The sequence below is a fragment of the Haliotis asinina genome, chromosome 7 (genome assembly GCF_037392515.1).
Source record: "Haliotis asinina isolate JCU_RB_2024 chromosome 7, JCU_Hal_asi_v2, whole genome shotgun sequence".
Classification (NCBI taxonomy): Eukaryota; Metazoa; Mollusca; class Gastropoda; order Lepetellida; family Haliotidae; genus Haliotis; species Haliotis asinina.
Genome location: NC_090286.1, coordinates 64,334,270 through 64,406,358, shown reverse-complemented (window position 1 = coordinate 64,406,358; position 72,089 = coordinate 64,334,270). Strand labels below are relative to the sequence as shown.

At 40.1% G+C, this 72,089-nt stretch overlaps 3 protein-coding genes and 2 pseudogenes across 3 annotated transcripts in view; 2 read left to right on the top strand and 3 right to left on the bottom strand.

Moving 5' to 3' along the window:
• Positions 1 to 30,722: 30,722 nt before the first annotated feature.
• On the bottom strand, positions 30,723 to 32,081 carry LOC137290563 (actin, cytoplasmic 1-like). Its single transcript, XM_067821598.1, has 2 exons — positions 31,923 to 32,081; positions 30,723 to 31,733 (listed from the first exon to the last, which is right to left on the bottom strand). Exons 1-2 carry the CDS (start codon positions 32,043 to 32,045, stop codon positions 30,729 to 30,731), a joined length of 1,128 nt encoding a protein of 375 aa, XP_067677699.1. The 5' UTR covers positions 32,046 to 32,081; the 3' UTR covers positions 30,723 to 30,728.
• A 2,126-nt stretch (positions 32,082 to 34,207) lies between these two features.
• LOC137290560 (uncharacterized) lies at positions 34,208 to 56,620 on the top strand (annotated as a pseudogene).
• On the bottom strand, positions 42,562 to 43,663 carry LOC137290555 (nucleoside diphosphate kinase homolog 7-like; annotated as a pseudogene).
• Positions 56,621 to 60,580: 3,960 nt separating the features above from the next.
• Positions 60,581 to 62,876, top strand: LOC137290553 (actin, cytoplasmic 1-like). The gene is made up of 2 exons (XM_067821589.1): positions 60,581 to 60,712; positions 61,872 to 62,876. Exons 1-2 carry the CDS (start codon positions 60,590 to 60,592, stop codon positions 62,874 to 62,876), a joined length of 1,128 nt encoding a protein of 375 aa, XP_067677690.1. The 5' UTR covers positions 60,581 to 60,589.
• Positions 62,877 to 68,313: 5,437 nt separating this feature from the next.
• The window catches only part of LOC137292124 (uncharacterized), a 14,628-nt gene continuing 10,852 nt past the window's right edge, over positions 68,314 to 72,089 (bottom strand). The window contains exons 7-8 of the mRNA XM_067823665.1: positions 69,567 to 69,725; positions 68,314 to 69,351 (exon numbers count right to left, since the gene is read on the bottom strand). Coding sequence (XP_067679766.1) covers positions 68,347 to 69,351; positions 69,567 to 69,725 — 1,164 coding nt within the window. The 3' untranslated portion in view covers positions 68,314 to 68,346. The remainder of the gene's footprint in view (positions 69,352 to 69,566; positions 69,726 to 72,089) is intronic.

Genomic DNA, 72,089 nt, shown 5'->3' with positions numbered 1-72,089 from the left:
GGAACGCATGATAAATAATCGACTTGTTTGGTACTTGGAAACATATAATCTTATCACAGATATACAGTGTGGTTTCCGTAAAAACAGAAGTACTGTCGATCACTTAGTGCGACTGGAGTCATTTGTGAAAAACGCACTATTTAATAAACAACATGCTGTGTCGATCTTTTTTTATCTTGAAAAAGCATATGACACAACCTGGAAACATGGTATTTTGAAGGATTTACATGACTTTGGTTTGCGAGGTCGTTTGCCTCAATTTATTGCTGTCTGATCATTACAATCAGGATCAGGGTGTTCCACAAGGCAGTATTTTGTCTGTCACTCTTTTTAGCATCAAGATCAACAGTTTATCAAAAGTTTTAAACGATTCAATTGATGGATCGCTTTTCGTGGATGATTTTAATATTTCTTGCCGAGGTAAAAATATGCATGCTATTGAACGGCAACTGCAGTTGTGTTTAAACAAAATAAATAAATGGTGTCTTGAAAACGGCTTCAAATTTTCGAAGTCCAAAACTAATTGTATACATTTTTGCAGAACATATAAGCCACATAAGGACCCTGAACTATCTCTAGATGGCACTCCCATCAAAGTTGTAAAGGAGGCCAAGTTCTTGGGATTAATTTTTGACTCGCATTTAACGTTTCTACCACATATCAAATCCCTCAAAACTAAATGCCTGAAGGCACTTGACTTGTTGAAAGTCGTTTCAAATTCTAAATGGGGAGGGGACCAAGCTACCCTCCTGCAACTTTATCGATCACTGATCCGGTCAAAACTTGATTATGGCTCCATTGTATACGGTGGAGCCTGTAAACGCAACCTGAAACTTTTAGATTCTGTTCACCATCAAGGTCTAAGACTTTGTCTTGGCTCCTTTCGAACTTCACCTGTTGACAGCATGTACGTTGAGGCCGATGAGCCATCTCTTGAGCAGCGACGTATCAAATTAGCTTTACAGTATGTAACAAAATTATATTCCAGTGAGTCAAACCCTGCATATAACTGTGTTTTCAGTCCTCTGTGTGAGGACTTATACAATATGAAATCTTCGCTTGTACCGCCTCTTGGTTTAAGAATTAAACCATTTCTTGCTGCTGCCGGCATTGAGCTGGAAAATATAGCTCCTTCCCGTCTTCTTTCTTCTCCTCCTTGGCAGTTGGTAAGGCCCGCAGTGGACCTAACATTGACGAGGTTTAAAAAATCAGAAACTAATGAATTACAGTATAAACAAGAATATAATCAATTGAAACATAAATATAGCAGTTATAAATCCTTATTTACAGATGGATCCAAGGACGGTGGCGCAGTAGCAAGGAGTAACACATGTTAAACGTTTCACAAGGAAAACTCAAGATGGCAATATTGTTAAAACGCATACTTACCTGTTTACCTTTTCTCTCCCAGTTATACCAAAATGCATCAAAGCAGGTTACTTCAATATCGGGGTTGATGTTTATGTACCACAGCCACTTCGATGTTTCAACTGCCAAAAATTTGGTCATGGGGCGAAGTTCTGTCGTAGCAAGCAGATAGTATGTTGCCGTTGCAGTGGAGCAGATAACAGCTCTGAGTGCACACATGATTTGAAATGTGCCAACTGCAAAGAGGGGCATATGGCTTCCTCCAAAGTTTGTCCACCTTTTGAATTTGAGTCAAAAATCTTGAAACTAAAGCATACCAAAAACATCACTTACTCAGAAGCAAAACAACTTGTCCAATCTACAACAGCTCCGTCTTCTTCAGTAAAAACGTACTCGGCAACAATTTCTTCCCCACCTCCAACCTCTAGAATTATTACTTCTTCAATATCGTGCCAGACTGACATCTCGTGGGTCAAGGATAAACAGGTTATCCTTGATGTCTCACCTCAGCGAAATCAATCAGTTTCCACAGCTTCATCTCAGACTGAACCAGAAACTGAACCTGATACAGTAAAGTTATCTGCAAAAGAGAAAAAGAGACTAAGAAAAATCAGAGCACTCCAGAATGTGGAATCTTCTCCAGTTTCCTCTCTTGAGGTTCACAATTCATATGAGACACTTGAAGATATGGATGTGTCTCCTCATCCACGTGTACGCGACAACAGTAAGTCGCCACGGGTTGGCAAACGTATATCCCCAGTACTTCCACCATCGCCATGAGTCCCAGTTCTTTAATTCAGTGGAATTGCAGAGGTATGAAAAATAATTTCAATGAAATACATTTACTAATACAGGATGTTCGACCGGTAGCGTTATGTCTCCAGGAGACGTATATAAAATCTACAGACGCTATTAATTTACGGCAGTATAATGGTTATCACTGTTTCTCTCCCCAAGGAGATAGAGCAACTGGAGGTGCTTCAATTTTGATACGGCAGGGTATTATCCATAGCCCTGTTTCTCTACGTACCAATCTCCAGGCGGTTGCTGTTCATCTCACCTTGAGCATTGCGTTAACACTCTGCAGTTTGTATATACCTCCCTCTTCAAACCCTATATGATCAACTTCCAAAACCATGCCTCATCATGGGCGATCTTAACGGACACAACCCACTTTGGGGAAGTGCTCACACTAATACTAAAGGTGCAATCCTTGAGGAATTCATTTCCAACAATAACTTATGCATTTTTAATGACGACTCAGCCACTTACCTACATCCAGCTACGGGAACATATTCTTCCCTGGATTTATCACTCACCGATTCAACCTTATATAATGAATTCGAATGGATGGTTCATGATGATCACTTCCCCACCATTCTCAAAACAGTTAACCCTAGTGATAATCCACCTGTGTCAAGAAGGAACTTTGCCAGGGCTGGTTGGTCATTATATACGACTCTGTGTGTTGAACACTTGACGCATGATCTTCTTAGGGACAATGAAGATCCCATACAGTCTTTTTCAGATATTTTAAATGACATTGCTGACAGGGCAATTCCACATTCCTCTGCAATTCCACACATTCGTAAACCATGGTTTAATAATGAATGTAAAAAGGCCAGAAAGTGCAGGAAGAAAGCAGAAAAATATTTTCGGAAACACCCTACAGTCCATAGTTTAGATAAACTTAAAATTTTAAATGCCAAGGCTCGACGCGCATTTAAACAGAATAAGCGTCAGTCTTGGAAGAATTATGTTTCCAGAATAAATTCACGTACACCAATGTTTAAGGTGTGGAACATGGTCCAAAGAATAAAGGGCAAAGGTTCTAAATCTACTGTATGCCATCTTATGGATGGTGCTAATCTCTTAACTAACAAAACTGACATAGCTAATAAAATTGGTGAAACTCTTGCCAAACATTCTTCGTCATCAAACTATGTCCCGGAGTTTCAGAAATACCAGAAACAACAGGAGAAGAAAATGATCAATTTTACCTCAGACAATGGTGAAGATTACAATGAATTATTTTCACTACATGAGCTCTATACAGCACTTGAGCAAGCTCATGATACAGCAACAGGGGCTGATGATATTCACTATCAGCTCCTGAAACATTTACCTGAAACATGCCTGGAAACATTGCTAAATATATTTGATAAGATATGGACTACAGGAGATTTCCCAACTTCATGGCGTAATGCCATTGTAGTTCCTATACCGAAGCCTGGCCGGGATCATACTGATCCGTCGAATTACAGACCAGTCTCTTTGACGAGTTGTGTCTGCAAAACCATGGAACGAATGGTAAACAATAGATTAACATGGTATCTTGAAACCAATCACCTTATAACAAATATTCAATGTGGTTTCAGGAAGAATCGTAGTACCATTGATCATTTGGTACGTTTAGAATCCTTTGTAAAAAATGCATTTATCAATAAGCAACATGCTGTATCGATCTTTTTTGATCTTGAGAAAGCATACGATACCACCTGGAAGCATGGCATTTTAAAGGATTTTCATGGTTTCGGTTTAAGGGGTCGTTTACCTCTTTTTATATCGCAGTTTTTACAAGGCAGGCAATTTCAAGTCCGAGTGGGTTCTACCCTGTCTGATCATTACAATCAGGATCAGGGTGTTCCGCAAGGCAGCATTTTGTCTGTGACCTTATTTAGTATCAAGATCAACAGTTTATCCAAGGTTTTAAACGATTCAATAGATGGATCACTTTTCGTGGATGATTTTAATATTTCCTGGCGCGGTAAGGATATGCATACTATTGAACGGCAACTGCAATTATGTTTAAACAAAATAAATAAATGGTGTCTTGAGAATGGTTTTAAATTTTCTAAGACAAAAACTAATTGCATCCATTTCTGCCGTAAGTATAAACCACATAAGGACCCAGAATTAATTTTAAATGACACTCCTATCAAAGTCGTTAAGGAGGCCAAGTTCTTAGGTTTGATTTTCGACTCTCATTTAACTTCCGCATATCAAATCCCTGAAAACTAAATGCCCGAAGGCACTTGATCTATTGAAAGTTGTGTCAAACTCAAAATGGGGAGGGGATCAAGCTTCTCTCCTGCACCTATACCGTTCACTTGTCCGTTCGAAGCTTGATCATTTATGATGGAGCCTGTAAAAGCAATCTAAAACTCCTTGATTCTATCCACCACCAAGGTCTGAGACTTTGTCTTGGGTCGTTCCGAACTTCTCCCATTGACAGTCTCTATGTCAAAGCCGATGAACCATCTCTTACACAGCGCCGTATCAAATTAGCTTTACAATATATTACAAAACTATACTCTAACGAATCCAACCCTGCTTTTAATTGTGTTTTCGATCCTCTTTGTGAGCATTTATACAACAAAAAGCCTTCTCTTGTTCCGCCTCTTGGGCACAGAATTAAACCATTCATTTCTGTTGCCGGCACTGAGCTGAAAAGTATAGCCTCTTCTCGTCTTCTTTCTTCTCCTCCTTGGCAATTAGTGAGGCCACAAGTTGACCTCACATTAACAAAGTTAAAAAAATCAGACACAAACGAATTACAATATAAACAAGAGTTTATGCAATTAAAAAATAATTATAGTACATACAAATCCTTATTCACAGATGGGTCCAAGGATGGTGGCACAGTTGCTTGTGCCACTGTCATTGGATCCCGAACAATATCTTCTCGATTACCTGATAACAGCTCCTTTTTCACTGCAGAAGCAAACGCAATAATAACGGCTCTTCAATATATTCAAAGACATCCTAATCATGTACAGTATATAATTTTTTCTGACTCTCTTTCTTGCCTTGAGGCTATTAAAAATTTGTCTTGTAAACATCCACTTTTAATTGACATAATTGAATTGTATAATGATCTTGCAACTGGCCAGTGCGACATAGTCTTTTGTTGGTTACCCAGCCATGTAGGTATTTCTGGGAATGCAATGGCCGATCTTGCTGCTAAGGCTGCACTCAACAAATCTGTGACACCACTTCTTATTCCATACAGTGATGGCACCCGTGGCGAGCCACCTCCTCGTGGTGGGTGCTGGGTAATGCTAAGAGCTCGCCGACATCCCCGTAGTGGACCCGGGGCGATATTTGGTCCACCAACCCGTTTGCCGTGGGTTGCGGCCCTGTGTCGGTGGAGGACGGGAGTCTGGGGGTTGAGAGCACTGGGGACCTGTGACCGCGTTCCCTTTGCTCAACACACCCCTTCGACCCTTACTTCACCTAGACGGGAGGTTGAATTGTTCCGGTTGCCAAGCCCTGTGTATGGACTGTTTACATGTCAATGCACAAATCGTATTTGGAATTGTTTGATTTCGGACTTGGACTTATTATTACAGTGCAATGATTTTGAATTGGAAAAATGTTAATATGTATTTAAACTTTGCCTAGAGTCTTATGCCAGAAGGCGGTGACTCATGGGCCAATCTGGTGGATTAGTTATTTATAATTCTTCCGCTAGAGTATATCATCTGAGTATCCTTGGTGCTGCAAGTCGGAGGCCCACTTGATTTTAGCATTGTCCTTGTGATACTCCGTGGTGGGTGGGGAGCTCAGATGATGAACCATACTAAATTACCCATGGCTTACACAACCCCCCTAAAAAGAAACAAACGTCACCTAGACCATGATGATGATGATGAACCTCGACCGTCCAACTCAATCGAATATTGGCCACGATATCTCGTTATGGAAACTCTTGACAAATCACCTATTAAATTAAATCCTTTTGCAGTTTCAAAAGGTATACATGGTATTGCAGGTGAGGTCAGAAATGTCAGGCGATTACGTTCAGGCTCTCTCCTTATAGAGTGTAATCGGAAACAACAATCCACCAACCTGATGTCTACCGAGTTGTTCGTTGGAGTTCCGGTCTCAATTTCCCCTCACAGGACTCTGAATACGAGCAAAGGGATTGTCAGAGACAGAGATCGACTGTTTTCTGATATGTCAGAACTTGATATAGCGGCAGAAATGAAAGAGCAAGGAGTGATTTTTGTCAAAAGATTTACAACACGAATAAACTCTGAAACAAAACCTACTAATACTTATCTTTTCCATTTTTCTTCACCAACCATTCCAAAATCAGTTAGAGTAGGATATTGCAATCTCAGTGTTGATACCTATATTCCCAATCCACTGAGATGTTTCAAATGTCAAAAGTATGGACACGGTGTCACTACATGTACTAACTCGGTAACATGCGCTCATTGCAGTGAGAAAACTCATGTTACTGAGGATTGTTATAACAACATTAAAAAATGTGCAAACTGCTCTGGGATACATTCATCTTTCTCGAAACAATGTCCCATCTGGATTCAACAAATGGAAATAAACAAAATTAAGTTCACGCAAAATGTTAGTTTTGCTGATGCCAAGAAACTTGTTCTTTCCCCGACGGACCAGACCACTTCTTATGCCTCAGTTACGAGAATACCCTCTGCCGCCAGTCACAAAGCAACTGTATCCACTTCGTCAATGGAGTGCCAGACTGATCTGACATGGGTGGATACAGAGAAACCTGAAATATACACACCCAACCAGTCGACCCAGACCGCTAAATCACTTCCAAAAACACTTGCTCCATTGCAGTCACGGTCATCTTCTCAAGAACAATCGTCCTCATCATCACAGCCTATGCCTAAGCCTCAATCAAAAGATAATGGGAAAGTTATTACCAAAAATAAAATCAAAACCAAAAATGACATACAAAAATGTCAAAGTAGCAGAACCTCCAAAGGTTCAAATGACACCATCAAACTTTTTAATAAGTTTGGATCCTTAGAAGACATGGATGTGTCCGAAAACATCCAAAGTAGGGCACATAGCTTGTCGCCCTCTAGGAAATCAAGGGGTAGATCCCCAATAAATCCCCCAAAGAAATAGTTTCTTCATATATTATTCAATGGAATTGCAGGGGCCTAACGACTAATCTTAATGAACTTCACCTATTAGTCCAAGATTTTACACCATCAGCATTCTGCTTGCAAGAAACGTATCTAAAGCAGACAAATACTTTTAACTTACGTCAATATAATGCATATTATCACTTTTCCCCACGCTGGTGATAGAGCCACTGGAGGATCTTCAATCATTGTAAGACATGATGTTATTCACAGTCTTGTAAAACTCAAAACTAATCTTCAAGCCGTTGCAGTGCGAATGACTTTGAACATTACGCTTACTTCATGTTCATTGTACATTCCGCCTTCATCAACTCTTATGCAGGCTGATCTACAAACTCTCTACGATCAATTAACCAAACCATGTATACTCATGGGTGATTTAAATGGACACAACCCACTTTGGGGTGGTGTAATCACGAACACTAAAGGTCAGCTTCTGGAGGATTTCATTTCAAATAATAATTTATGTATATATAATGATGGTACCAATACATATTTACATCCTGGCACAGGAACATATACAGCTCTTGATTTGTCATTAACTGACTCCAACTTACTAAATGAATTCGAATGGTCAGTCCACAATGACCTCTGTGGAAGTGATCATTTTCCTACTATACTGAAATCTGTAACTCCATCTGATGTTCCTCCATCATCAAGATGGAATTTTAAAAAGGCTGACTGGCCTTTATATGAAACGCTGTGTGCTGCCAGGCTTCAACCTGAATATTTTATTGATGTTCCTGACGCTATCAAAAGTTTTTCTGATGAACTAAAATCTATAGCTGATGAATGTATACCAAAGTCCTCTGCAGTTCCACACATAAGAAAACCATGGTTCCACGATGAGTGCAAACAAGCTAGGAAGGCAAGGAAAAAGGCAGAACATTATTTCCGTCGCCATCCCACGGTGCATAATTTAAATAAATTTAAAATTTTAAATGCTAAAGCACGGCGTACTTTTAAACAGAACAAACGCCAATCTTGACAAAATTATGTATCTAAAATACATTCTAGGACACCCATGTCCATGGTATGGAACATGGTCCAGAAAATCAAAGGTAAAGGTACTAAATCTACTGTCCATCATCTTAAACATGGAGATATATTGCTTACTGATAAATCAGATATTGCTAATAAACTAGGTGAAACCCTTGCTAAACATTCTTCCTCTTCAAATTATGTACCAAAATTTCAGCAATATCAAAAACAAGAAGAAAAGAAAACTATTAATTTCAATTCTGATAATGGGGAAGATTATAATGAAACGTTTTCTATTCATGAACTCCATACTGCTCTTGATCAAGCTCATGATACTGCTACAGGAGCTGATAACATACATTATCAACTCCTGAAGCACTTACCAGAATCCTGTCTGGAAACACTCCTAAATATTTTTGATGATATTTGGACATCGGGTAACTTTCCTCCATCATGGCGTGACGCCATAGTAGTACCAATACCTAAACCTGGACGTGATCATACCGATCCATCCAATTATCGGCCGATTTCGTTAACTAGCTGTGTTTGCAAGACCATGGAACGCATGATAAATAATCGACTTGTTTGGTACTTGGAAACAAATAACCTTATCACAGATATACAATGTGGTTTCCGTAAAAACAGAAGTACTGTCGATCACTTAGTGCGTTTGGAATCATTTGTGAAAAACGCGCTGATTAATAAACAACATGCTGTGTCTATCTTTTTTGACCTTGAGAAGGCATATGACACTACCTGGAAGTATGGCATTCTGAGAGATTTACACGATTTCGGTTTGCGAGGTCGTTTGCCTCAATTCATAGGCAATTTTTTAAATAACAGACAATTTCAAGTCCGCGTGGGTTCTACCCTGTCTGATCATTACAATCAGGATCAGGGTGTTCCACAAGGCAGTATTTTGTCAGTCACACTTTTTAGCATCAAAATCAACAGTTTATCAAAAGTTTTAAACGATTCCATTGATGGATCGTTATTTGTGGATGATTTTAATATTTCTTGTCGTGGTAAAAATATGCATACTATTGAACGGCAACTGCAGCTGTTTTTAAACAAAATAGATAAATGGTGTCTTGAAAACGGCTTCAAAGTTTCTAAATCAAAAACCAATTGTATACACTTCTGTCGTAAATACAAACCCCATAAGGACCCAGAACTATTTCTCAGTGGTACCCCGATCAAAGTGGTCAAGGAGGCTAAATTCTTGGGACTTCTTGGGCCACAAGTTGACCTAACATTAACGACATTTAAAAACTCAGAAACCAACGAACGTATAAACAAGAATATAATCAATTGAAACATAAATATAGCAATTATAAATCCGTATTTACAGATGGGTCTAAGGACGGTGGCGCAGTGGCTTGTGCCACTGTCATTGGATCCAGAACAATATCTTCTAGATTACCCGATAATAGTTCTATTTTTACAGCAGAAGCTAACGCCATATTAACAGCTCTTAAAGATATCCAAAGACATCCTAAACATAAACAGTACATTATCTATTCAGACTCTCTTTCTTGCCTTCAGGCTATTAAAAACCTAACATGTAAACATCCACTTTTAATAGAAATTATTGAACTTTATAACTATCTTGCGACTGGCCAATACGACATCGTCTTCTGTTGGTTACCCAGTCACGTAGGTATTTCTGGGAATGTGATGGCCGATCTTGCTGCAAAAGCAGCACTCACCAAATCTGTGACACCACTTCCTATTTCATATTCAGATTACAAAGCTTGCATTAGAACGTATATCCGTGATCTGATGCAGAAGAAGTGGGACACCCAAGTAGGTATCAATAAATTACATGAAATAAAGCCGTATATTGGTTACACCTACTTGGGTTGTCAGTCCAGATATGAAGAGGTGATCATGCGACGATGTCGTATTGGCCACACAAGATATACACATAAATATTTGCTTAAAGGTTTGTATCCCTTGTGATGAGAGAGTCACAGTCAAGCATATCCTGCTTGACTGTGTTGAATTCTCCATCACAAGGGATAAGTATTATACAGTTAAAACAATGAAGGATCTTTTTACCAGTGTTGGGTCTCATTTAATTATTGGTTTTTTAAAAGAAATTGATTTTTTGGTTGAATTTTGAAAACCTTTCGTGTAAATAGATGTATTTTAATTATTGGAAGTTTGGATTAGTAACTTGAATTGTTGGTGGCTGTACCCTCAAAGGGGGTTGAAGTATTGTAAAATTATTGTCCTCCTGAGAGGGTACGTAAGTCCAAAAGCATTCACAGTCAATTCAAACGTTCCATTGTTCTAAATCGTAGTATTTGTGTATTTTTAACTTTTGGCTAGATTTTTCTAAATTGCTAACAGCTGAGGGGATGATGTAAATCCAGCTAGGGCCCATGCAGGTAGCAAAGGCACTGTAAGTGCCCATGGTCCCTAGTATGGTGATCTACCTTCAGTTGTTGGCAATCTATAGCCTGATTTTATATTGTATTGTCCGAATAGTGATATTAGTTTTAACTTTCCACACTAGTTTTAATTCAAACTGTGATATTCTAGTTGTTTTACTGTCTTTCGTTGACAGGGTCTTATACTATAAATATATTTCATTTCAGAATTAAATGTTCTCGTCACGATATGGCTGAGACATTGCCGATGTGACGTTAAATATTAACTCACTCACTCACCCATACAGTGACTATAAAGCTAGCATTAGAACTTACATTCGTGATTTGATGCAAAAGAAGTGGGACACCCAAGTGGGAATAAATAAATTACATGCCATAAAACCTTATATTGGTTACACTCACTTGGGCTGTCAGTCCAGATTTGAAGAGGTCATTATGCGACGATGTCGCATTGGCCATACGCGTTACACCCACAGTTATTTACTAAAAGGCGATGATCCTCCGTTTTGTATCCCTTGTGATGAGAGAACCACGGTCAAGCATATCCTACTTGACTGTGTTGAATTCTCCATCATAAGGGATAACTATTTCAATGTCAAAACAATGAAGGATCTTTTTAGCACAGTTAGTAGTACTACTCATTTAATTCTTGGATTTTTAAAAGAAATTGATTTTCTTATTGAATTGTAATTGATATGTTCTGTAGATAGTTGTATTTTAATGATTGGTAGTTTAAATTAGTAACTTAGATTGTTAGTGGCTGTACCCTCAAAGGGGGTTGAAGTATTGTAAAATTATTGTCCTCCTGAGAGGGTACGGAAGTCCAATACTCTCATAGTCAATTTAAATCTACTACTAGTTTTTAATCGTAGAATATTTGTTGTTTTAAGTAATGGCTAAATTTCAGGATAATCGCCAATAGCTGGGGGGATGGTGTAAATCCAGCTAGGGTCCATGCAGGTAGCAGAAGTAATGTAAGTCCCTATGGACCTTAGTATGGTGATCTACCTTCAGTTGTTGGCGATCTATAGCCCCGGTTTTATGTTGTATTGTCTTCTTTAATTCCAATGTTTTAACTTTCAATGCTAGTTTTATGTTCTGTGATACTCTAGTGTTTTTACTGTCCTTCGCTGACAGGTTTTACTTTTTCTCATCATAACATTACTAAAACTTATATCGTTCTCGTCACGATATGGCTGCAATATTACCGATGTGACGTTAAATATTAACTCACTCACTCACTCACTCATCTCTCCAACCATCACCCCCAGATCAATCGTGCAATTGCCTCCACCCTAAACAGACGAGCCAAATATATCTGTGATTCTGACCATCTCCAAACTGAAATAGACCATCTAAGAGCTACATTCATCGACCTCAACGGCTATCTGAAACAACTTGTAGATAGAACCATATCATCATATCATAAGAAGAACGCCAACGAAACCGGAACCATCCTCAGTTAGAGTTAACATTCCCTGCCAAGGTCAGATTAGCCACCACATCAGCCGACTGCTCAAGAAAACTGCCGGTATAGATGTGACCTTCAAGTCTGACAAAACACTGAAGACCACTCTGAAGGCCAATGGCAGATGTACACCAACCAAGATCACTCACAACCCCAGGGGCTGCATCTACAAGGTTATGTGTGACTGTTTCAGTAGCTATGTAGGAGAGACATCTCGCCCCATTGACATTAGGCTGAAAGAGCACAGAAGAACTTCAGTAGAAAAATCAGATCTAAAGTCAGCCGTTTCTGAACATTTTGTGAACAATCCGTCACACTCCATTGACTGTCAAGCTACAACAATCATAGCATCGAATATCCATGATTGGCGACGACGCAGACTCTCAGTAGCCATCAAGATCAAGAGATTAGCCTCACAGATGAACAGAGACCAAGGGGTTTACCTACCCAATGCCTGGGAAATCAATTAGACGCAAGGCTTCACGAATCATCTGCTTATCGACTGTTACAGCATCATCCCACCTTTAGTATCTTAGCCCACTAATTTACACCACTCAAATACATTGGCTTCTATTGATTAATAGAACATGGTAACAACACCATACCAGTTTTTGTATATTTTAATCCTCTTTCATCTGCAATGTTTTAATTGTATATGCATGCTTAAAATCACCACTCTGGCTACATGTATTTTACTAGTATATATATCCGGTTTAACTGATAGATAGCATCAACCTGACGAAGGGGCAAGGAATAACCCAGAAACGTTGTGAAAGAAGAAGAAATTGACATCCATAACATTTTGTGATATATAAGGGAGTACTTATGTTAAACGTTTCTCAACCCATAGAAATGACACGGGCATTCAAATATGGATCTCTTGAGGATATGGACGAGACTGAAAACGTCCGCTCTAGGTTTGTCACCGACTAAAAAGGTGCGGGTTAGATCCCCAATCAATCCTCCAAAAGATAGGTTATCAGAATAATATTATTCAGTGGAATTGCCAAGGGTTAAGGACTAATTTTAATGAATTGCATCTTTTAATCCATGATTCTACACCGTCAGCAATCTGTTTACAGGAAACATTTCTAAAACAGACAGATACTCTTGACCTCCGTCATTTCAACGCGTATCATTATGTATCCGGATCCTGAGCAGGTGTCGTTACTCAAGGGACACGGACATTACGGACATTACCGGTGTTGTTGTACCATCTCCACAGGTTAGTGATGGTTAACATTGTCACACCCATAGCCCTTACCACTTGCTGCTGAGTATGGCCTGCTTGTAGACGTCAGTGGCGTTGTTCCGTTCTTGTTCTGTTAGACGTGGCATGTTGATGGTTGCACTGTGGATTTCTGAAGTGTGTGACAGCAGTCGTTGTTCTGCCCTTTTAAACCTTATTGGCAGCGACATCTTAAAGATTGTTCATGAAGATGCATGATGCATGTGCAATTTGCTATGGCTGTGTTTTGGCTAATCGTAAAGCGTGACGCGAGGACGTTACGCTTCGGCATCATTTGGTGTTTGGGCGATGATGTGGTAAAACAGCAGGCCAACTTCCAAAACTGGCAGTTACCTATGCCATAGAAATACTTTGATATTGTATTTTCACCATATTTATGCATATATAGTTTCTTTTTTTGAAAAGTGTATAAAAGGCGACACCAGTATTTAATCACTTTGGTCATATAAGTAAATTGTTGAGGTAGTCTGCCACAATCACCTAGAGCCATGTTATTACAGGTAGATTTATCAACTTTCAAGGAATATTTACAAAATCTTACCTGAACAGACTCAGTGATGTTACAGTAGTTAGTACCCCAAATCTCAGACCCATAACACAAAATAGATGAAACCATACAGTAAAAAGTCTTAAACATGTCTTTACAAGTCTTCCCATCTTGGTTTGGAAACCATTTATAGAAAATATTGCCTTGTTAGCTTGAGATGCCAGACAGCTTTGAGCTTTACTCCATATACGTTTTGGTGTGAATACTTTAAAACTATAAGTGCTCTCCGTTTGGTATGAGGCTTTATAATTCGTCTACCATTGAGGATTTTAATTATCATAATTTATCACTCGATGATATAAGAAAGATGTCTATAAGAGCTGTTATTATTTCAAGTCACAACAACACCTCACATGCCAAGGGTGTTTAGGCAGGTCACATGTCACACTCTTGCTTTATGCTCGGCAGGTCATGTCACGTGACTTAAAGCACCTGCATTTTGCATTAGTTACTGGGGTCAATACCGGTGTAGGGCAGACGGGGTCATCTCAAAATAAAATATGTCACATAATTTATATGATGTTTTCAAAATTCTTTTGCGATGTCTTTTCATGCACATTTTGATTGTTTAGTTTCCATGAAACTATCTAAAGCTTGAAAGTAGTTAGAGGACAGGTTTCTTTATTCACAGTCCATTAATTATAGTTCTGTGAAACTATGCATGTACTCATTACTGAAGTGGGTCTTTGATTTGTATTTTGGGGGTTGATCACTTACTTGTTTTCCTCGAATTTTTCAAGATTTTTCAATCACAAAGCATCTCTTCTTCGGACAGGCCAGTATCGGATTCACCTCAAATATGCATTAGGATTGGTGGGATGGTCTCTCCTCTAATACCTTCTAGTTTCCAGTACTCATTTACAACCACCAATACATGTTTGACACAGGCCTCTCACCGACTGATATCAATCTCCCCTATTGCCGTGTGAACATTTTTTTCAACGTCAAGTAACTTGAATGCCGTGTTGTAGTGTAATACCTTCCCTTTGATATCCCCATATCAGTTCAATAGGATTCAAATCGCAATGGTATGGCGTTAGTCGTAGAACCTCGTGACCAGCGTTCTTGAACATATTGTCGATGGCATAGGAAGGTGGTGGTTTGTGCTCTAACACAAGCTCATACAACACTGGTTTTGTTGCTTTGTCAGGTCTTATGATGTTGTTTCTGTCAAGTCATTCAGTGATCTCTGCTTTACGACAATTGGATGTTGGACTCCGATTGTCGGACTCCCGGCAACTGTGGTATGGAGCATTGTCCATGACAACCAAGGACTTTTCCGGAAGGGTTGTGATCAGTTGTTCTTCTACATACTGTGTGAAGACAGCCGCGTTCATTTCCGTTTGGTAGTCTCTCCCGTCGGTGAACTTAGATGTCAATACCAAATCAGACCCAGGCAGAAATCCTTTGTGTGAGCCAGCATGCAGTCTCGGTCCTCTAAAAGCTGGTGGCCTCCGCTTCGGCTCCTGTCTGTCAGGATGCTGCCATTGGTAAGATGCTGTGTGGGACACATTTACCCATGTTTCGTCTGAATACACCAGTTCGTAACCATCAGCGTGGTTTGTTTTAATTGTTTTCAAGTAATTTATTCTAGATTTTACAATGTCATGCCGTTCACACATGGCAAGTTTTATTCCCTGTTTTATACACTTTTATATTAGTAACCAAATTACAGCAACCATTTGCAAATAGTATAACGGGAGACTTCAAGCTGGTGGTATGTAGCAAGGATTTGTTTCAATCGCCGTACCGACACATGCTCATTTTGACGTGTTAGTTTTCTAATTGTGTTCCTGACATGACAAGCCTTTGATAAAAAAATATCCAGATTTAATTTCCTATCAAATTTTGAGATGGTCCCTGGAATGTCCGCAGACGAGGTATTGATAATTCCACTCACTTTGAGAGATCCAAGGCATGTTGGGCCCGTTTGAAATACTTTTCAGGAGCTATAAATGAATGGCCCCTTTCACTTTCTCGTTTGAAATAATTATAGATTTTTCTAATAATGTCTTTTGCGTCAGCCGACAAATTAGATGTGGACATTTCTCTATGTGTAGATGTGTGTGATGTCCAAGAACATCAGTGTATCACAGCTCCCTCCCCCCAACACAGACCAGTACATTAACTACCAACAGATAAAACAAAACGTGCCAAATCCATGTGCCACCCAGCTGCACTCAGCACTAAACTGGACCATCTGAAGCAAATTTTCACTTCCCTCAACAGATACCCTGCCTACATAGTTTTCAAAACCATCCACAAGACCCTCTACAACTCCGATCCAAAAAACTGAACCATCACCAATCAGAATCACTGTATCAAGTTTCACTCCTCAGATTTAAGCCCCATCAAGAGTAAGGCAAACATAGATGCCAGCTTCTCCAATGATATGACAATGGAAGAGGCCCTAGCATCGCTAACCTCAATCATAGAGGATGTATCAGCCAGATCCCCTGAATCTCCTGAACCACCAATATATCACAAAAACAGAGCCCTTAACACTAGACTCAAAGAACACCCGTGCTCCGTCAACAAACGAGCTGAAATCAGCTATCTCTGACCACATCCTCAAGAACCAAGACCACAACTCCTGTCTACGAACAAAAAGAACTGGCAACAACGAAAACTGCAAGAAGTCACTGGCATCAGGCAACACCAGCCAGCCATGAACCGCAACAAGGGAACCCACCCGCTCAAAGCCTGGGAGTTATTGCTTTGATCTTTGTTTGATTGTGGTATGTACTTATTATGCCAGGAGCATTAGACCTTGCCATGTGCAAAGTACAAAGTTCTGCAAATTCTACCTGGTGGCATTTTCAAAATGGCCGCCAATTTCAAGATGGCGGCCAAAATCATTAAAATGATTATACACAGGCATATGTTGTCAATAAATATGCCATGTGACATATCAAATGAAAGTTCATCTCACAAGGAATCTACAAAAATTACTTATAACACCACACATACATAAGACAATGAAGAATGGCATGATAACAACAATGTTATGAAGCGACCTTTGCTTTTCTTGTTGCTAAGAAAAGGCTTTGGTGAAGTTGTTGCCTTCATGTCTGGCTCAAAAATGATTTGAGACGATATGTTCAGCAGATCATATCCATCAAACTCCACTAAACTGAACCATAATGTTGAAGCACAAAGGACACATATCTGTCACGTATCTGGCAAACGTTGTAGCAGCTGACTACCGCCAATGACATAATACACTCTCTTTGGATGGTCATTGTCGTCTTTGACTTGTGATCTCAGCTGATTAGCAAACATCTGACCTGTCGCTGCTGAAGGTGCCTTCTTTCCTATAGAAACTGCGTTGTCTGCGTTTACCAATTGGCCAACTACAACACCACCTCTTGCTATGCAGATGAGCGACCCATGCTCGTCATAGGAGAAAGGAGAATGGTCTTTCAGCCAATGGAAGAATGTGTTATTGTCCTTGTTGTCTCTCACGATGTTACATAAATGGAGGTCAATATGTTGCTCAGATATTTGGCTGTGCACCCCTATGAATCTCTCTAAAGCATCACATACTGGTATGCAATGAAGCATTGCATGGACCCATTTGGCAACAGTGCTGTCAGTTATACCACGACCACGAGCCATTCCACCAGAGATCTTCAGCAGTCGCATCAGATCTTGCTCGATCACTTGGTCAGTGAAGTTGCCACTCCAGAATGTGTCAGTTCTACTAATGGTGAAGTACCCTTTTCCTGTTTAGGCACTGACCTTATCTGGCGACATTATGACCTTCAGGTTTTTATTTCTTCAAGATACAGACGCTCAGATCTGGCATAGGCAAGATGACCAGCAGCATGGACAAGGGAATCATCTTTGCTCCACGCAAATGAACTGCAGGATCAATTATATTTGTTCTGCATATTCCGATATCAACCAATTCTCTGCTTTCATACCTGTGGTTAATGTAAGTGGATATGGCCAACAATATTTGTGAGACAAACGATCTTGTGAACTCCTGAAGTGAATTCTGACAGTCATCATTTTCACGAATATACATGCAGAGTTTCTCAAGTGCTTCATGGTTTACTGCATCGAGAGGCCGACCTCTTCCATCTGTATTGTCCTCACTTGGAAATGGCTTATTTCATCGCTGCAGCTATACAATCAAAGGTATTTGAGATCCAGAGTTTGACAGCATCCCCCCACTCGTCAGCTCGAGCATCTGCTTTCTTGAGTATACTTTGAATATAATCCATCGTCATAGCTTCGTGTGACTTGAGTCTACAATGATTGGAAATTTTTAATTCAGATTTCCCCTTTGCTATTTCCTCAGTACAGTTGAGACAATGTGTTTTAACGTTGACAACAGTAGCATTTGAGCACAATTTAGAAGCTGGGTTTTCAACGTCGAGAGATTATTTTTCATGTTTTCTTTTCAAAGAATTTATCCTGCTCGTTCTGATGTAGTGTCTTCTGCATTCCGCATGAGCAACAAATGATAACTTTGCCTTGCTTTCTTCAAAATATGACTGGTAACCATGCCCTCTCTAACCATCTCCATGATCGGTTGCAATGTCTTTTCCACAGATTGGAATTCCACATCTTTCCGTCATTATGTTGTGTTTTATGTTGTTCTGTCAGTTTTAAACACTTACTTCAATATGTTCACCCAAATATCACATACTTAGATATTTTGGAAAAATCAGGATGAAATCCATAATTTCACATCCCACTGCATTCTCTTCCCACAAAGGTTAATCCTGTCATATCTTCCTACGTAACCTCTGTTCTAATACGGCCATATTTCCCGGTCATCGAGAAATCCCCTTGCGGCAAAAAAATCAAAACAGGAATTATCCCCCTTGTTACTATCCAATCAGAACACGCGTTAAATAGACTTAGCTCCAAAATGGCGGCCCCCATGGAGTTGGTTCATCAACGTGCGAAGGAAAGATTCTGTATTTCATGTTTACCTGAAAATCAGAAACTGACAACAGAGAGTGCAGGGATCAATCGCTGTTTGTAGAAACAAAAACTGGTAGTCACAAGTTTTCCAGATTCATTCAGAAATTACTGAGTGAGTGAGTGAGTGAGTGAGTGAGTGAGTGAGTGAGTGAGTGAGTTCATATTTAACGTCACATCGGCATCAGCCATATCGTGACGAGAACAGATTGGAAATTGAAATGGGAAACGTGCATACTATAAAAAAAACTGTCGTCAAAGGACAGTAAAACAACTAGAGTATCACAGCTACGGATAAAACTAGTGTGGAACGGTAAAACTGATAGAACTATTTGGACAAGACAAGATAAAACACGGGCTATACACGTCACCAGCAGCTGAAGGTAGATCACCATGCCAGGGTCCATGGGGACTTACAGTACCTTTGCTACCTGCATGGACCCTGGCTGGATTTACACCATCGCTTCAGACACTGGCGATGATAGGAAGATTTAGCCAGAATTTAAAACAACAAACACACTATGACTAAAAAGTATGGTTCAGCAAAATCGACTTTGAAAGTTTTTTGGGACTTACGTACACTCTTGGGAGGACAATAATTTTACGCTACTTCAACCTCCCTCGAGGGCACAGCCACTAACGATCTCAGCTGCTAATTTACAATACCATGCATAAAAGATATATTATCTATGTACAAAACATATTCAGAATTTATGTAGCGATTCTATTTCCTTTAAAAATCCAATTATTAAATGATGATTAACGTTATAAAAAAGATCCTTTACAGTTTTCTCATTGAAAAATTTATCCCTTGTGTTAACAGTGATTCTCTCATCACAAGGGATACAAAACGGAGGATCCTCACCTTTTAACAAGTGTTCGTGAGTATATCGCGTGTGGCCAATGCGACATCGTTGTATAACAACCTCTTCAAATCGGGACCGACAACCCAAGTGGGTGTAACCGATATAGGGCTTTATTCCATGTAATTTATTGATACCCACTTGGGTATCCCACTTCTTTTACATTAGATCACGGATATATGATCTTATAACAGCCTTATAATCAGAATAGGGTATGAGAAGCGGTGTCACAGATTTGTTGAGTGCTACCTTGGCAGCATGATCGGCCATTGTGTTACCAGAGATTCCAACATGGCTGGGTAACCAACAAAAGACGATGTCACATTGGCCAGTAGCAAGTTCATTATACAATTCAACAATGTCAGCTAAAAGTGGATGTTGAGAAGATACATTTTCAATAGCCTGGAGGCATGAAAGAGAGTCTGAATAAATGATATATTGTTTATATTTAGAGTGTTTTTTAACATAGTTTAGGGCTGTTAATATGGCATGTGCTTCTGCTGTAAAAATGGAACTGCTATTTGGTAATCTAGACGATATTGTTCTGGATCCAATGACAGTGGCACAAGCAAATGCGCCACCATCCTTGGATCCATCTGTAAATAAGGATTTATATGTACTGTACTTACTTTTTAATTGATTATATTCCTGTTTGTATTGTAAGTCATTAGGTTCTGATTTTTTATATTTACTTAATGTAAGGTCAACTTGTGGTCTAACCAGTTGCCAAGGAGGAGAAGAAAACAAGCGAGAAGGAGCTAAATTATCCAGCTCAATGCCAGCAGCAGAAAGAAAAGGTTTAACTCTCAGTCCAAGAGGCGGAACAAGAGAAGACATCTTATTGTACAAATCCCCATACGGGGGATTGAAGACACAGTTATATGCAGGATTGGACTTATTTGAATACAGTTTAGTGAGATACTGTAAAGATAATTTAATACAACGGTGGCCAAGAGAAGGCTCGTCTGCTTCAACGTATAGACTGTCAACAGGAGAAGTTCGGAATGATCCAAGACAAAGTCTGAGACCTTGGTGATGGATAGAATCAAGTATTTTGAGGTTACTTTTACAGGCCCCACCATAGACAATGGAGCCGTAATCCAGTTTAGATCTGATGAGTGACCTGTATAAATGTAGAAGGGTTGTTTGGTCTCCTCCCCACTTTGTATTTGAAACGACTTTCAACAAATCGAGCGCCTTCAGGCATTTGGTTTTTAGGTATTTAATATGTGGCAGAAAGCTTAAGTGTGAGTCAGAGATGAGACCAAGGAACTTAGCTTCCTTGACAACTTTGATGGGTGTACCATTTAAGTCAGGGTCTTTATGAGGTTTGTATTTTCGGCAGAAGTGAATGCAGTTTGTTTTAGATTGAGAAAATTTATACCCGTTCTCAAGGCACCATTTATGAATTTTGTTGAGACAGATTTGTAACTGTCTCTCAATGGTTCGCATGTTTTTGCCACGACAAGAAATATTAAAGTCATCAAACCATTGATTGAATCTGTTAAAACCTTTGAAAGACTATTTATTTTAATACTAAATAAAGTCACAGACAAAATACTGCCTTGTGGAACACCCTGGTCCTGTTGGTAATGATCAGAGAGGATAGACCCCACTCGGACATGAAACTGTCTGCCCGTTAAAAACTGTGATATGAAATGAGGCAAACGACCTCGTAAACCAAATTCATGTAAATCTTTTAAAATGCCATGTTTCCATGTGGTATCATAAGCCTTTTCAAGGTCCAAAATATAGATACAGCATGCTGGTTATTAACAACAGAATTCTTAATGAAAGATTCCAATCGAACCAAATGGTCAATAGTGCTTCTGTTTTTACGGAAACCACACTGAATGTTAGAAATCAGATTATTGGTCTCCAAATACCACACTAAACGATTATTTACCATTCGCTCCATAGTTTTGCAAACGCAGCTAGTTAATGATATAGGTCGATAATTAGATGCATCTGAATGGTCTTTACCAGACTTAGGTAGAGGAACAACAATAGCATTCCAAGAGGGAGGGAATGTTCCTGAAGTCCAAATTTCATCAAATATGTCTAAAAGTACCTCAAGACATGAATCAGACAAATGCTTCAAGAGCTGATAGTGAATATTATCAGCCCCTGTTGCTGTATCATGAGCTTGCACAAGAGCAGTTTGTAGTTCATGTAAGGAAAATACTTCGTTGTAGTCTTCATCATTGTCAGAGTTGAAACGTTTCATGTTTGAGTTTCTCAGTACACAATGATGTGAATTTAGACCAGTTAGCCTTTGAAAAATTCCACCTTGATGAGGGTGAAACATCAGACGGGTTATTGACTGAGAGGAGTGTTGGGAAATGGTCACTTCCACATAAATCATCATGAACTGACCATGAAAATTCATTCAGAAGATCTGCATCTGTGAGTGTAACGTCCAAGGCAGAATAGCTAACTGTAGTAGGGTGTAAATATGTGTGTGTACCATCATTAAATATGCAGAGACTGTTGTCAGAAATAAAATCTTCTATTATTTTCCCCTTGGTATTGATAACATTACTTCCCCATAAAGTATTATGTCCATTTAAATCCCCCATGAGTATGCAGGGATGAGGAAGCTGATCATACAGAGCTTGAAGGTCAGATTTCTGGAGGTGTGAAGATGGAGGGATATTCAAAGAGCATAAAGTAAACGCAATGTGTAACGAAATCCGAACTGCAACAGCTTGAAGGTTAGTAGTAAGATCAACAGGGCTGTGTATTATACCCTTCCTCACCAAGATAGAGGAGCCTTCAGTGGCTTTGTCACCCGGAGGAGAAAAGGAATGGTGAGAGCTGTACTGACTTAAGTCAAATTTATCAGTCTGCTTCAGATATGTTTCCTGGAGACAGAAAACTGATGGTTGAAAATCTTGTACTAATAATTGTATTTCATTGAAGCTGGTCCTAAGGCCTCTGCAGTTCCACTGGATAAGTGTATTATTCATGTGACATTAGGTGGTAACACAGGCGATCTGTTCCTGGACCGTGGCGAGTGACTTTTTTGGCGCACACGGTGGTGAGGAGTGACATCCATATCTTCCAGAAGTTGATATTTATTAAATATTTGTACCGGATTCCGTTGACTCTTTGGAACCCGATCTGACTTTTTTTAATAGTTCACTGTCTTGCTAGCATTCACTATAACAGGTGATGGTGAACGAGATTGTGGACGGGATTGTGATGCTGTTTGCGTGGAAGCAACAGTTTGCATTTCACACGTAGAATAAGTCTCACTATTCACCCAAGTGATTTCAGTCTGGCATTCAACTGATTTAACAGTCTTAGTACGTTGACGGGTAACAGCTGCAGAGTATGACACAGTTGCAGTTGGAATGCTATCGTGTGCAACCAAACGTTTAGCCTCTGCAAAAGTAATGTTTCTTTCATGTTTAAGTTTCACTATCTGATGTTGTTGTTGCCAGACAGGGCAAGATTTTGATGAGGCAGCATGATCGCCAGAGCAATTTACGCATTTGGGGTTGTTTGGACAATCAAACGTGTCATGAGCAAGTTCTCCACAGCGATGACATTTCTTGCTGTTGGTACAAGATTTAGCAACCATGACCAAACTTTTTACATGAGTAACACCGAAGCGGGTTCGGTATGTACTTATCAACATTGAAACTTATTACAAAGAAGCGATCTGCGAATGTATAACAGAAATGTAATACTAGTATCTAGACATTTTATAGTTTGCCTATATGAATCATAATTCGCACGCTCGCCCTAGTGTATGTCGTCTGTATCACTACACTTCACGACGAAAACAATGATTCTGTTGAAAGCTACGACAACTTATTAAAAACAAAAAATGCAAATATTAAAATTAAAGTTATAGGAGCAAAATATTAAAATTAAAACAAATTAAAGTTATAGGAGCAATGTCAGGCTATTTGCTTGTTCGTGGAATGTATCCATCAATATCCACAAAAACGAGTGATATATAATTCATCTGCAGATTTCCCAAGTGATGTGTCTTTTAACAGTCTAATATACGAAAACGTGATGTATCGTTTCAGGTTTTTCACATTGCTGTACAGTCTCATTGGTCACCCAAGATAGCACACCTGGCAACTAATTGCATGATGTGCGTCATTCTCAACGATGTCAATGAGTGAGTTATGCATTTGCACCACCTAGAGTATATGTGATCTTTAATGCTGTTTCCCTCAGTCAATTTAAAACAACGAGAAACCCAACAGAAACTCATAACTACTTTGATTTAAATGGTGGAACGAGATTTTGACAAATCATCCACTGTCGCCTCAAGTTCGGCTGTAGTGATCTAAACGCGAACAGATATAAGCGGCACATATTGGAAACATCCAAGTGTTCATGCGGTCATGATAACGAAAACGTTCTCCACTATCTCTTTAATTGTGAGAACTAAGGTCAGCTATGTATTTTTATACTCAAGGATATGCCTTTAAAACAACTTTATCTGGCAATGGTGCATTGAATAACGTAATAGATAATGATATTCTCAACTCATCTCACTACTTCATTTTAAAAAGTAATAGGAGCAATGTCAGGCTATTACCTTCTTCGAGGAATGTATCCATCAATATCCACAAAAACAAGTGATATATAATTCATCTGCAGATTTCCCAAGTGATGTGTCTTTTTACAGTCTAATATACGAAAACGTGATGTATCGTTTCAGGTTTTTCACATTGCTGTATAGTTTCATTGGTCACCCAAGATAGCACACCTGGCAAGTAATTGCATGATGTGCGTCATTCTTTTTAAAAAGTTATTTAGTTAGCCAATAATGAGCAATCAATCAATGTATTGGCGGTTTATCCTTTGAAAGAGGGGTGTTGTTTTACATAGACACAGACACGACAGAGTGTATTCAGTATAGATTAGTAAATATCCATACATAAACACTACCTTTTCACAAATCCCCCATTTAAATCCCCATAAAACTAATTAATCAATCAGAGTGTTATCGGTTCATCCTTTGATCGATCCAGACAAAAGAAATGCCAAATGGGGGCCTTTGTCGGGTAATCTAAGTGGCGTTACCACTAATCATACCTGTTATAAATTCATTAACTGAGCGTCAAGTGAATGATGACAAATAACGTGTAGGTTTATACCACCTAACACGGATTACGACCTAGCGACACCAAGTGATTTTGCCAGAATCGTCTATGAAAACAAGGGTTGTAACTCGAAAACTAGGCAAAGCAGGAGACAAAACTAAATGATAGTAGATTGTGAGAACATATAGCTTTCATTTTTTCTCAGATTTCGCGATTTCAGGTTTGTACAAATCTGTAAACGAAATAGTTTAACCCCTGAAATGTAGATGAATACTGCACAGACCCTCATTTCTATACCCACTATTACGTCACGGAGACGCGCCGCTCTGATTGTTTGAAATTTCGTTTGTTGACAAAAAGGTCGATTTAAGGTAATTAAAGATCGAAATGAGCAGTTTTAATGACGGGGTTTCATTTACAACGATGTCAGCAAGTGATTTTACATTTGTACACTATTGGAGTATATGTGACCTTTAAATGAGTATCAAGTGAATGACACTGAATTTGCCAAAGTGTCTGTTTGCTTGAAATCTCTGACACTGTGTGTTTTTATACTGTGCCCAATACTTAACGCTTTAAGTCCTGTATGCATTACTCAAGAAAAAAACACATGCCAGCTTTATTACACCTATTCATTGCATTTCACTTGATATGGTCACGAGATTCTCAGTTCTTCGATCCTCTGATAGTCGCGCTTTCACAGCACAGAGACTGAACCTGTCGCAATTATAGTACACGATAATCAAAAGCGTTTTTAGTCGCAAAGTCGTGAGTTTTGTGTTTCTCTTTCTGTTGTTAAATGAAGTATAGTACATGGAAAATTAAAACATGGTTACTGAAGTACATATACTACAATTAACCATATGCAGGCTGCGGCATCTACGCACTCCTTATTCTACCAGGCTCCACATAATGTAAATGTTAAGCCTTCCCGTTTGTACAGAGACCTTGGCCTTATAGGGGTTACAGGTGACTGACTCATGCTGTATCTCTAATTAACTAGTATTGAAGGAATGAAGAAACAAACGACTGAACGAATGATTCACAAAACATGAAAGCCATGCACCTGTTTACAAAGACGTCATATATGCACATCAGGGGAGGTACCGCCATGCCGACAATCTGGTTACTTGCTCACGTTAGCCGTTTAGCAAGTCGGGTTGACGCTACATTTTACCCTTGCCAAGTTAAAAAGATAAGCGAAACAATGGAAATTGGGGAGTAAACCAGCTGTGGAAAACATATATGAGCCTGGCAAGATGATTATTTCCAGCCTGAATATTCATTACCTCATATATCATGTACAGACGTCGCGGACTTTGTATATTCCGACATCTGAGTTATCCGACAGTCTGTGAATTCCGACATATTTTGGGGGTCCCGACAGCTTTCTACTATATTATCATAATTTAACCACTGACTTATCCGACACATGCCCATTCCGAAATCCGACACCCTTTTCTGGTACCAATGCTACTGTCAATCTAGACAATCCGACGTCATTACCCCATATTCCTGAAAAACAAGTCAGTACAAACCTGAAATCGCGAAATCCGTTGAGAAAAAATGAAAGCTATATGTTCTCACAATCTACTATCATTTAGTTTGGTCTCCTGCTTTGCCTAGTTTTCGAGTTACAACCCTTGTTTTCATAGACGATTCTGGCAAAATCACTTGGTGTCGCTAGGTCGTAATCCGTGTTAGGTGGTATAAACCATTATTTGTCATCATTCACTTGACGCCCAGTTAATGAATTTATAACAGGTATGATTAGTGGTAACGCCACTTAGATTACCCGACAAAGGCCCCCATTTGGCATTTCTTTTGTCTGGATCGATCAAAGGATGAACCGATAACACTCTGATTGATTAATTAGTTTTATGGGGATTTAAATGGGGGATTTGTGAAAAGGTAGTGTTTATGTATGGATATTTACTAATCTATACTGAATACACTCTGTCGTGTCTGTGTCTATGTAAAACAACACCCCTCTTTCAAAGGATAAACCGCCAATACATTGATTGATTGCTCATTATTGGCTAACTAAATAACTTTTTAAAAAGAATGACGCACATCATGCAATTACTTGCCAGGTGTGCTATCTTGGGTGACCAATGAAACTATACAGCAATGTGAAAAACCTGAAACGGTACATCACGTTTTCGTATATTAGACTGTTAAAAGAAACATCACTTGGGATATCTGCAGATGAATTATATATCACTTGTTTTTGTGGATATTGATGGATGCATTCCTCGAAGAAGGTAATAGCCTGACATTGCTCCTATTACTTTTTAAAATGAAGTAGTGAGATGAGTTGAGAATATCATTATCTATTACGTTATTCAATGCACCATTGCCAGATAAAGTTGTTTTAAAGGCATATCCTTGAGTATAAAAATACATAGCTGACCTTAGTTCTCACAATTAAAGAGATAGTGGAGAACGTTTTCGTTATCATGACCGCATGAACACTTGGATGTTTCCAATATGTGCCGCTTATATCTGTTCGCGTTTAGATCACTACAGCCGAACTTGAGGCGACAGTGGATGATTTGTCAAAATCTCGTTCCACCATTTAAATCAAAGTAGTTATGAGTTTCTGTTGGGTTTCTCGTTGTTTTAAATTGACTGAGGGAAACAGCATTAAAGATCACATATACTCTAGGTGGTGCAAATGCATAACTCACTCATTGACATCGTTGAGAATGACGCACATCATGCAATTAGTTGCCAGGTGTGCTATCTTGGGTGACCAATGAGACTGTACAGCAATGTGAAAAACCTGAAACGGTACACCACGTTTTCGTATATTAGACTGTTAAAAGACACATCACTTGGGAAATCTGCAGATGAATTATATATCACTCGTTTTTGTGGATATTGATGGATACATTCCACGAACAAGCAAATAGCCTGACATTGCTCCTATAACTTTAATTTGTTTTAATTTTAATATTTTGCTCCTATAACTTTAATTTTAATATTTGCATTTTTGTTTTTAATAAGTTGTCGTAGCTTTCAACAGAATCATTGTTTTCGTCGTGAAGTGTAGTGATACAGACGACATACACTAGGGCGAGCGTGCGAATTATGATTCATATAGGCAAACTATAAAATGTCTAGATACTAGTATTACATTTCTGTTATACATTCGCAGATCGCTTCTTTGTAATAAGTTTCAAAATGCATGCAAGTATGATTATAAAGTAATTAGGATTATGAGACCAAATAGAAAGACGTTTATTGACAAGTATCTACATACTGGTGAGTGAACGTTACAACCAAGTAAATTTAGCAAGTGAAGAAATTTATCGCGCAGTATTTTCACTTCGACCTCGACCTCGCTTATGTTATGTTCCAGGTTGTGTCATGCAAACTCCCTTTGGTCATGATTCAAATACATATCTAACTATTAGTTGAAAGTAGCTTTGATTTTCTAACTTGATGAAAACAAACCATAATCTCATTAATTCAAATCGACTTTTGTCCGTGGCTTCACGATTTTCAAAAATGGGGCGCCCTGTCTTAGGATGAATGCTATTTGTTTGTTTTCAGCGACTTTCCAAATCAAAATAGCTTCTACTAGTAGTAAACTGTGTATCTTATTGATGGGCAATACGGTTTTGCATGATATTGCTTATAACATAACAATTTCATTCTTGGAAGAGAAGTGGAGGTCAACATAATATTACTTACGATAATATTGTCACTTCGACCACAACCTCGTTTCCGAGGAAGAAAGGGTTATATTCATGCAAAATCCTTTTGCTCAGCAATGTGTAGTAAGCAGTCGTAATTTTATAAACTCGATGAAACTTAAACTCCATTTTCTATCCTGGAAGCGTGGTAGGGGGCGAACCATCCGATTTAGTATATACCACAGATTCCACAACGCTCACTTCGCAGACACAAGCAACCAATTTAAGCACAAACTACGGGGTCCGGTGGAAATCTGTGTATAGTGACACCATGACCCGACTCCAAGGAGCAACTGACGGCAACACAACAAGAAATCAGCAAAGTGACGAGCTTCCTACACATTCACTATACAACTAACTGAAAATCGTTCCTTCTATGACGTCACTGCAGGGCTCTGGCGACAGAGTTACATAACCTGTCTATGGTTTCGTTTGCGGGCGAGAGAGAAGCAGACAGCTTTTTAGCAACCTTTAAGCGCTTGGTATTAAATAACCACAAGTTTTTTTAAAAAAAAAACAACACAAAAGCTGATCCGTTTGTGACTAACCATAATTCTTTTATATGCAGTGGTAAAACGAGTACCCAAAAATTGAGTTTATTCGTTCTTTAACAGATCCATCAGTTAATGAATTCCATGACATAATCGCACTTGGTACAAATAATGTGAATATCTTGTGTTCTACAATTAACAGATTGAATAGAAGTACATTTCCAAAGATTATAGATGCTTTGTTCAGATACTCGTCCTGGTACAAGATTGTTCAAATAGTCTGGAGTTATGAGCTTAGAGCGATATCGTCTTTCTTTCAGTGTGTATAATTGGTTTCCCTGTATAGTTGTATATCATGACTTGTGCCACGAACCGCGCCGCATATGGATCTTTGTTGTTACCTTTGCCCTTACAGTTTGTTTGAACTTTGAATATTAAATGTATATATATGAATGCACACTAGATCTCGCCACTATATGACTGGAATAATACAGATGGACTGAACTTATAGTCTGGATTTGTTAAGCAAACCTCGCCATGCTTAGGATAAACACCTCGATATAACGATATATATTGAACTATGTTCCACCTACAGGCAAAGGTGTGTGTGTCGGTTTATGGTATGATCTGAGACGGAGTTTTTCTATATCAATTAAGCTTTACAACTATAGTTGAGTTGCACCTCGTATTGAGTGATTATTGTTTTCAGCATCAATAAACACATAAGAATGAAGATTGTTAAGGACATGAACTTCTTTATTATGAGAACACAACGTTTCGGGGAGGGATTCACCTGATGAAGGAGTAAGCATTAACTCCGAAACGTTGTGTTCTCATGATAAAAAAGTTCATATCCATAAAAAATCTTCATTCTTATGTATTTCACTTCTAAATGCCCTTTAAAGAATTAATAAACTCATAATCAGTGAGATCATCAGGCAACATTTGCGGCGTACCTCCCTGTAAGGTTTGAAATCGATTCTAAAGTAGGCTTGCAAGCCCTCATTTCCTTACCAGGAAGTAGCATCCAAAAGATTTTGGATTATTAGCTAAGTTTGTTTTCATTTTTATAACCATCCACCTTTGACCACCCATGTTGAATGCGTTTAGGTATGAGATGTATAATTATAAAACTGAAAACAGTAGAAACTAAAAACAAACCTCACCCAGACAGGTTCTCCTTCTCATGTTTTGATGTGTGAGTTTCAGGACGCGACCGACAAACCACGGAATGGAGCCGAGAAATCTCCGAAGACGTCCGAACGTGTTTCAAGTATTACCGACACTACTTCCGATAAGGGCGTTGTGTTTATGTTATTACCGCTAACCTACCTATATCGCTGCAATTGTCTCGCAAGTGGGCTGCGCTTGTTATACACATGAGATGCAATTCCTTCAAGTTTGGCGTAATTCCTTCAGTTACTTAGGGGAGGGGGGACGAGAGGGGGGAGGGGAGGGGGCGGGGCAGTGTCAGTGATATCTCACGACATCAATAAATCTTCATGCGTATCCTTCAGCGATCATGTCACATTGAGAACATCTAAGAAACAATCAAAGAGATATCAGGTCAAGCTGATTTATTGCCTCTATCAAATCTTACAGTGGTCTGATCAAATCATTGAACTAAATAACGAATACTGTATATTGAAATACGTAGATTGAGATCAATACATTATATCGTCATTAATATTATTAAATATGAACAGGTAAAATTAATTAAAATTAACAGAAAAGTTATTTTAAAAACACTTCCTGTGCACAATAGATGGGCCGGACTCATCGTACTCCTGCTTGCTGATCCACATCTGCTGGAAGGTGGACAGAGAGGCCAAAATGGAGCCACCGATCCAGACGGAGTATTTCCTCTCTGGGGGAGCGATGATCTTGATCTTCATTGTGCTTGGGGCAAGAGATGTGATCTCCTTCTGCATTCTGTCGGCGATACCAGGGAACATGGTGGTACCTCCAGAGAGAACAGTGTTGGCATACAAGTCCTTTCGGATATCGACATCGCACCTCATAATGGAGTTGAATGTGGTTTCGTGAATACCTACAGTTTCCATACCCAAGAAGGAAGGTTGGAAGAGGGCCTCTGGACAACGGAACCTCTCGTTACCAATGGTGATGACTTGACCATCGGGCAACTCGTAGCTCTTCTCCAGGGAGGAAGAAGATGAAGCAGTAGCCATTTCCTGCTCGAAATCAAGGGCGATGTAGCACAACTTCTCCTTGATGTCTCTGACGATTTCTCTCTCAGCAGTGGTGGTGAAGGAGTAACCACGCTCAGTGAGGATCTTCATGAGGTAATCAGTCAGGTCACGACCAGCAAGATCCAGCCTCATGATGGCGTGGGGAAGAGCGTAACCTTCATAAATGGGTACAGTGTGGGTGACACCATCACCAGAGTCCAAAACAATACCCGTGGTACGACCAGAAGCGTACAGAGACAAAACAGCCTGGATGGCCACATACATAGCTGGAGAGTTGAAGGTCTCGAACATGATCTGGGTCATCTTTTCACGGTTGGCCTTGGGGTTGAGGGGAGCCTCTGTCAGGAGGACCGGGTGCTCCTCGGGTGCAACACGGAGCTCGTTGTAGAAGGTGTGATGCCAGATCTTCTCCATGTCGTCCCAGTTGGTGACGATACCGTGCTCGATGGGGTACTTGAGTGTGAGGATACCTCTCTTGGACTGAGCCTCATCTCCAACATAGCTGTCTTTCTGACCCATACCGACCATCACACCCTGAAACAAGAAAATGGTTTTATAAGCATTGACATGTATTGTTCTACAGAGGCATGACTGCGATCCCGCTTCAACGTTTATAATCTCTCATTTCTCTTGTCACTATGTCGCAAGATGTCAGGGCATCACAATGTCCGCCCGGTACACCCGGGGACCATGTTCTTCCAAGGTAACAATACACGACAGTACCTGATGTCTTGGACGCCCCACGATGGAGGGGAAGACAGCTCGGGGAGCATCGTCACCAGCGAAACCGGCCTTGCACATGCCGGAGCCGTTGTCACAGACCAAAGCAGCAACATCATCATCCATGGCTGTAGGTAGTTGTGTGAGAAACAACAAACACGATGCGAGTCAACTGAAGACTGAAAGTGAATGTACTGTCGACGTTCATACCCAAACATCATTTATACTTTCCCTGCCTGTAGATGACCAATCAGATTAGTCCAAGAATAGTGGGAAGAAACAGATGTTACCATAATGATCTCATCTGCTGCATAACGGCCTCTCTCTCGTGTGTATGTAAGAATGTTTCACAGAGGGGGGCGGAATCGTCTGCAGCCAGCGTTCTCGCGTACAGCGATTCTCTCTTTTTTCCCTTTGATTTCCACGAAACCCCTCCATGACTTATTGTCTCACCATGTGATGCAGTATATTTCATTCTGGACGAAGTGTGTAGTAATTCCTTTGAAGAATTGCTATGAACATGTGTATTATAGTTATTTGTTTTTATTTTTTGAGACAGCATGTTCCTTCATGGTACAATTACAGTGGAAGCCCTCTAAACCGGCACTCGTTTGTACCGGTATTGAGAAAGTTTCCCTTTTCAACCCAAGAATGCTCTGTGAGCCGCAAAATACCACGTGTTGATAGTCATCATACGCTTTCTGAGTAGACCAAGGCATTGCATTAAATCTGTTATCAGCTGAATTTTCTGTTCAAGAGGTAATTCTTATCTATCCCGTTTGGCACAATGAGCGACTGACAAATTGTGATATGACATGTGTGACTTTATTCTTATCCCTACTCCTTTTACCAGGCAGCTACAACTAGCCTAATGCCGATGGCATTCCACTCTGTCTGTGTTAAAACAATCTGTTAATCAATCAATCAGCCAATACACAGGACAGCCAAGATGCCGGAGGCCGGTGTAGAGAGAGTTAATTTCCATACAATCACTTGAGCTGTCTTTGTTGTGCCGAAGTACGGAACAGTCTGACGCCGGATTAGAGGGCGTGTAAATGATAATAAAGTAACTATCTTCTGACGGGACCTAATTCTAGTACCGATACTGAGAGCATGCGGTATTGGATCGTTGCCGGTTTCCAGGGCTTCCACCGTATGTTGCACTGTGGGCCCTGAAATGCATCTATAGAGAGGGTCGTGAACAGATCTGCTAGAACTGCCATGTACGATTAAGTTTGAGAGACGATCGTGAATAGATCTGCTAGAACAGCACTGAGCAATTATGTTTGAGAGAGGTTCGTGAACAGATCTGCTAAAACTGTCAGGAACAAATGTTATGGAGAGAGGATTGTGAACAGATCTGTTAGAACTGGCACGTTCAGTTATGTTGGAGAGAGGGTCGTGAATAGATCTGCTGAACTGTACTGGAAGCGGCGGCTACAGTTACTGTGCACACGTCAATTTCACCCGAGTTTCAGTGATCATATGACAAAACATCAGAACAAAAGTGAGGTTGCGCACCCGTGCAATCCCCCCTCCCCGCACCACACACACACACACACACACACACACACACACACACACACACACACACACACACACACACACACACACACACACACACACACACACACACACACACACACCCAATGGATCCTTCGTTAGATGATTCTTAGTAGGTGTCTTCATTTGAACCAGGCCATTGTGAGACAAGACATATCTAAAAGAGTTAGAGCGATCATGTGTTAGTGTAGCTGTTGATCACGACTGTTGGATACTGCCTTACGTACATATATTCAACTGCTGAAACCTGAGATATTTTCCATCGTTACAGTTCTACCGAATATAATAGTGTTAACAAAGACATTTTCATATCAAGTCTTCTTTCGGAGAAATGCATAAAACTGATTTTTCTTTATCAAAGCAGCTCCCGTCTCCGGCTCAACACCACGTGGCGGGCGGACGTCGGGCGGGTGGCACCTTCCATATAGGGACAAGAGAAATCACAGAGTGCTCGGCAGCAAGCAGATGAACCCCGACTGTGACACAGGCTCCCTCGTGTGCACATGGAATGATCTTATGCAACACAATACACTGGAGCAGCAGCAATACTTATCATTAACGAGCACTGTATTAGGTTTCTGTAAGGTGAAACTCAGTCTGATTAGTCTTCGAATGATGGTGGAAGTATAAAAGATGTTTGGATGTTAACATCGACAGCGCATTCTCTTACAGTCTTCAGCTGACTCGCATCGTGTTTACTATTCTTCACAGAACTACCTACAGCCATGGATGATGATGTTGCTGCTTTGGTCTGTGACAACGGCTCCGGCATGTGCAAAGCCGGTTTCGCCGGTGACGATGCTCCCCGAGCTGTCTTCCCCTCCATCGTGGGGCGTCCAAGACATCAGGTAATATAGTTTTGTGTTGCTATTGAAATACAGGGGTACGAGAGAGGATTTCATATAAATCAGTTCCACACCTGGTATTTGAGCTGACGTTATGACCCCCAGTACTTTACACACAACGAATATACCGTCCATTCATTCACTCTGCCCACGCTAGGCTCTTAACTTGTTACCATAACACAGCAAGTTTGAAGACAGAAATCTACGGGAATGACGACTGACAGTAGCATAAAGAATCATAGTTAACCCATTCAACACGGAAAACCGGAAAACACTTATTACATTTCAAATGGCCAAATGTCTGGGAGGATTAGAATAATAATAAACTATTTATCACAATGCAACGGGTACACTCCAGAGTTCTCAATAACAATATCTAAAGGAAATAATTGAACAAATGTAATAACCGGCAGAATTCAACCAATCACAGTACTCATAAGAGTTGTCAAAGGAACATTATACATTACTTTATCCATCTTTATTGTGCGATGGTATAATGAAATTCAAGTGACATCTCGGCTTTCGCTGCTTCGAACCTAACGCTCGGACACGATATCTTGTCATAGATCATACCTCCTCTAAGTTCCATAATATACGTATAGGTGGTGATCATCCGTGTAACACGTTCAGAATAGTATGATTTTTACTTTCGTCCGAATCTACACGTTTTCGTTTACAAGGACAGTATTCATCGCTGTAATCTGATTGGCTGACGTTGTTGTTCCTGATTTTGACCAATGACGATAATCATAGCAGACTAAGGCAAATATGCGCCATTATGTACTTCGTGCCTGCGCCAACCGTGTCAGTTACCATAAGCAATGAAAACATCTACTGGAATTCTAACGGTGTTGCATTCGTCACCACTCACCCATTTTCGTGACCCACTCGTGTTATTCCGGGACAAGCCGAATACCGACTCGTGCCCCTTTCGTGGCCATCTTTGTTATTCGGCTTGTCACGGAATAACACGAGTGGGTCAAGAATGACGTCGACGTTGTTGAGCACTGAAAACAATAGCGGCTGGTAGTATGGGCAAAAGTCAAGGTTGAATGGAGTCAATAGTGACGACATCCATGTTGATCTATGACGTGTCCATATTTGTAAAAAGTCGTTTGCTGTGACAGTAAATGCTTCTGTACCCATGGAGTTGTTTATTTCATAAAAACTTCAATCCACCTTAGCTATAATAACGGTAACGGTTTCTTTTTCAGGGCATTATCATTTGCTTCCGCAAATGATAATGCACTGAAAAATAGTGTTACCCTGATATTATAAAAAGTGCAACTCCACATCTCAAAGACGTTGACGTCAGATGGTTTTTTACACACTCTACACATGTTTTTTACAAAAAAAATGACTTCTTGTTTCAGGGTGTGATGGTTGGTATGGGTCAGAAAGACAGCTATGTTGGAGATGAGGCTCAGTCCAAGAGAGGTATCCTCACACTCAAGTACCCCATCGAGCATGGAATCGTCACCAACTGGGACGACATGGAGAAGATCTGGCATCACACCTTCTACAACGAGCTCCGTGTTGCACCCGAGGAGCACCCGGTCCTCCTGACAGAGGCTCCCCTCAACCCCAAGGCCAACCGTGAAAAGATGACCCAGATCATGTTCGAGACCTTCAACTCTCCAGCTATGTATGTGGCCATCCAGGCTGTTCTGTCTCTGTACGCTTCTGGTCGTACCACGGGTATTGTTTTGGATTCTGGTGATGGTGTCACCCACACTGTACCCATTTATGAAGGTTACGCCCTTCCCCATGCCATCATGAGGTTGGATCTTGCCGGTCGTGACTTGACTGATTACCTCATGAAGATCCTCACTGAACGTGGTTACTCCTTCACCACCACTGCTGAGAGAGAAATCGTCAGGGACATTAAGGAGAAGCTGTGCTACATCGCCCTTGACTTCGAGCAGGAAATGGCTACTGCTTCATCTTCTTCCTCCCTGGAGAAGAGCTACGAGTTGCCCGATGGTCAAGTCATCACCATTGGTAACGAGAGGTTCCGTTGTCCAGATGCCCTCTTCCAACCTTCCTTCTTGGGTATGGAAACTGTAGGCATTCACGAAACCACATTCAACTCCATTATGAAGTGCGATGTCGATATCCGAAAAGACTTGTACGCCAACACTGTCCTCTCTGGAGGTACCACCATGTTCCCTGGTATCGCCGACAGAATGCAGAAGGAGATCACATCTCTTGCCCCAAGCACAATCAAGATCAAGATCATCGCTCCCCCAGAGAGGAAATACTCCGTCTGGATCGGTGGCTCCATTTTGGCCTCTCTGTCCACCTTCCAGCAGATGTGGATCAGCAAGCAGGAGTACGATGAGTCCGGTCCATCCATTGTGCACAGGAAGTGTTTCTAAACGTGCTTCTAAACGTTTTATAGACAAACCTAGTGAATATTCAACTAACGTGAAGACTGTTTGGGATTCGTCAGAATCAGAGTGCATTGGTGAGAGAATATGGCTTTACGCCCGGGTCATTAGCATGACGAACGGAAGCTTTAACCATCATGCTACCCAGCCGCCTCATAGCACACTAAATACCTGGTATTATGACTACTGTAAATATATTGATATATTTATTATTGTCTCCTATCCAGGAAATAATTACTTTCATATGGACAACATTCTGCGGATATACGATGATAATAAACCAGTTTGAATTGTACACTTTTCGGTGTATTTGTTATGTGACAGCGTGAGTGGCCTTAATTCTAAGTCCCGAAGCCATCTGAGCAGTTGGTCCAGATTGTTTCTACGGCAGGTGAGAATCTTACCAAGCGTTAAATGGTTAACATGACATGTATTGCCGTTAGTTTAGCCTACGTTCAAAGGCTGACGTCATGACTAAACTATCGTAATCTCAACATCCGTCCAATTTGCTTTTGCCATAAAAAATTCCTATCAACAGTTTCTGAAAATAGAGTACAATATTTGTGGCAATGCTGAATGCGTGTCAGCTTTTTTCCAACCACAGCAACACAGAGCATCAGGATTTTTATTCTGGATATAGTTTAGGTCCTTTTTATGATCTTACTGAAATAAAGTAGCTTTAGAGTCTTGAAGAAGAAGATTTTCTTTTTCATTCATTTTGATTTGTTGACTGCACAGTAACAGCCTGTGTTATACATCTAGATCACAGACAAGAGAAGCCCAAGGACCCTCTTTGTTCACACGGTAACCCAGAGATAAAGTCGTTTGGTTCAAAGTCCGCCTGTTCAAATCCTATTTATTGTTTAAACCAGCCACAACGCCTCTAAACCAAAGCCACTAAACACATGCTTGTTTTATTGCTGAAAGTAATGAGCTCACGGTCCTTAACGATCAGTTCACATGCTGCCAAGCAACTATGCTCAGTTGACGTCATGTTGAAGATTTCACAACTAAGCGCTAACTTGCACATTAGCTACATAACTATTAGATCAGTTATGAGGACTCGTGTGGCATCCGGGGAACCACGTTGCCACCGATGACGTAAAGTGTCGTCCAGGTCCTAGCAGACTGAGGAACACCACGATGATCGGGTGTACACTCGTCTGTCAAGACATCAGTGTGATAAAACAAGAACTGAAGTGGGCAGTGAGAGTCTCTTAGACTCTCTCCCATTACCATCAGAAAGACGCTGTGACATCTGCAGGTACATCGTCCGATCAGACGCCCCTTCCTCACAGACAGGAACAGACAGAAACGTCTGGTGTTGTGTAAACTCCAAAAAAAAATGCAACTTGTCGAAATGGAGTAGCTCGGAAACAAAAAGGTCAACGTTTTCGAGAGGAAGTACTGCATACGGCCATAGGATCACATTTTCTTAACGTTGTCAATTGTCAGATATTCATGGATGACGACGCCTCGATGACTGGTGCCGCTATAACATTTTCTACAGAACAATCCATCGAAACATGATCATGGCCCACAAGGAGCCCCGAAATAAACCTAATTTCTTTCGGAAACTGTTAGATATCAAGTTCGAGATGGGCCTTATCCTGTTCAAAGAGAAGAATTAAGGGCATTGTAATCAGGTGCTAATACATACGATGACGGATGGCAGATGAATCAGGTGCAAATAATATGATGCTTGACTGGTAATATGAGAAAGATACTGGCATCCGAGGGATGGCTACACCAGATACTAGTGTTCTCGTCTGTGGTGTAAAACCACAACTACATTGTTTAAAAACAGATTTGTGTGGTATCCACTGTGACCAGACTTTCCAACATTGCTGATGTTTGTGTTTTTGTATTCTTATCGGATTGCAATAATATGCTACCGTGTTTCAATTTCAGTTTGGCTTTTGTTCCAATGAGAGTAAAATGTATTGCAGTTACCATTTTAATCCATGTAGTTTTGGTTTTCAAAGCAAACCATGTAACTATGTAACCGGAGTGGTTTTGTATATGCCACACAGGCAAACATGTTTCAGTAGATGTCAGCTTGTATAGGCAAACTCGTAACAGAAGGCCCTGTGAAAATAAATACATTGAATTAACACGCTGTATTAAAATATACAACAGTACTTCAAGGGCCGACAAAGATGGGAATTAGCAATTAGCAATCAAATATATCTAATCAATATAATAATTATTGATTGGTCAGGTCATAGAGTGAGTGTGTATATATACATTCATACTTATAACGTTTATATTCAAGATAACCATAAAGCATCAAATAAGAGTCACCGAGTGTATGGTACTGCGCCCCTTTGAACGTCACAACCGTCAGCAAATATGTTTGCCACACCTGAACATAAATATTTTCAAAATCAAAGCTGTTTAACGTTCTGCATCTGTATCACTCTACAGTACATTCAGTATCTATTCTAACGACTCATCTCATACATACGTACGTACGTACACACGCATGCACGCGTGTATACACTATATTTACATACACAATAAGTTATTTAACATCCCTGTGCAAATGCTATTTAAGAATACCTGCAATACACCCACATACCAAAACGTATTGCTAGGACCTAGTTATGTAGCACACAATAGATAGTTAATTTAATTTATAAATACCACACATAACATGATGCATGTTTTAAAAGAAGCTAAGAAATAATACATACACACTAAATATGAAGACATAAAATACACCTTGCAAATATAAGCTAACCTGTGAAAAAGCTGTATATGCTGACCAGTGACTGAGAGACTGAAGTGGAAATGTAATCTGACCCAGAACACTCTGCCTGGGAATATAAGGGGCCTGGGGCTGAGACAAGACAATAGGGGAAATGGTCAACGTAAGCGCTGGGCTGACTGTGCTATTGTGAAAGTGAAGCAGGTTAGAATAAGTGGTTAAACTGGGGCTAGACTTAATGATTAAAATACGAGATAAAATATGCATGCACTTGCTAATATATACAATTAGACCTACATCCTTCCCTCCCCAGGAAAACGACGTCTCAGTCATTCTGTGTTCTGGCGTGTGAGAATATGTAAAAATACTTTTGTGATGTCCGGTGCAGTATCTTGTAATGTTCCAGTGTTGGTTAAATGCTCTAAGTACCGAACCCTAGCCATCCAGTCTGGTTCTTCTGTGATATGGCTGAGTGCATAGTGTCCTGAAATCACCCAACTAGGGGGTTGCCTAGTACGTGTCGACCTTCGTGGTGCCACACTGACTCTACTAGTGTCTGGAGCAGAGTCATCTGCGATGTCCATTTCTTCAACTGCTTCAGGTGAGGACACAAGGTCCAAAACATCATTATTTGTTCCTACGTCTTCACTTTCAGGAATGACGTCATCTCTGTGTAGATCTGATGTATTAATACCAGCATCTTCATCCACTTCATCATCAGAAGGATTCATCTCTGTTTCTCCCTCTCCTGGAATGTGAACGTCGTCGCCAGAGACGTCTTCCGCTGCTACTTCAGTCTCACGAACGTCACCACTCGCCTGAGCAGCAGTACCCGTATCTGCAGAAGCATCCTGTTTGGTATCTGTTGGAATACCAGACACTGCAGCATCTCTAATTCTCTGGATCTCTACTATTACGTCTTCCTGACTGATGTTATCATCTGACCGTACATTATCTGGCTCTGGTGGTGGTCTAGATCGTCTTGGCCTTGGTACGGGTTTGGGTTTGGCTGATAGAGATTCTGCTTCGGGAGATGACTCAACCTTATCAAAGTCATTAAGAGCAACGATGGGTGAAAGGAGATTCCTATGCAAAGTCTTCTGTCGACCTTTGCCATTTTCTTTCTTCACGCTTTTCCAATCGCTCTTCATGTCGCATGATGTGCGATTGAACCTCTCACACATGCCATTTCCCATAGGATGATATGGTGTCATTCTGGATTTCTTCATGCCGGTTAATGAACACAGTTCCTTTATAAGATTTCCATCAAAGTTTGCCCCTTGATCAGAGTGTATGCGCTGTGGAATCCCATAATGCACCGTGAAGTTGTCACAGAAAGCTTTAACTGTAGGCTTGGCTGTCATCTTGTTAGTGAAATATGCCTGTGCATGCCTGGTGAAGTGATCCGTGACAACTAAAACACAGTGCTTCCCTCTTTTGCATGGCTCAAGGTCCAAGAAATCGATTGATACTAACCCTAGTGGCTGAGTGGTTTCAATTCCTACGAGAGGAGCTTTCTGATTGGTTGTAGTCTGCCTGTATTTTGTGATACATTCATCAACCTCTTTAGACATGCCTGGCCAGAAGAATCTAGCTCTCAAGAGAGACAAAGTCCGGTCTCTTCCTGGATGATCCAGATTGTCGTGAAGGCCTTCTAATGCGTCTTTGATGTAATCAGCTGGTAAAACCGATTGCTGTCTAGTTTGTCCGTTAATTGACACCTCTCTGTACATAACTCCCTGTTCAAGATGTAAGTTCCTTGAGATCTTGAGCAATATCGAGTGATTAGGAGAATCACAGAAATGCTCTCTCCTTGGTTTCTTGTGAGACTGTAAACTTCTTATCCATTGGTTCAAGATTGGGTCATGGTACTGTGCCATCCTCCAATCCCATTTCGACATCCTGGCTAAAGGGACACCAGTAGTATCTAGATTCTTCTCCAGAGTTACGTCAACCTGCATACATAAACTCTCAACACAATTTTGAGTATTAATGACGTTGCATAGAGCCGTTACAGACTCGCTTGGCATGTGCTTCATGCTCTCCACTTGTCTCTAGCTCGGGAAGACGGTACTTGATGTCAAAGTCATAGGCTGCCAAGGCCGCTAACCATCTATGTCCTGTTGCGTCCAGTTAAGTTAAAGGTATTTTATAAGTCAAAGGATTGTTATGAGTATAGACTCTGAACTGGGCACCATAGGGTAATCATTGAACTTTTCAGTAACTGCCCACTGCAAAGCCAGAAACTCAAGTCTGTGGGCAGAATAAGTTTTCTCAGCTTTGTTTAACCCTCCACTTTCATATGCAATCACTTGCTTCTGTCCGTCCTGCTCTTGGTACAGAACAGCACCCAGTCCATGAGTACTAATTTCGGTATGGAGTTCAAATGATAGGAGGTAATCAGCAGAAGCTAGAATAGGAGGCGAAACCAGAAGCTGTTTTAGGTGATGGAATGCCTCTTCTTGCTCGGTTTTCCATATCCATGGCTGTTGGGCAGCCTTCTTCCGTGATCTATTTGTCTGAGCTATTGGAGGATTAAGGTTTGACAACCGCTTGGTGGTTGCAGCAAAAGTCTATACAAATCTCCGGTAATACCCTGTAAATCCAAGGAACTGTCTAACTTCTATTAGATTCTTTGGTTGAGGCCATACCTTATCATTTCAACTTTAGTCGGATCTGGTTCAATGCCTTGTCCAGATACGATATGTCCTAAGAACTTAATCTTGTTTTTTTTTTAAAAAATGCACTTGTCTGGAGCGAGCTCGAATCCACAATTTCTGAACCGCTTGAACACCATATTCAGCCTAACCAGATGTTCTCCATATAAAAACATGCATGTACTCTATGCTGGAATTTATATACATCAGCTTTGAAAAACATCTGCAATAAATATAACCAGCATGTTATGCAGATTTCTTGCATGTATGAAAGCGCCAAGCTGCTAGATGGCGCGAGGATATGCTCCTTACATGTTTTCCAACATGTCAAATACATATAGATACTTTCACTTCCAAAATGTGAAAACGGCATGTTACAAGTTTCAGAACAGAGTTAATAATCCATGAATTTACACGTTGAATATATCACACGGTCTATGTATAGTACATACGTGGATGAATTTTGGCGTCATGGGATGATTAACGGCCATGTATCCTGAAGAAATATTCCACCTCAAAGGAGCCATCTTCAGGCAAGTCTGTGCAGTGGACAGCGTTGCGTACTTTGACTCAAACAGAGCCCGTAGTGTCCGTAGTATCAGATGACGCGCGATCTCAGGATCAGCGGGTCCAGCCAATTCTCAGAATGTGTTAGGTGGGCACGAACTTCCAGTGCAATGCAGGGTCCTGATGTGAGCTCGGCCACCATACCACTGTATTCCTGAAAAACACCCTTGTACACCTCATGGAACTCCTCAGCATTTGCCCTCTGCAGGTTGAACATCTCGATGGCCGAGACTTCAAACCTTGCGCCGGGGCTTGATGACACAGCAGGTGCAGTCATGCAGGACAGTCCTTGAGGACGGCGGTGTTGCGCCGACCGGCGCCCGATGATGGGAAGAAGAAGTCCTGCTCACGAGCAGATGATGATGGACTGTCAGAACCATGGCATGCATTCATCTTCTTGCCTGTGCCAAACTGAGCCCGGATGCCGTTTGGAGCCTCACTACGTGCCACAGTCGGGTCAGTGGGTCCGATTGCATCTTTCCATTTCTGTATTGCATCCTCCCCAACCAGCTCCATAGCCATATCAGGACCACTTGTCACATAGTTCATCTAAGAATGGTTTCCCTTTGTGCTCCTGGTAGAATTCAAAAGCTTCATTGCGATCAAATTGACACATTTTTATCTGGGAGACCTGGAAACCATTGCGATAGACGTTGTCCAGAATTTGTCCGTCCTTCTTGACAGCATCTGGCTTGATCAAACCCAGAGTCTTTTCCTTCTTGATGGAGAGCATGTTCTTGGTGTAGACGTCAGCGTAGTCCTTGATAACTATCTGTCGACCCAGAATGTTGAGTGTACTGCCGATGCGCAGGTCACTCAGCTCAATAGGTCTATCCCTCAGACTAGTTTTGAGGTAAGTCTTCCGCGTCTTGATGCAGTGCATTTCAATTCCCTTTGTGCTGACATAGTATGTGAAAATGAACTGATGCGAATGTCTAATGAAATGTCTGACGCGAGCTGCCTGCTCCTCATTCCACTCAATCAGGAAACAAAACCTGTGTTGGTCAGTCATAATTGTCCCGGATATATCCGGCAAAATGCTTTGCAGAACGTCCTTAACTGTACGTTTCCCCTTGAGATCACCGTTTCTTCTGTTGTTGTAGCAACACGTCGGATGGTTGCCATTTGAAAGGCGATACACCAACATGTGTTTTCGTATTCATCTTTAAAAAGTGGGTTATTTCATGATTAATGCTCATGGATATATTTCATCATGACGTTGAGCATGTAGTCCAATATCATAACTTGTCATTTGTAGTATAACTGCCACGAGACATGTAAGCAAAGACGATTAATGTGGCACCATCGGTTTTTAATTTCTAATAAAATGTTTTATGAACATACTGAGTGCATTATCGTCCTTGAAACCAACTTAATTATGCTGAAATGGTATTCTCTAAAAGAAACGTGTAGAAAAACTGTAAAAACGAACTAGGCGAAATTGTCACTGGATTGCAATCATTTAAATGTTTTTAAAAATAATATTAAACAGTAAAGACGTCTGCGAAAGACAAATCTGATTATTTGCCATTGTTGAAAATATCAATCAGTATTCTATCTGCCATTTAGGATAGTGGAGGCATGGTGTCCACCCATTTATGAGAACTGACATTTGTGAGACACATTAATTAATAGTTCAGTGCATATAGGTGGTGCTTCCACACCCCTACAATGACAGTGGGAACAGCCCTGCTGCTGAAGAGTACCTGCAGGAGGCATAGTTCATTACGGAGTTACGTAACGCAGAGGATATTGTTTGTTGAAGGGCAGTTATTGTTTTCAATGAAGAAAATCAATAGATTCAGAAATAATGACATAGATTATCAAAAATATGTAGCGACCAGTTCTAAACAGGTATTTGCTGTCATATAATGGTGATCGAAAAGAGCACTCAAAGGTTGATAAAGATATTTATGTAAATATTGGTTAAACAGTTATTTGCAGTCAGATTTTATCATTTACGGTGAATTAAGTAGTTACCCCATCAGGATATCCGTAAACATAAGAATTATATGAAATTGGGCTAAATTGTTATGTTGAAAATATCGTGTTATATAACGTTATGTACAATTTGTACTGTTCAAATGCTGATTTTGACTTTCCATTCAAATGTCAAACGTATCATATCATTTGTTTTTCAGAACCTTATTTGTTACAATAACCTTATTACTATAGACTCTGGTTAACTAAATTTAGAACATCAAACCATAGGTTGCCCCTTGAAACAGGACGTTGTTACGGAACTGAAATTTAAGGTGTAACAGATATACATCATCTGTCTGTGGTGTACTCCACATTATATTATACTGTCCAGCACAAAATGCCCCGTTTCTTACAGTTTCTTTCCCAAAAACTGTAAAGATACAAACTTTATCAAAACTGGACTTTGCTCAATATTTTAATGTGATTTTACAGAATACAATGTCTGTTACATACAAGATTCAGTCACACAGCTAAGCGCTAATTAGCTAGCTAAAACCTAAATAGATAGGGTTAATCTATTCTTTCAGATGGTTCACGACCGGGAAGGCCATCAACGTGACGCTTCTCGGTGCAATGAGCGTAGCCTTCACGGTACTTCCGGGAAAACTGAACTATACACTGTAGCCTTCCCTGGACATTTGACAAATACATTGTAGCCTTGCTGGACATTTGACAAATACATTGTAGCCTTCCCTGGACATTTGACAAATACATTGTAGCCTTGCTGGACATTTGACAAATACATTGTAGCCTTCCCTGGACATTTGACAAATACATTGTAGCCTTCCCTGGACATTTGACAAATACATTGTAGCCTTGCTGGACATTTGACAAATACATTGTAGCCTTCCCTGGACATTTGACAAATACATTGTAGCCTTCCCTGGACATTTGACAAATACATTGTAGCCTTCCCTGGACATTTGACAAATACATTGTAGCCTTCCCGGTACGATAGTGGAGTAAGGTGGCTTTCTATGGTAAATACCTTCTCCACAAATGGGAGTCTCACAAATAAATGGGAGTTCTCTCAAATGGGAGCAGACCGGGAGCACAAATATTTTGGAGATGTTTAATTTTGATGTAAATTAACAATTTCTTCTCTTTCCCTGTACCTGTAAATGACTAGTTGTTAAATTATTGCTTTGTAATGACAGGCTCTGCCGACCATGTAAGAGGAAACATTGAAAATAGTACGGCATTTTTGTCTCGTGCACATGCGCACACGGACAGAAAAAAACACTACGTGCCTCCATATCTGAAATTTGTTCCAAGAGCTCCAAGATGGCGGACTCGACCGGTCTCATATAAGATACCTGTCGAGTCTAGTGGATCATTTTCTTAACTCATTGCCCATGCAAGGCCTATATATCGCTTAAACGTCTCGTAGGTAATTGCAGTAGCACATACGAAGAAGAAGGGGAAGCTATTGAGCTGAATTATGCCTTCGATGGACAGAAAAAGGCGGCAAGGGTGGAGGACGGTAGAGTTGTGTTTGAGACTAGCACCCTTTAGCCTAACACCCAGAGATCAGAAGTCTGTACCAGAGTTCGAACGTCCAGCCATTACAACACCCAGACTCGGCTACATTCTGTCAGGACGACACAGAAAACAATATCTCCTACCCATCGATCCTATTCAACTTCATCAACGAGGCCTCTGAAGATATACAAACAAGCAAGTTGACAAATGTGTTGATGTCATCTCAACTTCAGGAGAAATTCAAACAGGCGTTCATGCCATGGCCAAAGGACGTCGTTGAGGTCTTGTCTAGCGTACCATACATCTATCATCCAAGCAGTTAGGTGGCTGCAGCAGAGATACCATAGTTTGACATACAAATAATTACCCACAATATTCTACCCCTTATTAACTACACGTCAAAAGTTAAGACTCACTAGCGTAAATGTAGACACTTACTTCAGTCAACTGCTCTACAGCAGATTTTGGAAAATATTCCATTCTGTTTAACGGTAATGTTTAAACATGAAGCGATGTATGGTAAATCACATTCGTAATGCTGAAAAGATTATTGTCGTGCGTTCAGTAAATGATGAAAATCAGTGAAAATTGGCAAATTCTTTATAAAGAACTAAACCAAAATGCGGTCCTTCCCATGCACAATAATTGCACAATAATAGGTTTTAACAATTTGATGCATGATCCTCGTACAGTTTATCAGCATTAAGTTTGCAGTTAGTTTCCCCAAGTTAGTTGAGAAATTCCTTGACGATGTAACCATATACACAAAAATATATAGTAAGTGATTTAAGTGATTCTAAACTTATGGCAGGTAGTATCACTGTGAGCCATTATATGTTATTTTCGTGATCCATTTCTTACACAATTGTGATCCCATTTAGAGCTCTTAAATTAGTGGGCACCCGTGGCGAGCCACCTCCTCGTGGTGGGTGCTGGGTAACGCCAAGAGCTCGCCAACACCCCCGTATTGGACCCGGGGGCATATTTGGTCCACCAACCCGTTTGCCGTGGGTTGCGGCCCTGTGTCGGCGGAGGAGGGGATCCTGGTGGTTGAGGGCAATAGGGGCCTGCAATCGTGCTCCTGTTGCTCAATACACCACTTTGGCCCTGACTTCGCCTAGACGGGTGGTCGAATGGGCCCGGTTCGACCAATCGGCTGGTAATGCCAAGCCCTGTGCATGGAGTATTGTTATATTTTTCAATGCACACATATCATTTAGAATTGTTATACCTTTGGACTTGGCTATATTATCTAAAACATTTTTGATTTTGACATATGTTGTTCTGAAATTTGCCTAGAGTCCTATGCCAGAAAGCGGTGGCTCATGGGCCCATCTGGTGGAACTATTAATCTTTTAATTTTTCTACTGGAGTATATCATCCGGGTATCCTTGGTGCTGCAAGCTGGAGATCTGCTTGTTTTTAGCATTGTCCTTGTGATACTCCGTGGTGGGTGGGGAGCTCGGATGATGAAATCTCAACCCTAAATATAGCTTATGAAATCCCCACAAAAAAAAACAAACGTCCTCTTGAAAATGATGTTGATGATAATGACCTTCGACCGTCCAGATCAACTGAGTTTTGGCCACGCTTTCTTGTGATCGAATCTGCTGATAAAACGCCTCTAAAACTGAACCTGTTCGCAGTTGCCAAAGATATTCAAGGTATTGCCGGGGAAGTTAAGAACATTAAACGGTTACGTTCAGGTGCACTGCAGGTTGAGTGTGGGAAACGGCAGCAGTCAGTCAATTTGATGAGCATAGAATCGTTTGTTGGAAGTCCGGTTACTGTATCTGCTCATAAGACGTTAAACACGAGCAAAGGAATCATCAGAGACAGTGATCGGTTGTTTTCTGACATGACAGAACTTGACATCATGACTGAAATGAAAGATCAAGGTGTGCTCGACGTCAAACGCTTTTCAGTCCGTAAAAACAATGAAAGTGTTCCAACCAATACTTATCTGTTCTCTTTTTCATCTCCGACAGCCCCAAAATCATTGAAGGCTGGTTACTGCAACATCAAGGTTGACGTGTACACTCCGAACCCACTCAGGTGTTTTAAATGTCAGAAGTACGGCCATGGTGTAAATACTTGTACATTGTCCGTTGTGTGTGCCCACTGTGGTGAGAAGACACACACAACAGAAGATTGTACCAGTGATTTTAAAAAATGCACCAAGTACTCAGGCGACCATTCCTCATTTTCTAAACAATGTCCTGTTTGGAAAGAACAAATGGAAATAAATAGAATCAAATTCACTCAAAATATATCTTTTTCTGAGGCCAAAAATATAGTAAAAAGATCTGATCTTCCAGAAAGTTATGCTGCAGTAGCAAAAACAACATTGGAGTCACGCTCTAAAATAACAAAATCATCCACAGGCTGCCAAACTACCTTGACTTGGGTAAATTGCGATTCTCCACAGCTTTTGTACCCTGCTATATCATCTCAGACTGAGGAACCACTCCCTAGTACCTCAAAGTCGTCTTCTGATCACAAATCATCATCATCTCGGTCACATTCAAGGTCTCAATCAACATCTGATAGTCAACAAACGGTGAAAAGTAAACCGAAGCCAAAGCTTGATGCTTTAAAACAACACAGTAGCAGAGCTCCTAAGGGGTCACAAAATTAAATTCAATTGTACAATAAATATGGGTCTCTTGAAGATATGGACGTTTCTGAAAACGTCCATTCTAGGGCACATAGCTTGTCGCCCTCCAAAAGAGTGCGGGGTAGATCCCCAATAAATCCCCCTAAAGATAGTTTATTCCAATACTATTGTACAGTGGAACTGCAGAGGATTGAGGACAAATTTACATGACTTACAGCTATTAGTCCAAGATTTCACACCTTCAGCGTTATGTCTCCAAGAGACATATTTAAAGCAAACAGATACATTTGACCTTCGTCATTTTAATGCATATCATTGTTTTTCACCTCCGGGTGCTAGGGCCACTGGCGGATCATCCATTCTAAACAAACAAAACGTTATTCAAAGCCCTGTTTCACTTAATACTAATATGCAGGCTGTTGCAGTGAGAATTACTTTACATGTAGCGTTTACGCTATGCTCTCTTTATATTTCACCATCTTCGGCTTTTGCCAAAACCGATCTTCAAGCTCTATATGATCAGCTCCCGAAGCCCTGTGTTATAATGGGAGATTTAAATGGGCACAACCCACTCTGGGTAGTGTAAATACAAACACTAGAGGTAAATTGTTAGAGGACTTTTGTTCTGACAATGACTTATGTATTTATAATGATGGTTCCAACACATATTTACACCCTGGTACAGGGACTTATTCTGCTCTCGACTTGTCATTGACAAATTCCGAACTATTAAATGAATTCGAATGGTCAGTCCACGATGACCTGTGTGGAAGTGACCATTTTCCTACTATATTAAAAGCTGTAACTCCATCTGATGTTCCTCCATCATCAAGGCGGAATTTTAAAAAGGCTAACTGGGCTTTATATGAAACACTGTGTGCTGAAAAACTTAAACCCGAACGTTTTATTGACGTTCCTGATGCTATTAAATCTTTTTCTGATGAACTGAATTCCATAGCTGATGAGTGTATACCAAATTCCTCTGTAGTTCCACACATAAGAAAACCATGGTTCAACGATGAGTGCAAACAAGCTAGGAAGGCAAGGAAAAAAAGCAGAACATTATTTCCGTCGCCATCCTATGGTGCATAATTTAAATAAATTTAAAATTTTAAATGCTAAAGCACGGCGTACTTTTAAACAAAACAAACGCCAATCTTGGCAAAATTATGTGTTCAAAATAAATTCTCGGACACCCATGTCCAAGGTATGGAACATGGTCCAGAAAATCAAAGGTAAAGGTACTAAATCTACTGTCCATCATCTTAAACATGGAGATATATTGCTTACTGATAAATCAGATATTGCTAATAAAGTAGGTGAAACCCTTGCTAAACACTCTTCCTCTTCAAATTATGTACCAAAATTTCAGCAATATCAAAAACAAGAAGAAAAGAAAACTATTAATTTCAATTCTGATAATGGGGAAGATTATAATGAAACGTTTTCTATTCATGAACTCCATACTGCCCTTGATCAAGCTCATGACACTGCTACAGGAACTGATAACATACATTATCAACTCCTGAAGCACTTACCGGAATCCTGTCAAGAAACTCTTCCCAATATTTTTGATGATATTTGGACATCGGGTACCTTTCCTCCCTCATGGCGTGATGCCATAGTAGTACCAATACCTAAACCTGGACGTGATCATACGGATCCGTCCAATTATCGACCTATTTCACTAACTAGCTGTGTTTGCAAGACCATGGAACGCATGATAAATAATCGACTTGTTTGGTACTTGGAAACAAATAATCTTATCACAGATATACAGTGTGGTTTCCGTAAAAACAGAAGTACTGTCGATCACTTAGTGCGACTGGAATCATTTGTGAAAAACGCACTAATTAATAAACAACATGCTGTGTCTATCTTTTTTTATCTTGAAAAAGCATATGACACAACCTGGAAACATGGTATTTTGAGGGATTTACATGACTTTGGTTTGCGAGGTCGTTTGCCTCAATTTATTGCCAACTTTTGAAAAACGACAGACAATTCCAGGTCCGTGTGGGTTCTACCCTGTCTGATCATTACAATCAGGATCAGGGTGTTCCACAAGGCAGTATTTTATCTTTCACTCTTTTTAGCATCAAGATCAACAGTTTATCAAAAGTTTTAAACGATTCAATTGATGGATCGTTATTTGTGGACGATTTTAATATTTCTTGTCGTGGTAAAAATATGCATACCATAGAACGGCAATTGCAGTTGTGTTTAAACAAAATAAATGAATGGTGTCTTGAAAATGGCTTTAAATTTTCCAAATCGAAAACTAACTGCATACATTTTTGTCGTAAATACAAACCCCATAAAGACCCTGAACTGTCTCTAGATGGGACGCCCATTAAAGTTGTGAAGCAAGTCAAATTCTTGGGTCTAATCTTAGATTCACATTTAACCTTTTTACCACATATTAAATCTCTTAAAACTAAATGCCTGAAAGCACTTGACTTGTTGAAAGTGGTTTCAAATTCAAAATGGGGAGGGGATCAAGCTAACGAATCCAACCCTGCATATAACTGTGTCTTCAATCCTCTTTATGAGGATTTGTATAGCAAAAAGTCTTCTCTTGTTCCACCTCTTGGGCTCAGAATAAAGCCGTTTGTTGCTGCTGCTGGTATTGAGCTGGACAATATAGCTCCTTTCCGTCTTCTTTCCTCTCCCCCTTGGCAGTTGGTTAGACCACATGTTGACCTAACATTAACTACACTTAAAAAATCAGAAACGAATGAATTACAGTATAAACAAGAATATAATCAATTGAAACATACATATAACAATTACAAATCCTTATTTACAGATGGGTCCAAGGATGGTGGTGCAGTTGCTTGCGCTACTGTCATTGGATCCAGAACAATATCTTCTAGATTACCAGATAATAGTTCTATTTTTACAGCCATATTAACAGCTCTCAAATATATTCAAAGACACCCGAAACGTAAACAGTATATAATCTATTCCGACTCTCTTTCTTGCCTTCAGGCGATTAAAAATATTTCTTGTAAACATCCACTTTTAATAGAAATTATTGAACTGTATAACACTCTTGCTACTGGCCAATGCGACATCGTTTTTTGTTGGTTACCCAGTCACGTAGGTATTTCTGGGAATGTGATGGCTGATCTTGCTGCCAAGGCAGCACTGAACAAATCTGTGACACCACTTCTTCTTCCATATTCAGATTACAAAGCTTGCATTAGAACGTATATCCGTGATCTGTTGCAGAAGAAGTGGGACACTCAAGTAGGTATAAATAAATTACATGAAATAAAACCGTATATTGGCTACACCTACTTGGGTTGTCAGTCCAGATTTGAGGAGGTCATCATGCGACGATGTCGTATTGGCCACACAAGATATACACATAAATATTTGCTTAAAGGTGAGGATCCTCCGTTTTGTATCCCTTGTGATGGAAGAATCACAGTCAAGCATATCCTGCTTGACTGTGTTGAGTATTCCATCACAAGGGATCAGTATTTTCATTCACGAACTCTGAAGGATCTTTTTAATAACACAAGCTCTCATTTAATCATTGCATTTTAAAAAGAATTAGATTTATTGACCGAATTGTAAATAGATAAATATTTTATTATTGGAAGTTTAAATTCATAACTGTGCTTGTTAGTGGCTGTATCCTCAAAGGGGGTTGAAGTACTGTAAAACTATTGTCCTCCTGAGAGGGTACGTAAGTCCACAAACATTCAAAGTAAATTCTAAATTTCCACCTTTTTAATCGTAGTATAAGTGTTTTTTATTGTATGGCTAGATTCCCCAAATTGCTGACGGCTGAGGGGATGATGTAAATCCAGCTAGGGTCCATGCAGGTAGCAAAGGTACTGTAAGTCCCCATGGTCCCTAGTATGGTGATCTACCTTCAGTTGTTAGCAATCTATAGCCCATTTTTATCTTGTATTGTCCACTGTAGATAAATTGTTTTAGGTATAGTTACTAGTTTTATATTCTACTCTGTGATATTCGAGTTGTTTTACTGTCCTTCATTGACAGGTTTTATAATAGACATATATTTCATTTCAGTATTAAATGTTCTCGTCACGATATGGCTGAGAAATTGCCGATGTGACGTAAAATATTAACTCACACTCACACACTCTTAAATTAGTGAGATTTGTCTCAACAAACAGCCGATCATACCGACCACCCCATATCGTGTGTATGATGCGTCGATATAATTAAATGGCCTATATATCTTCTCGTTTTGGCAACATTATGGTGACAATATATCTTCCGTGAACGTCCATCTGCGATCTGTTACTTTGTATCCTGATTTTATTTCCCCATTTCTCAAAGACAACTGCAGCCTTATGTGTGTTAGTTTTGAATTAAGTAATATACGGTGAAAATGTTTAAAATCAAACATTGTTATGAAGAGATAAATCGAATTTAACCCCATTAATCAATCCATGTAGATATCTTTAATATGCATTTATCTATATTTTATATTTGGAGTAAAATATTGTGCTTATGCATGATAAATATGTGCTAAAATGCCGTGCATGTGTAATGTAATATTAAAGAACGATTGCACCATCGTACAAGATACATATATCCCATAATTTAACTTTATATTGTGCAGATATCTATTGATGTCAAGAGGGAAATGATTGATTTTATTGATGTTTTGTGTGAGAATATCACAAACCAGTCTCCAGCTAAAACAGAAGCATTAGAAAGCTATGTATAACAGATAATGTCGTTATAGAGAATCAAGAATTAGTATGAATATATTTGTGTTTATTTATATGATTGAGGTTGAAAAGCATGTTTGATAATGTACATGAACTAATATAGCTTCTTCTGTGTATGATGAAATACATTTGTTATTTTCCTGTGTTAGATGATTTACATGTCATTTTAATACTTTTTTAAATTATACATATACCCTTAGTCTACCATAATCAAACTGCAGTTAGTGTAGATATTTGGGGTTTATATCAATCATCCATACATTCATTTCACACATCATGCACCATAAAGCCTTACCAAACAACGATGTTTCCACTCTATTTCTAATCGTATTTGAACATTTGGATGCGATATGTAAGTGTTTATTTTAACGGTTTATTTTATAATTACTTGAACATTGTTTCTCACAGTTATATAACTGACAGATAAGTGTGTCGTAAACAAATCAGTATGTAATGGCCGACCACGTTCACACGTTACAAACAAGACCTTTACATTCGGCGTACTGCATCTCCCGAACAAAACTGCATAAGGACATAATGCGACAGATATTTGGGAACGCATACAATGGAAACACGCTTAAGGTATACAATGTTATGTTCAGACATCTGCTGAAAGACTTATATTACCGATTGCTCAGCATCAAAACCATGACCTAAAATGATAGATCAGCTCTTTCATCGCCTCCCTTGGAAGGGCCATCTGGTGATTAATTATTGCAGTATAAGCAACCATGGCCATTCTTGATGTATCACGGAGTCATAAAACAAATATTTCAGAACTTTAAACTTGATATACCAACGTTTGAGAACATATATACATTGCCGATGCACCAGCTGGCGCGTTACCGATGAAGGTGAAGGTTATACCTGTCTGTATCCATCATAACAATACATACAGTTCGCATTGTTCATAAAACATGCCTTGTCAGTTAAAGGTTGGACCGTTTGGATCACCGACCTTACTGAAGGTAAGGTAGTTTGAATAAAGGTTCCCCATTATACTTCCGAAAACTCGGAGTTCCGAGAAACACGGACATAATGGGAAAGCAAATACACTGTAGGACTACCTAGGTGAGACGATGATGTAAACGCCTGGTCAGGACCTACACCAGAAGGGCAGGCTTCAAGTTGCCATATGCGCTACGTGTATGCAAGACATTATTAATAGTCGACTTTTGCAACTGCGTTCAATTAAACCAGATTATAATGATACAGTAAATACTGATCAGGTGAAATGTATTATACATCTAAATAGTCAAGATAATAATACCTCTTAAAAGTATCTGTTGGTCTTAGCAGCTGGATTCAGCCAGTCGCACATATGTTTGAAAGCTGAGGTCTTTAAAGATAATGGATAGCGGGTTGATTCTGTTAAGGAGAGAAAGACAAATTACACAGCGTTAGGTAGCAAGCAGACGAACCCCGTCTGTGACACAGACTCCCTCGTGTACACATGGACGGATCTTATGCAACACGATACACTGGATTAGCAATATTACTTATCTTTAACGAGCATTGCATTACTTACGTTTCTGATTGGTCTTCGAATGATGGTGGAAGTATATAACGCGACTGAATGTTAACATCGATAGTGCATTCTCTTTCAGTCTTCAGTTGACGTGTTTACTGTTTCTCACACAACTACCTACAGCCATGGATGATGATGTTGCTGCTTTGGTCTGTGACAACGGCTCCGGCATGTGCAAGGCCGGTTTCGCCGGTGACGATGCTCCCCGAGCAGTCTTCCCCTCCATCGTCGGTCGTCCCAGACATCAGGTAATATAGCCTAGTGCTGAAAACACAACGGGTTCAATGATTTATTTCAGGAAATTAGGAAATTAGGAAATTGTAAGTTTCACCCAGGACAATGGACTTAACGCTATGATACCCTAAAGTATAATACCACATGACAGGCTGAGTTCTCAAATTCAACCTGTCGCATTATGTGTAAGTAGAAATGATTATGATATTAAAAATGAATTACCGTTTCACGGTGTGATGGTTGGTATATGACCCAAAGTTATGGCCCCAGCAGGTATAATTTTATTCTTGCGATATGGCAAATCCAGGTCTCAAAACCGTTAACTTCAGATCACATCATGTGAAATAATGCATGTAAATAATTTTAAAAATACAATATGACTTGTGTTTCAGGGCGTGATGGTCGGTATGGGTCAGAAAGACAGCTATGTTGGAGATGAGGCTCAGTCCAAGAGAGGTATCCTCACACTCAAGTACCCCATCGAACACGGAATCGTCACCAACTGGGATGACATGGAGAAGATCTGGCATCACACCTTCTACAACGAGCTCCGTGTTGCACCTGAGGAGCACCCCGTCCTCCTGACAGAGGCTCCCCTCAACCCCAAGGCCAACCGTGAAAAGATGACCCAGATCATGTTCGAGACCTTCAACTCTCCAGCTATGTATGTGGCCATCCAGGCTGTTCTGTCTCTGTACGCTTCTGGTCGTACCACGGGTATTGTTTTGGACTCTGGTGATGGTGTCACCCACACTGTACCCATCTATGAAGGTTACGCACTTCCCCACGCCATCATGAGGTTGGATCTAGCCGGTCGTGACCTGACTGATTACCTCATGAAGATCCTCACTGAACGTGGTTACTCCTTCACCACCACCGCTGAGAGAGAAATCGTCAGAGACATCAAGGAGAAGTTGTGCTACATCGCCCTTGACTTCGAGCAGGAAATGGCTACTGCTTCATCTTCTTCCTCCCTGGAGAAGAGCTACGAGTTGCCCGACGGTCAAGTCATTACCATTGGTAACGAGAGGTTTCGTTGTCCAGAGGCCCTCTTCCAACCTTCCTTCTTGGGTATGGAAACTGTAGGTATTCACGAAACCACATTCAACTCCATCATGAAGTGTGATGTCGATATCCGAAAGGACTTGTACGCCAACACTGTTCTCTCAGGAGGTACCACCATGTTCCCTGGTATCGCCGACAGAATGCAGAAGGAGATCACATCTCTTGCCCCAAGCACAATGAAGATCAAGATCATCGCTCCCCCAGAGAGGAAATACTCCGTCTGGATCGGTGGCTCCATCTTGGCCTCTCTGTCCACCTTCCAGCAGATGTGGATCAGCAAGCAGGAGTACGATGAGTCCGGTCCATCCATTGTGCACAGGAAGTGTTTCTAAATGTTTTATAGTCAAAACCTAGTGAATGTTCAACGGACTTCAAGACTGTCTGACATTCGTACGAATTGGAGAGCACTAAATACCTGGCATTATATTTATTTAATTAATGTAAATGTATAGTCTTCTATCCGATAATGTTTACGTTAACACAGAAGGGGTTCCTTGGATTCGCGAGGGTAATAAACCAGCTCGATTTGAATACTATTCGGTGTATTTGTTATCTGACGGGGTGAGGAATTTATCACCTTTATCCACATCAGGGATCCGTTAAATGGCATTCCAGCCGTTAAATGGTTAACATGGGATTTATTACCTTTAGCTTGACTAATCCTACGTACAAAGGCTGACACCATGGTTAACCTATTGTGATCTCAACATCAACTTGCTTACATCACGGTGAAAAGATATTGGATGTCCACAGCTGTCCCACAATTTCATGTTTCCGTACGTAGTGTTGAACGAAAGTGAATTCTTGGGAACAGAACGGAACATTATGATATGTGAAGATACGGTAATTGTAATTGTATTTCAGCATCTTAAAAACAAACATAGCAACACACTGTTTTCGGGTTCAATAAAAGAAAATAGCATGATTTCAAAAATAAGATATCTGAAATCCTTTTCTTGATACCTTTTTGGGGTGTTTAATGATAAAAGCTGAGATCTTATTCCAGAAATGTTACACATTATATTTTTCATCGATCTTGTTGTAAATGTATGTGTCACAAGAGCTAACTGTGTTATACATCTGGACCACACACGACATGATACACCGAGGGACTCTGTCTGATCACAGCCTAGAGATAATGTATTTTCGTTCCCGAAAGCTCAAATTCCACATGTTCAAAGCATGATTTTCTCTAAACGTGCCACTAAATTACAATCACTTAAATCTAAACACATACTTATATTGTTACTGAAAGAGCTTTGCTGAGAGTGGGTCCACGCGCAGATAACAGGGTCTGGAAAACCAGACCCAATTAAAGTCATAGAAACGTCATATCTTGCACATAGTTCCACATACTCATATCTACCAGATGTCATGAATCCTCAAATCCACACGCATATGCATACCATATGTAAACCTGTATCTCCCGCACATAGCGTACAACACACCTCCATATACACTTCATCATTCCTGTATAAACTATCTGTCACACATCACACACCTCCATATACACTTCATCATTCCTGTATAAACTATCTGTCACACATCACACACACCGATATACACTTCATCATTCCTGTATAAACTATCTGTCACACATCACACACCTCCATATACACTTCATCATTCCTGTATAAACTATCTGTCACACATCACACACCTCCATATACACTTCATCATTCCTGTATAAACTATCTGTCACACATCACACACCTCCATATACACTTCATCATTCCTGTATAAACTATCTGTCACACATCACACACCTCCATATACACTTCATCATTCCTGTATAAACTATGTATCACACATCACACACCTCCATATACACTTCATCATTCCTGTATAAACTATGCATCACACATCACACACCTCCATATACACTTCATCATTCCTGTATAAACTATGTATCACACATCACACACCTCCATGCACACTTCATCATTCCTATATTCAGCAGAAACTACACACGGTTCCCCATTCCTGCATGAACTATCTGTCACACATCACACACCTCCACATATTTCAACTGATTTCAAAGACTTGAATGTTGATGTGGAAAGAATGCATTTCGTGAAAGTAAACTTTCAGTGCTAAGTTGGGAGTATTGTGCAGAATGTCCCAGGGATATTGTATACGACCATGAAAGGAGGTTTACCAGAGAAATAATTATCCCCCAAAACGACGTAAATATGACATCTGAGGTTTATATGTATAGTAAAATTATACCTTTTGTAACTAGTACTTATATTGCAGAGACCGTTACTTCCTTCTGTAAGGAACTCAACTCGACTGAGTTTCATTTCGATTTCGCTGCTGCTACAATTTATACTATTTATATCAAGTTGACGGGATTTTAGGTCGAGACCGTATACCGTATAAATGTAAAATCAACTCATATGAATCTGTGGAGAGCGAACTTTTATATTTGTAAACAAATGGTATGTAAGGAGTTTGTTTGCCAATATTCTACCATCACAAGTTGTCAGACCAGACATTAAACCTGACGGACTTTAGCTGGGTTGCATGACAGCAGATACAGCCGCCCACCAGGACATTGCATGCATTGTGTAGAGAACGACACAGCATAACACTAAACATAAATGTTTGCTTTAAACATATTTTGGAAAGAGAAATCAGAACTGGCAAACAAGCATATACGCTTATGTGAATGCCGCTCGGGTACAAAAAATCATATACAATACAATACGATACAATACAGTGAAGGACAAATGTACAGAAACAGATAGAGTGTCAGGGTTTTTCAATGTAATTAATGTAAGTTACTTTGGCTTTAGGACTTGAGATGAGAAGATTCTCACTAGGTATCACTGAAATCGTTCAGTTTTGTAACAAAATATTGAAGAACCTAGTTAATGTGCCTGATCTCCAAAAAGAACTGGTTTAATATCAAAGCCTTTGTGGTAGGAAAATTGATAACTTCTTATGGAATTGTACATTCCACATGCCAAAAAAAATGTAGAGAGCTCTCGAAGTGGTGTCTGCAGGAACATCAGTGGTTAAAAATATGTTGAATTTATCTTCGTTGAGGTCACTACACCCAAGGCGTAAGCGACTATGGATGATTTGACAAAATCTAACTCCGAAATTGAGATAAAAATGCAATATCATTACTTACTTTTGGTCTGATAATTGTTCTAAAAGAATCATGTTTGTTAGAGCAACGTAATTATGTGCTCCAGCACAACACCAAACAAATGTTTTGGCAACAGGGGCGTAAAAAGGTACTTCAGCATAACACTACACATGTATATTGGTAAGAGGGACGTGAACAGGTACTTCAACACTACATATGTATGTTGGTAAGAGGGACGTGAACGGGTACTTCAGCACAACACTACACATGCATGTTGAAGAGAGGGAAGTAAAACTTGATTAAGCATAAAGGATGCAAGTGTGCATTAAGAGCTGCACCTGCACAACTATAAACATATATGTCGGACAGAGGAACGTGAACAGACTCGCAAGAACTTCACTGATTTTGTATGCTGGACACGGAATCATTAACAGACGCGCAAAAAGAACACTCAGCATAAATAATGGAGAGTGAACATATGCTCTGGTCCTAAACAAGACAGTCATGCTTGAGGTTAACAGGTGCGCTGGGCATATGATAGACAGTAACAAATAATCTTGTGTCAGTAGCTGTGCTCAGTTAAACCAGGTTATTGTGTTGCAAGTAATATTGATGAGGTCAAATGTATTAAATAACTATATTGTCAAAGCAATGCCTGTTTAGTGTAGCTGGAGATCAGGACTGCTGGGTACTGCCTATAGAGTTTGTGTTCAAATGCTGTAACCTGAGATATTTTTACATCATTACATATCTGGCGAATATAAACGTGCAACAAAGTCACTCCTTTACGTCAATTTATTGATCGAATCTGTATAATTCCGAGCCATGCCTGAATATGGTATAAACATTTGTATCGATACAATACAGCTTCACGCTGTTAACAGATATCCCCTTCCCTGTCTGGCAGCATACCACCCGACGTTTCCCCTCCGTTGGGTGGGGGGGTAGGGGTGGGGGGATTGATTCTGTTTGGTAGCAAGAAGATGGACCCCGACTGTGTCACGGGCTCCCTCGTCGTGCATTGGAATTAGCATAATTACGTATCATTAGTTACGTTTCTGTAAAGTTAAATAAAGTTAAACACCACCTGATTGGTCTTAGAATCATGAGAGAAGTATATAAGACGCCTGAATGTTAACATCGAGATTACATTCTCTTTCAGTCTTTCAGTCTAGCTAACGTGTGTACTGTTCCTCACACAGCAACCTACAGCCATGGATGATGATGTTGCTGCTTTGGTCTGTGACAACGGCTCCGGCATGTGCAAGGCCGGTTTCGCCGGTGACGATGCTCCCCGAGCAGTCTTCCCCTCCATCGTCGGTCGTCCCAGACATCAGGTACTGTCAGGCACTGTTATGTAGTGATCAATTTACATTTGATAGAAATACTCTCAAATCTACCATTACAAGTGCAGAAATTGCTTCTGTCATTAGGAAACTAAAACGAAATAAGGCATCTGGAGTGGACTAGGTGGGAAATGATTGACGCTTCAGAAACAAATTCCACTTCTGACTACTTTCTTCAGCCTGATGATAAATTCCGGAATTGATCATGGTTGTTGGCTTATCGGAACAATTAAACCTAATTATAAGAATAAAGGAGTCCCGATGGACCCAAACCCCTGTACACAGATAAGTATACTAAGCTGTCTTGGAAACTATTCACGATTCTTGAATATAAGGCATTCGCATTTCGTAGAGATGAAAACATTCTATCCCCGAGCCCGTCAGGTTTCTCTGCTGCGAAAACTTAATTGTAATACACATGTTATTCGAAATTTTTTATATTTTCCAAACGAAAATTATATTGTGTTTTCATTGATTATACTAAAGCTTTTGACACCGTTTTGGCGAGTTGACCTATGTCAGGATGGCGAGTTGACCTACGGCATAAATTACTCACATATGGCATAAGTGGCAAAATTTATCTCTCTTTAAAAATAAGTATCATGATATAAAATCTACCATTTTGCTAGAGAGCCATATGTCATTTTACTTTCCATGTAACACAGTAGTGAGTCTCCTTTATTATTCTCACTGTTTATAAATGATATGGAATCGTTTTTATAGTAAAGGTTGCACAGGAATCAACATACAACAAGTAGACGAAAATAGTGGTCAACAAGCATGGTCAGGTTCATACTACTCCTTTTTATATGTAGACGATGCAGTCCTCGTAAGTGATATCCTAAATGATCTACAACTGTCCCTACATGCTTTCCATGACTAATGTGCTGGGTACAACTTGAAAGTTAATTTCCCTAAAACCAAAATAGTTGTCTTTGGAAAAAACCAAAATAGTTGTCTTTGGAAGTGGCCCCTCTATAAACCCAAAGCATGTTCCCCGGGTGCATGAGAGGACATTCTGATGCTCTCACATCTTGTGACATGATGACGACACAACTGAAAGATTATAAACGTTGAAGCAGGATCGCAGTCGCTTCGTCCCTGTAGAATAATACAGGTCAAAAATTATTAAAATTATTTCTTTTTTCAGGGCGTGATGGTCGGTATGGGTCAGAAAGACAACTATGTTGGAGATGAGGCTCAGTCCAAGAGAGGTATCCTCACACTCAAGTACCCCATCGAACACGGAATCGTCACCAACTGGGATGACATGGAGAAGATCTGGCATCACACCTTCTACAACGAGCTCCGTGTTGCACCCGAGGAGCACCCCGTTCTCCTGACAGAGGCTCCCCTCAACCCCAAGGCCAACCGTGAAAAGATGACCCAGATCATGTTCGAGACCTTCAACTCTCCAGCTATGTATGTGGCCATCCAGGCTGTTCTGTCTCTGTACGCCTCTGGTCGTACCACGGGTATTGTTTTGGACTCTGGTGATGGTGTCACCCACACTGTACCCATCTATGAAGGTTACGCTCTTCCCCACGCCATCATGAGGTTGGATCTAGCCGGTCGTGACCTGACTGATTACCTCATGAAGATCCTCACTGAACGTGGTTACTCCTTCACCACCACCGCTGAGAGAGAAATCGTCAGAGACATCAAGGAGAAGTTGTGCTACATCGCTCTTGATTTCGAGCAGGAACTGGCTACTGCTTCATCTTCTTCCTCCCTGGAGAAGAGCTACGAGTTGCCCGACGGTCAAGTCATTACCATTGGTAACGAGAGGTTCCGTTGTCCAGAGGCCCTTTTCCAACCTTCCTTCTTGGGTATGGAAACTGTAGGCATTCACGAAACCACATTCAACTCCATCATGAAGTGCGATGTTGATATCCGTAAAGACCTGTACGCCAACACTGTTCTCTCTGGAGGTACCACCATGTTCCCTGGTATCGCCGACAGAATGCAGAAGGAGATCACATCTCTTGCCCCAAGCACAATGAAGATCAAGATCATCGCTCCCCCAGAGAGGAAATACTCCGTCTGGATCGGTGGCTCCATCTTGGCCTCTCTGTCCACCTTCCAGCAGATGTGGATCAGCAAGCAGGAGTACGATGAGTCCGGTCCATCCATTGTGCACAGGAAGTGCTTCTAAATACAAAACCTAATGAACATTGAACCAGGTGTTTGCCTTTAGCCCAGTCAGAGCACACTAAATACCTGGCATTATAACTAATGTAGATGTATTGTCTTCTATACGATAATGTTAATATAGACCGGATACTTTGGATACATGACGGTAATAAAAAAGTTAGATTTGAATACTTTTTTGGTGTACTTGTCATCTGACAGTGTGAGGTTTTTATGTCGTTTAAGCCACCTGAGCAACAGATGCACGTTCCACATCAGGTGATGATCTTAGCAACATTTAAACCGTTAACGAGACAGTTACAGTCAATATCTTAGTTAATCCTACGTTTCATGGCTAATATTATGGTTACAATATCATGTTATCAACATCCGTCTCAGTTGCTGTTCCTTTGAACATGACCGAACTGTTAAGTTTCTGAAAATATACACATGCTTACGAAAACAATCACCGTAAATATTTAGAAATAGAAATATTAAAACGTTAGGGGTATAAATGATTACATACTCCTGGAGAGAGGACTGACAATATCATGTTTAGAAAAGAACATGTTTCATTAACTAGTATTTACATCAGAAACAACAATGCCTAAACACTGTTGACATCACGACTTCAAGGTACTGTAAAACAAAACAGGGCATTCATGGTTTGGTGATCGAGCCAGTATGATGCGGTAACCAGTATATTGCCTTATTTCGACTTCCGAATCGGATCTTTACGAATTGTAGTTTCGAAAACAGTGACGCAACGTAAAACATTTAAACATGATATATGTTAGCTACTTACTTGTCACCACGCATGTCAATTAGATGGAGAGTAAGTAAACACCTCATTACTAAGATATGTATAGGTAATTTATAAGTGTTTGAATGCGTGAGTTCTCTTTTCTTTATATAAAACGAGAGACATGTTCAAACTCAGAACGGTGGAAAGTAATTATGGACATTTCTTACTTTATGCCGATTATTTACGTTGAACGGGTGTGACCTAAGAATTGAAATCTCCCATCTGGTTATAGTACGAGTGGGTGTTGTTTGTGAGAAGACACTGCTTGAACATCAGAAGCATCTTAATGTGTTTTTCTCATCGTGTAATAATTCATTGCTATGAATTCCACTACTAGCTTATGTTCCATTGCCACTTCCTTAATGATAGACCCACTGTTCAAATATGTAAACATTTCTATAACTGGCTGAAATTTCCTTACGTGAAACAACCATATAGGCATGGCCTCTAATGGTATGATAGCGATACGTCAGTAACACACTGCATTGATTGTGCGGTCAAACAACCTGCTCAAATCTTCTGTGTACTGGAAATCTATACATGTGAATCTGTTCATGCAAAGAGTTGGCTGCATGTGACACTCTGTTCTGTAATAAGGTCCTCAGTCAAGAAAAGTACGGGAAAAAGACCTAAATTTGCCAAGGTAAAGGAGTCCCCTTTTCATTTTCTAACAAAAACATATATAGAAAAACGTATATTTTCATTGCCACACACTCAACAAACGTCACATCTTATTACACTATGCCGTTTTGAAATGTTAATATATAAATCAAACGAAATGACTACAGGTGACATTGAAAGTTATACGTATCACATGATGGCATCAGATAGTCTAGTCCTGCTGATATTTATGAAGTCGGATGTTCACCGCCACAGCCGCCTGTTCATTCTGGACCCATTACATGGTCTTCTAGACAGTGTTTGGCGTACATGTGAGACCAGCTTCAAACCACACATTTTGGTGTGCATGACTTCCATCATGGAGGGCCGTTTGAAGGATCAAACATCAATTTTGATAATAATCTGCCATCATATGTGATTTCTTCATGTTGTTTTTTATCTTTGATGTCAGATAAATATCTAATTCAGTAAAATGGAATTTGTACCCACTACTTTTCACCGAGGCCTTTTCCTCCAATAATCTTGTGTTCAACCATCTCAGGATGGACCGCCACGAGGTGGGGTCAGTACACTAGGGCCTAATCCGGTCTGTGTTAGTAAACTATGGTTCAGTATAGAAGACCTTGAAAACAATTATAACTGTTCATAAGGCGGCAGTCCTCTACGTTCGCAATCCAACTCGCGTGCAGACCTCCATTATATATTTGATTATTGTCATTCATCGTAAAACTTCATGTACCATCTGACATCGTTCCATGTGCTTTCAGGGTGAGAGTGGGTAGGGGGAGTAACTCTCAGCTAACGATGCCACCTGCATAACAAAATCCCAAATAATACATGATTACCGCTACAGTTCATTTGTAATAAAACCTGTCCCTGGGGCATTGTTTGTATTAAATTCATCAATGGCTGGTTCGCTGACATTCCATGGTGGTGATTCTTGTCTTTGAACATATATCAACTATGAGATACAATCGAACAACAAACTCGGGCTCTTACCACAGGTGTCTCATAATTACGGTAATGATTCTTACTCTGTTTGTGATGTCTGCTCAGTGACTTCACCATGTGAACCGTCATCACCAAACCGAGTATGGGGAACCTTTGTGATACGTCACGCTGCTCTACAATACGGCGACGTGGTGGGTGGAAGACTACGTCAACAACCATTACATGAACCATGTACAACAAACAGAAGGCACCATGGGTGGGATGGGGATTGCATGATTTGGCATGCAATGTTACCTGGTTATAATGCCACCGTTTGCCCAGGAGAAAATATGGCATTATATCCAGGGTGGCATTATAACCAGGTAGCACAGTTAGAGGCCCTATGCAGTCGCGCTAAGGTGATTGTGTTGATGTCTCCTGTAGGTCTACTCCCATTTGTGAAAACTCCCAGTTGTGAGACTCCCAGTTGTGAGACTCCCAGTTGTGATAGAGTGGTGTGTGTAATTAACAAAGTCAACACACCATACTCCCCTGTGTGACTTTATTTGGTGATGAGGCCATAGGCCCTTTACTCAGAGTACGATATCAGAGTGTTATAAAGCCACAGGAAGCGCAGTGCAATCAGCCATACACATGATATTTAGCAACAGAGGCAATGACAATCATTGGCACACGTCACGATCAACATGCGAAGTAATCCTGGTTTTAAAACGTAATTCGCAGTTAAGTGCAAGGCCCTCTACATAGAGTACAGCATGTCGAAGTATTAGTATGCAAGGACACGTGGAGTGCCTGTAATATCGGAAGTACAGGTGGTAATTCTCAATAGAGACAATGGCTGACAAGGGCAAACTTCAACATGCGAAGTAGTTATGATGATGAGAACATATTTCGCAATGTAAACGCAAGGCTTTACAGAATACAACATGTCGGAGACACAGACATCGCCTGTACAACCAAATACAGATGATAGTTAATAATAGAGGCAATGACTGTCAATAGCAAACTTCAACATACAAAATAATCATGGTGATAGAAACTTATCATGGCAACTAATCGTGTAAATGATAGAGATGTATACTTTCTAAGGTTAGTTGGTATTTCATTATGACACAGCAGCAGCCGCTTAAACGTCTCTTGAAAAAGGAAATTCCCAAGAATATTTTGAAATAAGATTTTTTTCTGAGATCACCGTAAAATGAATATTATAGGGTGAGCCATACACCCCTATGTGATAGAATGACTTAACTCTAGCTAAGTAGGGATTAGTTATGTAACTGAATCTTCTGAATTTTCTGACTGAGTCCAGTTTTGATAAATTTGAGAGTTGAGTGGTGAATAACCACTAATCATTAAATCTTTTTCAATGTAAGGATTTTGACAGATATACTTGTGAAGAAATTGATGTCTAACGGTATTTAATAGAATTAGTAAGATTTAATAAAATGTTGACCACTTTCTAAATGGCATCGTGTAATCATAGCTTTCGGCTGTGGGAGCCGTGCCAATTTACACTCATCAGAGGGGTACACAAAGTACGCAGTCTAGACTACCAGTTGTCCGACTTTCATTTTTGTGGAAGTCGCGGTGGCTATGCGAGCTAGGCGGTTGACTCGTGTGCTGGCGATTAGGTGCCTGACTCTCAGGGTGCGATTGCGAATCCCGAATGGGACTCAACCAAAAAAGGTACTAGAATTTGTACTTTACTAAGAAAGTGAAATCCCAAATATGACATATGTTGCATGTTCATCACAGACAGGTAATGTATAGAATTGGCAGACTCTATTACATCTTTCAAGGCCGTACAATGAACAAGCTGTGATTTGAAGTTAAATTTTAGTAAACCAGTGTCTATAGTAGTGAACTGTAACCACAAAGTTCTTAAAATAGTAACTGTTTTAACTATGATTAATATATAGTACTTACCTTTTGATGAGTCAACAACAGAACGCCACCACTACCATAAGCCAAACAATGCTAGACTGGGTGAGCCAAATAGGATACAGGCCAGTATCCTTTTGGATACGCTTGACAGTTGTTAACAATTGAAATTAAAATCAGCATGTGAAGAACGTAAACTTTACATTATGTTTTAAAATATTGTATTTGACTGATCATTTCAACGAAACATTTTAGCCCAGTTTGATATAATTTTAACTGATGCTGAAGGGGTATCTGATAATTCACCGTATGATAAAGAGGAAATAATTTATATGCTTATATTTATGTGTTTAAAAAGGCAACAATAACTGTTTTAACTATGATTAATATAAATGTATTATATGACCGCTATTTGACAGATCTTTTTGACCACCATTATATGACAGGCCGTTTGCAAGTACCTGGCTGCTCCATATCTTTGATAATCTATTTCATTACTTTTCTATCTATCCATGTTCTTTAGTGAAAGCAATAAACGCTCTTTAACCAAAACCACTAACTCATTAATGAACTATGCCTCCTGTGGGCATTCTTCAGCAGCTGGGCTGTTCCCACTTTCATTGTATGGATGGGGAAGCACCACCTGTGTGCACAGAACGATTAATTAATGTGTCTCATACATATATGGGAGTTCTCACAAATGGGAAGACACCCTCCTGTAATGAGCCATGAATGACTGGATAATCCTAGCGTCCAAAGGCTGCAGGTGACTTCTAGGTGGCAGGAAGCCTATAGTCACGTGTTTTATCCCATATGGCAACATGACTACTTCAAGCTTATATTACTTCGGTCAGTTAGTGTGAATCGTGTCAATTAACTGTTTGCGTATTTAACTTATGATATCGACGCATTATAACATTACTAACAAGACGTCGATGTGAGCCTACAATAAAGACTGCAGGAAAACAAAACAAATTCCGTACAATCTCCTACAATTCCCACAGCATTAACGCATGAACTACATGTTAACTTAAGCTCCTTCAGTTCTTACATCACATCGTGAACATCTAAGAAATAGTCAAGCTGGTATTCAGGGCAAACTGCTTTATTGTTTCGATCAAATCCTCGGGATTGTCTGATCACAACATTGAACTAAATCTGAAATATACTCAAATAGGAAGCCTGAGATAAATACATTGAATATCAATTGTCAACAGGTGAACATAGAAAAGGCGCATCAGAAGCACTTCCTGTGCACAATGGATGGGCCGGACTCATCGTACTCCTGCTTGCTGATCCACATCTGCTGGAAGGTGGACAGAGAGGCCAAAATGGAACCACCGATCCAGACGGAGTATTTCCTCTCTGGAGGAGCGATGATCTTGATCTTCATTGTACTTGGGGCAAGAGATGTGATCTCCTTCTGCATTCTGTCGGCGATACCAGGGAACATGGTGGTACCTCCTGACAGAACAGTGTTGGCGTACAAGTCTTTACGGATATCGACATCACACTTCATGATGGAGTTGAATGTGGTTTCGTGAATGCCTACAGTTTCCATACCCAAGAAGGAAGGTTGGAAGAGGGCCTCTGGACAACGGAACCTCTCGTTACCAATGGTAATGACTTGACCATCGGGCAACGCGTAGCTCTTCTCCAGGGAGGAAGAAGATGAAGCAGTAGCCAGTTCCTGCTCGAAGTCAAGGGCGATGTAGCACAACTTCTCCTTGATGTCTCTGACGATTTCTCTCTCAGCGGTGGTGGTGAAGGAGTAACCACGCTCAGTGAGGATCTTCATGAGGTAATCAGTCAGGTCACGACCGGCAAGATCCAGCCTCATGATGGCGTGGGGAAGAGCGTAACCTTCATAGATGGGTACAGTGTGGGTGACACCATCACCAGAGTCCAAAACAATACCCGTGGTACGACCAGAGGCGTACAGAGACAGAACAGCCTGGATGGCCACATACATAGCTGGAGAGTTGAAGGTCTCGAACATGATCTGGGTCATCTTTTCACGGTTGGCCTTGGGGTTGAGGGGAGCCTCTGTCAGGAGAACGGGGTGCTCCTCGGGTGCAACACGGAGCTCGTTGTAGAAGGTGTGATGCCAGATCTTCTCCATGTCATCCCAGTTGGTGACAATACCGTGTTCGATGGGGTATTTGAGTGTGAGGATACCTCTCTTGGACTGAGCCTCATCTCCAACATAGCTGTCTTTCTGACCCATACCGACCATCACGCCCTGAAACAAGAAATAATTTGTTATTTATCAAATTATTAACACGCATTATTTCACATAATATTATCTGACAGCAATGATTTTGAAAATTGATTTTAATGTGTGATGCAATAATATATTTCCGCAGGGGACGGCTCAAAACCAGGTGTGAAACTTGCTATTTCATATGAATTCAATCCTTGAATCTATGTTTCAGCAGCAGCATCAAACTATATTACCTGATGTCTGGGACGGCCGACGATGGAGGGGAAGACAGCTCTGGGAGCGTCGTCACCGGCGAAACCGGCCTTGCACATGCCGGAGCCGTTGTCACAGACCAAAGCAGCAACATCATCATCCATGGCTGTAGGTAGTTGTGTGAGAAACAACAAACACAATGTGAGTCAACTGAAGACTGAAAGTGAATGCACTGTCGATGTTAACATTCAGACGTATTATATACTTCTCTCATCATTCGAAGACCAATCAGATTGTATCTAACAATAATGAGGATATGATACCCTCCTTGTGTAATTGGCCGTCATGTCGACATGAAGAAGAGTGTTTCACAGTCTGGGGTCTCCTCGTCCCCAGCAGGGGCCTGAACATGTTTGGATTTCTGGTCTATTTGAGAATTGCGTTTGCAATGTAATGTTGCACTTTCGCTTATGATTACGATATTGAAATCAATCTGAGCTCAGCTTAATATTTCTCGCGTAGTCAACAAACCACGACGGTAAATACACGTTTCAAATAAATACTATTAGCAAGGGAAATATGAAAACTTTTAAAGGATATTTTCTAGAAACAAGAACTTGTCCCAGGAGAATGTTGAGATTTTTTTTATATTCCTGCCTGATGTAAATCTACGTGTCACACAATAACTATAGAAACAAACCTTGTTTACAGTTCAGAACTAATTCTGCAGTCTCTGAAACATCTGTAACCAAGTACCACCCACGAGTGAACACTATGCATTAGAACTGAACCCACGTTGTGTAAAGCGAGAGTACATAAACTGATAGTTATTAAAGTTTGTCGACGTAATCATGATGTCTTTTGGAACACTCTGTTCATTCGAAGAGAGAAAATGATTTCATACTTCAAAGTTATCATTTGTATCTGCAAGATAGCGAATGTGGTATATGCTCTATGATGAAATACACCATCTTGGAAGTGATACACTAATGTCATAAGAGACACTAATGAGGCTCTTATTGTCTGAAATATGTTCTCTGGAGTGAACTCCGTAATTAACGATTATATAATTACAGAGCTGCCACCGAGGGTATACACTATCTTGGTTAGACAGTCAACTAACGAGGCTAATTAAGTGTCACTCCAGAATGGAATTGCCCACGACTGATTGTTTGATCGGCATTCTAGAAGTTGGGGAGTCAAAAATGAAGCATACAACTTATATTCATATATATATAAGTGTATGTATTCATACATATAAATGACGCTCTCAGTTAAGACATTAGTGAAACACTTCCGTGAGTAAGAACTCATTCAATAAACAAGAAGTGTATGTTTTATTTTCCAGCACGTTCTTACTAACGGAAGTAATACACTAATGTCATAAGAAGCACACCTTAACCTGCGATTGGGCGTTATGAAAATCTGAAAGAACAACCGTTATGTGTAGAAATTACTTGAGCATTTTAGACGGCAGACACGCACTACATAGAAATACACAGTATTTTCTTTAATTAAGTTTTCTATTCGTAACTGTCATATACAGATATCAAGTTCTTTAATATTTTTATTTCTGCACACATATGTAAACCCAGATTTAACCAGCCGTGGTGTTTCAGGAGTTGATGTCCATTTATAAACATAGTAGTTTTCATGTAATTGCTTTGAGTGTGTATATACTGCAAGACATAAATCTTGAGATTCTGAAGCATTTTAGAAGGTAAAACTTTGCTAAAGTTGCCGAAATAGCCGAACTTAACCTGAGCCAATTTTGGGAAACCTGATTATGTACATCAATAAATCTGTAGATAAAGGAAAGATGTAAACGCTGATACAAGCACTCTTTGTCGTTGATGGCATGCAATAAACATCTAGGTCCTTTATTGCGAATTGTATGACGTTATGAATTTCATTTATGGACTTCACCGCTTGGCCGAGGGAGTAAATTTTGAATTTGTTATAACTGTACTTTATCCACAGATAAATTCTGTCAACTTACTATATACATATCATGAGACATCCTGTTTACAATTTAATCCAGTCTGTATATTGTCTTTCAGACTTGTGCGTGCTATTTGCTCATCGTATTTTCCACCTTTTCAAGACGACAGGGTAGCCCAGTGGTTAAATGGTTCGCTCGTCACACCGAAGACCAGGGTTTGATTCCCCACTTGATACAATGTGTGAGGCCCATTCCCGATGTCTCCGCCTTGATATTGGTGGATATATTGAAAACGGCGTAAAACCATACTCACCCACCTATTACCTGTTAATGCTAGTCTGTTGCTTGTCACTTCATATATTTCATCTCACCATCAGTTGTCGCAGCTCTTACTTTGGTAACGGGTGGAAACGCCCTTCTATATAATGAACATGGAATTGTTTTCTATAAGTCTTACATCATGAATACTGATCAAACAAGTATTTGGATACGATACGTAATCTAAATGTTTTTAACATTTTCTCAACATAGATATAATGTCCTTTAATTCTCACGTCACAACATTGACAGTGAAGTATTGCATATCTTTAAATAGAAAGATAAACGTACAGACTTCCTGGCC

Coding starts and splice junctions, on each gene's coding strand:
- LOC137290563 (XM_067821598.1), bottom strand. CDS start 32,045: ATGGATGATGATGTTGCTGCTTTGGTCTGTGACAACGGCTCCGGCATG. Junction 31,734..31,922: donor TGGGGCGTCCAAGACATCAG/GTACTGTCGTGT, acceptor TTCTTGTTTCAG/GGTGTGATGGTCGGTATGGG.
- LOC137290553 (XM_067821589.1), top strand. CDS start 60,590: ATGGATGATGATGTTGCTGCTTTGGTCTGTGACAACGGCTCCGGCATG. Junction 60,713..61,871: donor TCGGTCGTCCCAGACATCAG/GTACTGTCAGGC, acceptor TTCTTTTTTCAG/GGCGTGATGGTCGGTATGGG.